This window comes from Stigmatopora nigra, chromosome 5 (assembly GCF_051989575.1).
Source record: "Stigmatopora nigra isolate UIUO_SnigA chromosome 5, RoL_Snig_1.1, whole genome shotgun sequence".
NCBI classification, from domain to species: Eukaryota; Metazoa; Chordata; class Actinopteri; order Syngnathiformes; family Syngnathidae; genus Stigmatopora; species Stigmatopora nigra.
Genome location: NC_135512.1, coordinates 13,906,754 through 13,978,842, shown reverse-complemented (window position 1 = coordinate 13,978,842; position 72,089 = coordinate 13,906,754). Strand labels below are relative to the sequence as shown.

The 72,089-nt window shown below is 37.8% G+C and overlaps 2 protein-coding genes across 2 annotated transcripts; one reads left to right on the top strand and one right to left on the bottom strand.

The window, feature by feature from the left end:
• The first annotated feature begins 12,192 nt into the window (after positions 1 to 12,192).
• atp11b (ATPase phospholipid transporting 11B) lies at positions 12,193 to 54,887 on the top strand. Its single transcript, XM_077716261.1, has 31 exons — positions 12,193 to 12,527; positions 18,079 to 18,195; positions 18,408 to 18,497; positions 19,395 to 19,475; positions 19,810 to 19,917; positions 21,572 to 21,700; positions 22,220 to 22,323; positions 22,390 to 22,437; positions 23,941 to 24,005; positions 25,958 to 26,039; positions 26,132 to 26,282; positions 27,719 to 27,916; positions 28,278 to 28,436; positions 28,514 to 28,701; positions 28,928 to 28,996; positions 29,473 to 29,546; positions 30,349 to 30,452; positions 30,854 to 31,035; positions 32,084 to 32,287; positions 32,423 to 32,576; positions 33,216 to 33,318; positions 33,738 to 33,883; positions 34,065 to 34,124; positions 34,875 to 35,002; positions 36,375 to 36,513; positions 37,521 to 37,544; positions 38,029 to 38,094; positions 39,331 to 39,434; positions 39,658 to 39,823; positions 47,393 to 47,556; positions 52,703 to 54,887. The coding sequence occupies exons 1-31, from the start codon at positions 12,501 to 12,503 to the stop codon at positions 52,782 to 52,784; spliced, it is 3,516 nt and encodes a 1,171-aa protein (XP_077572387.1). The 5' UTR covers positions 12,193 to 12,500; the 3' UTR covers positions 52,785 to 54,887.
• A 710-nt stretch (positions 54,888 to 55,597) lies between these two features.
• On the bottom strand, positions 55,598 to 71,253 carry mccc1 (methylcrotonyl-CoA carboxylase subunit). The gene is made up of 19 exons (XM_077716262.1): positions 70,924 to 71,253; positions 69,828 to 69,871; positions 68,730 to 68,869; positions 68,535 to 68,630; positions 67,637 to 67,758; positions 65,758 to 65,905; positions 64,189 to 64,310; positions 63,475 to 63,586; positions 62,285 to 62,366; positions 62,068 to 62,195; positions 61,819 to 62,002; positions 60,439 to 60,548; positions 60,108 to 60,324; positions 59,949 to 60,035; positions 59,126 to 59,178; positions 58,911 to 59,048; positions 57,816 to 57,923; positions 57,629 to 57,700; positions 55,598 to 56,207 (listed from the first exon to the last, which is right to left on the bottom strand). The coding sequence occupies exons 1-19, from the start codon at positions 70,977 to 70,979 to the stop codon at positions 56,079 to 56,081; spliced, it is 2,148 nt and encodes a 715-aa protein (XP_077572388.1). The 5' UTR covers positions 70,980 to 71,253; the 3' UTR covers positions 55,598 to 56,078.
• Positions 71,254 to 72,089: the final 836 nt, after the last annotated feature.

The following is a 72,089-nucleotide window of genomic DNA, read 5'->3' as shown; positions in this document are numbered from 1 at the left end:
GTTGCTGACCCTCTAGTAATAACTGACATCTTCAGAGGTCATCAGTAACCTAGTGCATCATTTCTTTTTAGTGCTGAGGGAGAATACCTTTAATATTATCTTCTCAATATGAGTTGTTGTTAAAAAGGATATTTTATATTAAAATATCTGAAAGGTTTCAGAAACAAAATTGTGCTATATTTGTTATTGCTTTTGGTGAATTAGTTTTGATATTGATAAATGTGTAAAAAATATTGTATTGAATTGATCACACCCCTTTAATCAAATGAAATTGAAGCTGTCTTTGTGATAGCAGCAACTATTTTCTTATTTTCCAAGAATTTCTATTATATCACATTGGTAAAATAAAATAGTTGATATACACCCAAACTGCCAGTATATTACTCATCTCTAAATTATTAAACTTTTTTGCATTGGGAGAAGTCACCTATAAAAATGATGGTGTCACCCCAAGAAAATTTGAACAACAAGGAAGGATGGAGGCACAACTCCCCTAAAACTGACATTGAAATGTTTTATTAGTGACCCACACACAACTTTTTGAGCATCACCTGCATGTGAGTCATTGGCCAACAAGCCCCTGCCAGCAAAAAAGCAGACTGACGATGTGGGCGATTTTGGTTACATCATTTAAAAACACAAATTTAGTCACATTTTACTCTGAAAAATTCAGCCACTGATTAAGAAATTAATTCTGCTAATGTCCAATTGGTGATGAATACTGGCTAAAATAGTATGTGATGGTCGCTAACTTTTATATTGCCATCTCGGTTCTATGTTTTTTTTCCATGCCTGTAAAAGGGTTTCTCCAAGTACTAAACATACACTAAAAAAAACAAGCACAGTAGGTTGGTTCACTACAAAAATTATCTCAAAATGTGCATGTTTTCTATATTTTGCCAGCAATTACTTGGCAACCAGTTAATCTTATTGCAACCATTCAGAAGATAAATATGAAAAAAAGATGCTCTTTTTTATTTTCTTTGTGGGACTAAAATCAGTATTGATTTTGTAACTTCAAGAGAACTGTTTGAGTTATTTTAACATGACTTGGAAACATCCTACACCTGGCTGGGAGAATAATGTAAAACCTCTACATTCATCAACAGGTCTTTTAAAACCCTTTAACTCTACTGGGCCATTCTTAGTCGTGTCTATAAGACATCAGAGTCAACATTGACTTCCATAAAAAAGGAGGGGTTTATGCACAATAGATCAAATAAAAATGCTCCAAATAAGTTAATATTGACACAACAGGAAGCCATTGATACAACGTGCATGTGTGTAGCTGTTTGTGTGTCTGCATGTGTGTTTCTCCAGTTTGGGTTGGGATTACCATCATTACAAAGAGGTAGCAGCTGCTTTAGACAGACAGCAAGTAAACAGAGAAAGAGTGCAAATTTCCAGGTGTAATTGTGTGTACATTGGGCCAGGTGTACATTAGGAATTGGTGAGTTGAGGAGTGACATAAACTCATAAGGTGTAACAGCAACCGGCATGGCACTACTTTATGTGGGGAAATTAGCCCTAGAATTGAGACACTTCTCTATGTATCAACTCTCTTAACATATGCACCAAATACAGTTTGGGGTTCATGACCAACTATCCAATGACATGAAATTTTGATATACCCAATGCTGTGACTTTGGCCAAGTTCATGTTGATTAGTGGGTGTGTACTCCCATCTAGTGGTTACATTTAAAAAGAATTCAAAATGACATTTGTCTGCATTGAGATTTAATTCGGAGTATACATCTCTAACGTTGAAAAGCCATCCATTTGGTGGGAAATAGCAATACATTTGAGTGTTTATAAATAAATAGAGAACATAACAATATATAATGTATGACAAACCACTGAATAAAAAGTAAAGGTCTAACTAAAGTGTGTGATAGTTACAATAGTACTAGTAAAAACTACATCAATCAGGTGTTTCGTGTGCATTCACAACAAACCTTTGAAATATAGAAAATTATTTTACTTAATTTATTACATCACTACATTTGATTGTAGTTTAAAGCAGCTTTTAATGTGCCACCGGGCCACCTAATTTGAAGAATTGGATGCTCTAATCCTCATGTGAACAGTTTCTGGGTGTGTTTCAGCATTGCCCCCTTTTCCCTTTTATAAAGGTATTATGTGTCTGGTGTGTCTGGTTTGAAACTCGAGCTCAACAAACATTCCTGTGATTGACAACAACAAATATGGTCAGCTATTAGAGAAGTGTTTCTCCCACAAAATGCTCAGTACAACATTTCATATCCAAAGTTGCATGTAAACAATAGATGTCTATAACTAAATGAATACAGTCATTTTGAAAATTAATTTAAATTCTCACTTAAATACATGTATACTACCACTACCACTACCACTGCTACTGCCACGACAACTACTACTACTACAACTACTACTACTACTACTACTACTACTACTACTACTACTACTGCTACTACTACAACTACTACAACTACTACTACTACTACTACTACTACTACTGCTACTACTACAACTACTACAACTACTACTACTACTACTACTACTACTACTACTACTACTACTACTACTACTACAACTACTATTACTACTACGACTACAACTACTACTACGACTACTACTACTACTACAATTACTACTACTACTACTACCACTACCACTACCACTACTACTACTACTACTACAATTACAACTACTACTACTACTACTACTACTATTACTACTACTACTATTACCACTACTACAATTACTACTACTACTATTACCACTACTACAATTACTACTACTACTATTACCACTACTACAATTACTACTACTACTATTACCACTACTACAATTACTACTACTACTATTACCACTACTACAATTACTACTACTACTATTACCACTCCTACTACCACGACTACTACTACTACTACTACAATTACTACTACTACTACAATTACTACTACTACTACTACTACTACAATTACTACTACTACTACAATTACTACTATTACTACTACTACTACAATTACTACTACTACTACTACTACTACAATTACTACTACTACTACTACTACTACAATTACTACTACTACTACTACTATTACTACTATTACTACTACTACTACTACTACTACTACTATTACTACTACTACTACTATTACTACTCCTACTACTACTACTACTACTACTACTACTACTATTACTGCTGCTGCTACTACTCCTGCTTCTACTACTATTACTGTTGCTGCTACTACTACTACTACTGCGAATGACAATATTCATAATACTTTATCTTTGAGGGCATTCAAATACATTGGCTGCAGTTATATTTACTGATCTAGATTTTTTGGGACACACATATTTGAATCTGTGCACAACAAAGAAATCAAAAAAATCCAACAGATATGTAACGTTCTACTCCAACATTTTATTAATGTACAATCCACATTAATGGACCACATTGTGGGTGCTCAATGAGCTCAAGGACTGTGTCAAGAAGTACATGTGTCGAAGGAAACTTTCTATCTTTCAGTATGATTTGGTGATGTTAAGAAGAAATTGTATTTTTAAACAGAAATAAAAAAAAATATCATAGTATTCAGTACACGGAATAGTGCATGTACAGAAAAAACTTCGATTTACCCACACAAACACACGTGAAGTAGCAGTAGTTTCCCTATCAGTTCTGTTTAGTAAATAATGATAACAGAAGTTGTGTAATGAACTGAGGAAATCTTTACACTTCAGTTCAAACTCAACCTCAACTCAAAGCTGCAGACTGACAACGTCCGCCTGTCGCGCACACATAGAAAGATTTTAGATAGACTCGGTTGCACGTTGGTGGTCTCTGACACCCACACACACATACACCGCCCTCACTTGTAGATTAACCAACTGACTGACTGGTATGTAAAGCTCAATTCCAAGACAAGTCAGTTTGTTAATCAGTCCCTGCCACGAGTACTGAAATAGTGAGACCAATTAATATATACATTTCTGTCATACTATAAACACTTAGGTCATATGTCAAAAGATTAATACAAGACAAAAAGCAAAAAATGCCATAATTTTTATTTCCAGGCCTATAGATGGACTAAAAGACTAGAAATATATAGGATATATTATAACCTAATAAGACAAAAAAAAAACTTTCAAGGAATAGTGTTCCGGTCAATGCTATCTTAACAATGAATGAGCCTTAATGGAAAAAATGTTTTCTTATCCCGTCTTTTTCCAACAAAATAGGCCAAAGATATATTTACTTGTATCAATTATTGTCTATTTTGCTCATCAAAAACTAAATGAATTTAAAAGCACATTGTCAACTATGCTACTATCTTGGATTTTTAACAAACCTGAATGTAGAAATAAACAGTTAAATATTTCAATTTCTTTACTCCATTTTTTATATCTCATGTGTAAATTGGTAGTTTAAGTCCATCTTAATAAAAATGTCTGGGATTTGGGGGTGTGCCCTAACCTGGGACTAATTACTTACAAACTATTTAACTATTAGCTGAACTAAAACAAATTGAGAGACTTCAATCAATGCGACAGAGAAGAAAATAACTCGTGTATAGGTAGGATATAGTACTATCATTGCAATGAGTGCAAGAGAAAATGAGAGGCTGCAGGTGTGCCTTACGTTTAAGTGTGTGTTGAACATTCTCTCCTGGTGCTGGAGCAGAACAAACAGGGATTAGAGCCACACCACCATGCAGGTAGCAACAACTCCCTGTACATCTACTTGGACACACGCACGCCGACACAATCCACAAACAGCCAGCTGCTGGGGCTTACATGATGTCAGGGCCATTAATGTCATGTAGCAAAAGAGGGCAGACACACAGATGAAAGGCTTGTCAAAGTGAACTATTAGAGGACTTATAATCGTTGATGGACAGACAGGTTTACTGCCTCAAGGCTTGGAGGCTTCCTAGGCCCATGTGGAATACGGTGACAGATATTTTATGGGACACTGATATAAAATCATTTCCTTTCTCCATTTGTGAAATCAAAATTTTCACTTGACCAGCTTCACCATGATCACAACGCTGGTCAACTTATAATGCAACCCTTACCAGGGCATGAAAATACAGCGCAGGTCTTGCACTTACAAATAAGCTTCACTTTCCATCATCAGATTTGTACAGACTGAGGGTTCAACTAGAGTTTTTCCTGATAACATTGACACATATATTTGCAGTTGCACATGCAGGAACTTTGCCTGGCTGCCTGGTTATCATTTCACACACACAAATGCAGAAGGAAATGCTAAAACCAAATGTACCACAAATTCTTCAGCATCAGTAAATGACGATCACCGGCTAAGCCATGGACTAGGATGTCCGTCTACTTAGACAAACCTGTTTCTAGCATGTCTGAACACATTACGACATACCAATCAAAACCAGCTGCTTGCCTGTCCCTCCCAAGTTGAGGATCAATGCAGGAGATGGGGAAAGCAAAAAGCCACGGTCACACGGGCCTGGTGATCTTGGTAACAACAACTACACACAGAGACACAGGTTGTAAAGCACATAGTTGCTATAGCAACTCAATGCAACCACACCTATTCACGATCCATGACTGTAGCCCCACCCTCCCGAATACACCATTGTCAAGTTTACAGTTGACCCCACAGAAATGATGGATTTAATTTTTGGTGGCTAGTAAACAGTTTCAGTTAATTGTACTGATTGTCCAATTAAGGAGGTATAGTAAATTGGCCAGTCAGTCATTTCTTGTCCACTGATTTTTTCAGGCAATGGGCCTTTTGTCTGTGAGAACCAAACCTGGATAATCATTCTCCAAAATTGATTCTTTTCGGTTTACATTCATGTTTGGCCTACCATTTTTATGCAGGTTCAAAGAAAAGTACTTTCTTTACCACTTTTCTCTACCACTTTTTACCAATGAAATCTACCAGAAATTGTGGAATCTCATCCCACAATATCAAATTTATGCTACCCGTCTATTCAAGTTAGGTTTCCTCAGCAAATGTAATTTTTGAGTCCAAAACTTGATCATTAGTTAACAAAACAACTGACACAAGTCATTCAATCATTCATCCATATTTCGGATCCTTGCAAGGGTTGCGGGAGCCTATCCCAGCTGATTTAGGGCAAAAAGCAGACTACACCCTTGACAGGTCAGGGCCATCATCTGAATCACACATCCTCATAAGGGTTGCTGGAGCATTGCAGCACCATGTTTTTAAATGTATTTATTTATTTATTTTAGCAGTTAAAGGAATAAACTGCTAGTAATATATTTACCATATTTACTCACATATAAGCCGCCCCCGCACATAAGCCACACCCTTAAAATTGCCTTAAAAGCCGCCCCCTGATTCCCAATTTTCACCTCCATATTCGTGGTTTAAATAGGGAGTACAAATGTGTTTCTTTGAAGGAAAATCTGAAGAAATATCATTGCACATGCTATTTCTGAGACTAATCAAAACCACATTATTATGGTCAATATCATAAGGAATTAATTTATCCAGTAATGGTTGTTTTCTTATTGCAAAACAGAAAATAACTAACAGATAGTAAATGTTACTTTGCCGACATCTACTGGTGAAAAAGAGTATAGCAAGTCTTGTGCCCACTTATAAGCGGTACCCTCGATTCAGTCATCATTTTTTGAGTTACAAATAAATTTTGAGTTACAAATACATTTTGAGTTACAAATACATTTTGAGTTACAAACACATTTTGAGTTACAAATACATTTTGAGTTACAAATACATTTTGAGTTACACATTTTGAGTTACAAATGCATTCTGAGTAACAAATACATTTTGAGTTACAAATACATTTTGAGTTACAAACACATTTTGAGTTACAAATACATTTTGAGTTACAAACACATTTTGAGTTACAAATACATTTTGAGTTACAAATTTATTTTGAGTTACAAACACATTTTGAGTTGCAAATACATTTTGAGTTACAAATATATTTTGAGTTTCAGATACATTTTGAGTTACAAATACATTTTGAGTTACAAAAATTCATAGCAATGTCAGTAAAGCTCGACAAGCCAAAGCCTGTGTTGTTTGCCTACAAGTGTGCGGCAACTAACTGACAGGTTGTTTGTCCCAGCTTTTGTCTGTTATTGGTTGGCTTTCTTTTGAATTGGAGTTTAATTAAAAAATCTAATTTGAGGATAGGCTGCGGTTAGTGGGTCGGCCTCAGAGCTCTGACCTGGGTGTGTTTTCTCCGAGTACTTCAGTTTCCTCCCCTACTCCAAAAAGATGTATGATTGGCTGATTGGACACTCTAAACCAGGGGTGTCAAACTCCTTTGGGCCTGCGGGCCGAATACAACTTAATTTGAGATCCAGCGGGCCGGACCAGTAAACTCATTGCAAAATTACATAGAACTAACAACAAGCCCACTTTTTTCCTTTGTATTAGTCACTAATACTAATATTTAGTGCAAAGAATGAGTAAACTATCAAAATGTTTATTAACAGAATTTTCCTTTTACATTATGAACAATATATTATGAACAAGAGAATAACATAAGAACATAAATAAATGTCAATTCATGTTGTCTGCACGTACTAAAACACTGCGGATAATACAAGATTTTTGTGTGGGTGGTCCCTGTTCAAATATTATTCATTGCTCTCCTATTCGTAACTGTTTTTCTGCATGATTTTAATCATTAATGAGTTTGTTATGATGAAATTATTACCAATAAAGAAAAATATTTAAAATTATAAAGTTAGAGGATTAACCACACAAAAGTCAATCTGTCCTGTAAAAATTGTCTTTTTGAACTCAGAGCATGTAGAGAAGAAAAACAAAGTAACTCTTACATCTTTATTCTTAATTCGTGACAGGTTTATATAAAAGTGTAGCAGTCCAAATTTTCCATCACCTCCATGAATGATTAAAAATATAAATACCTAGTTCATATACATATGACTGATAATAGGCATCATCTGTGCGCCAGCAGTTTCCTTTTGTACAGTCTGTAATGCCAAAAACTTACCACAAGAGGGGAACCAACACTAGCCAACACATTTCCATCCAAGACAAATCTGTACAGACAACTCATCTAATTTTCTGAACCGCTTTATCCTCACTATAGTCGCAGTGGTCCTGGAGCCTATCCCAGCTGACTTCGGGCCAGAGGCGGGGGGCGCCCGGATGTGGTTGCCAGCCAATCGCAGGGCACAAGGAGACAAACAACCATTCACTCTCACTCTCACTGGGGGCCAATTTAGAGTGTACTATCGGGCTTACCATGGATGTCTTTGGAGTATGGGAGGAAACCGGAGTACCTAGAGAAAACCCACAGAGGCCCAGAGAGAACGTGCAAACTCCACACAGGTGGACCGACCTGGATTTGAACCCATTTCGACCACTGTGAGGCCGATACACTAACCACTCATCCATCGGGCCGCCATTTGCACAGACATAGCATAATCTTATACGGTGGATGAGCGCGTCGGACTAACAGTTGGGGACGTGGGTTCAAATCCAGATAGGTCCATCTGTGTGGAGTTTGCATGTTCTCCCCCGGCCTTCTACTCCGGTTTCCTCCCACATTCCAAACACATGCATGGTAGACTGATTGGACATTCTAAATTGCCCCCAGTTATGAGTGTGAGCGTGAATGGTTGTTTGTCTCCATGTGCCCTTCGACTGGCTGGCCACCAATTCGAGGAGTCCCCTGCCTCTGCCCCAAAGCTGTGATAGGCTTCGGCCACCCCTGAAACCCTAGTGAGGATAAAGTGGTTCAGAAAATGAGATGAGACGAGAAAAATAACCTGATATATATTAATTTCATGATCGTTAAGAATGAATCCCAATTAACCGAGTGGATTCAGAAAAAAATCACACTAAGGCTAATGTTCAATTGGCACTTGGCTCACCTCAGGTCTGGAAGCCAATCAATTCATTTTCTGAATTGCTATGAAGCCGAAACACTATTAGAGCTCTGCTCTTCAGAGCCGAATTCCCCACAGAGAGATAGATGTTAATTCTAATGCAACTAGACATTAATATACACACACAAAAAATGGGATCCAAAGCCGGCACAAGCAAGCAACCATTACAGGGAGACGGGAAGTCTACATAGAGATGGAGAACTTGTCCTAAGCCTATTAATACTAATAAGGATAGTTGGTGGTAATGATTGAAAGCCACTTAGTGCTGGGGTATTTACAAAGAGGATCAGCCAAGGCACAGTTAAACAAGCCTGAGGGATTAACTCTGCCCAATGGTACCCACACTGACCAGGAGTGAGGGAGGAAAAAAAAGGAAAAAAGAAAGTAAAGGGAAGTGAATTTAAGAGTTTGTGTATACATATATTTATTGAAAACAAAAAGGAGAAAATAGTAAACATTCTCAGTTTCATTTATGTACCATATTTTCACGACTATAAGGCGCACCGCATTATAAGGCGCACCCTCAATGAATGACATTTTTTCCATATATAAGGCGCACTGTATTATAAGGTGCACTGTGTATTTTGGAGAAAATGTAAGACTTTTAAGTGCGCCTTATAGTCGTGAAAACACGGTAATTGCTATTGACTTCCGGGTATGAAGCACTCACTACACAGTCACATCTAGAGCCAGCCATTGTTGATGTTTTGGATTTTTTTGTATAAAATATTGCAGTGGGGGAGGAGCTATATGATGGAAGATTTTGTAAACTAAGATGGCATCTGCATATTTAACAGTATTGTTTCAGATCAGGCGTTTGTGTTTTTTTAATATCCGACAGTGGTGGCCTTTGGTTTTCTGTTTTTTCCATATATAAGGCGCACTGGATTATAAGGCGCACTGTCTATTTTGGAGAAAATTTAAGACTTTTAAGTGCGCCTTATAGTCGTGAAAATACGGTATTTATTTTTGAAATTTAAAATTGTATGTGTTCTTTTTTATTTTTATTTTTTAAAGTCACCTTTTGGTGTAGTGGTTCGTTCGGCTGAATAATGTTTAAACACAAAAACAGCTGTTATTTTACACAAGTTATCCACATGTACATACACCCTAATAGATTTGAAGACATTTGTTTGGGAAAAGCTTTTATTAATGCATATACTGTACTATTTTAACAAATAAATGTTTGCACCCCACATTATCAACACGTAGTTGTGACAGACAACTTTTGCATTCAAGTTTCAGTCAAATTTCATTGTTTTCTATCCTGTTGTTTATGTCCAGTGCCTTCAGAAAGACAATTTTTATAGGACAGATTGACTCTGTAAATCCTATGTTTAATCCTCTATCTGTCTGTGTTTGTATGTGAGCGCTAAAAATCAGCAGTCATTTCCACGTGACTGCTGCGCTAATCTCTATGACACTGGTTTACGTAACCCCATAAACTAATACGGCAGCAACATCTGTAAGTTTGACATGATGAAATGGACATATGGACTATATGGCTATGCGCTTGCAGCTTCAAATAGAGTTGTCATTGTCACTTTTATCAAAAATGAAAATGCTGTAGTATTTGAAAAACAGAAAAGTAATTTTCTGGCAAACCATTTCTCTACTCCAGAGGAGTGAACACGTGGCTCTCGAGCTACATGTGGCTCCCGGCCAAAATTAGTGGCCCTTTGCATTGTTATGCACATTTATCAGATCCCATTAAAACAAATAATACATCTCATCTCATTTTCTGAACCGCTTTATCCTCATTAGGGGTTGCAAGGGGTGCTGGAGCCAATCCCAGCTGTCTCCGGACCAGAAATGGGGGACACAATGAATCGGTGGCCTGCAATTGCAAGGCACAAGGAGACAAAAAATTCTTCTCGCTCACAATCATATCAAGGGACAATTTAGAGTGTCCAATCAGCCAGCCTTGCATGTCTTTGGAATATGGGAGGGAACACGAGTACCCAGAGAAAACCCATGTAGCCCCGGGGAGAACATGCAAACTCCACACAGGTGGACCGACCTGGATTTGAACCCAGGTCCTTCACTATGAGGCTGACACGTTAACCACCCGCGCGGCCAGGCCGGCCTCCTCTTTTCTGATTACTAATAAAATAATGAATACATTTTTTAAATCCCCTACAAGGGAATATTTGCTATTAAGAGGCTCAAAAAGAAGATTTGTACTAATTTTAATGTCCAAATATTATCTCTGTTCGAATGAATATTTTAAACGTATAAGGAATATTTCTTGTTTTTCCATTTTTAAACCAATAATTTAGGGCAAGGGTGTCAAATGCGGGTTGGTTCGCGGGCTGCATTAACGCCAACTTGATTTCATGTGGGCCGGACCACTTTAGATATAATATTTAGATTGTTTGATTATAAAAATCGGATTAAAAGGTCTACATCAAATCCCTAAATAGTCAGTTTTTTTTCTTTTTATAGATCTAAAACTATGTTTATTTGAGCTTCCGTCTTAGTAAGGGAAAACGTGTTTTAATTATTTTTTTTTTCAAAAGGAAACATTTTCTTAATGTTCAATAATAAAGTGGAAAAATATTATTTTTTTGATTTTACGCACTGCTTCTTGAACTAAAAACACAAAAAGAAAAAGTGGATAAAAATTGCAATTATTGATTTAAAAGAGGGAAAATCAGCAAATATAGGATACATCTATAATCATTTGAATTTGATCCTAAAACAGAAAGTCGGCATTCATGATTTACTTTCTCTACCCCCGGGCCGCCACTATGACATCGGTGATTTAGGGCCCAAGTGTACAGTTTAAGACTTCTAGACAGTAGATCTTGTGTCAAAGAGGTGGCCCAGGGTCAAATCTGGCCCGCTGAATCATTTTGTGTGGCCTGGGAAAGTAAATCATGAGTGCCGACTTTCTTTTTTAGGATCAAATTAAAATGAAAAGTATAGATGTATATTAAATTTCCCTGATTTCCCCCCTTTTAAATCAATAATTGTAATTTTTTAATCTTTTTTTTCTGTGTTTTTAGTTCAAAAATCATTTGGTAAAATCTAAAAATAAATATAAAAAAGCTAAAATGAACATTGTTTTACATCTATAAAAAACTGAATATTCAGGGCTTTTAATCCAGTTCTTTTAATCAATTTATTAAAAAAATATATCTAAATATTATATCTAAAATGGTCCGGCCCACGTGAAATCAAGTTGACGTTAAAGCGGCCCGCGAACCAACCCGAGTCTGACACCCGTGCTGTTGATTGTCTATCTTTTGACCAACAGGGGTCGCTGCCGGGCCGCCTGGAGTGCACTCAGACTGCGCAGAGAGGAGGAAGGAAGAAACAACCGTTCTGAACGTGAACTGCTGAGATGTAGCGTAGCCCGCTGGGACTTCGTGTTGCCTCTCGCTTGTCACTTTACAGTGCAGCGCTTGTCCAAAAATCTATCGCGAAATGGAAAGAGTCGACTCTATCTTTAATGCGAAGACGCCGTATGAATGTGTCGCGTGATGCGACCGAAAATAGTTGCCTTTGGGGGGAAACCTTTATTTTTTGGGGAGGTTTATACTCGAGAAGCTAGTTGCTAGTGCTGGCTAACGAATCTTGTGGCTACTTGGGACGGATTTTTTGCAAGGATGCTACGATGGATACGTCAGCAGCTGGTAACAATTTTACAAAGACAACTCTGATCGTGTTAGCAGCTAACTGCATGTAATAACAATCATTTAAATCGAGAATGAAAGTTGCCGGAAAATTGTGGACGGAACTTTAGTTGAACATTTTGCTAGCGAATGTTGGCAAATGTACTGTAACTGATGTCGACTGGTCCAAATTACACCCCCGCAACGTGGTAAAACAAGGAAGCCACATAGCTAGCGAATATAAATCGTCAAGACAATATGGCAAAACACTATGCGTGAGATCGATTTTGTCTTACGGGTTAAAATGTTTGAGCAGATAGTTTATTTCAACGTTGCACAAGTTGAGACAAACTCAATAGAGGGATACATTTAAACTTTTGCAAAGTCAACTTGAAGTGGGTTCATGTACAATTTCTAAGCCTACGCCATTTTCTGTTTTGTGCAAATTATTACTTGTGTCAAGACAAAATTGTGAGTGTTCCTCTAATGTAATTATTGACCATAGTTTAGACATGATTCAAGATGATTCACTACTTGTGTACGGCTAGGTTGGTCTGGTTTCAGTTTTTAACATGACATCTGGGGAGCCTGGCGGATGAGTGGTTCGGGTGTCGGCTTCACAGCCCTAGGGTCCTTGTGTCAAATCCAGGTCAGTCCTGCTGTGTGGAGTTTGCATGTTATCCTCGAGCCTGCGTGGGTTACCCGGGTACTCCGGTTCCCTCCCACATTCTAAAAAACATGCATGGTAGGCTGATTGGGCACTCTGGAAAACATTGCCCCTACGTATGGGTGTGAGCGTTATCCGTCTCCTTGTCCCCCTGCAATCGGCTGGCCACCACATAGGCTCCAGAACCCCCAATGACTCTAAGCTAGTGTATAGCAGGGGGTGTTGGAGCCTATCTCAGCTGACTTCGGGCCAGCAGCAGGGGACACCCTGATTTGGTGGGCGGCCAATCGCAGGTCACAAGGAGACAAACAACCATTCACGCTCACACTCATACCTCGGGGCCATTTAGAGTGCCCAATCAGCCTACCATGCATGTTTTTGGAATGAGGGAGGAAACCAGAGTACCCAGAGGTAACCCACAGAGGCCCGGAGGAAACCCATGGAAGCCCGGGGAGAACATGCAAACTCCACACAGGTGGACGTGACCTGGATTTGAAGCCAGGACCCCAATGCTTTGAGGCCGATGCGCTAACCACTCGCTCCACCAGCCCGCCTGGTTCAGAAAATGAAATGGGAAAAAAACTCTAACATCAACGACTCCATTACTATGTAGCGCACAATACTTAACAGGTTTTTGTTGTTTTAATTCATTGCAAGCTGTCCTCTAAGTATATTTAATATGGCAATGCTTCTGGCTGCTATTAAATTGGCAACAATCAAATGTGATGTTTCGTTGTTGCTTTGTGAGTTTCTGTCTTGAACTTTTAAAGCTAGTACAAAATTTAGCTAAGATAAAAAAAACAGTAGTTGTCAGCCTGTTAACTACATTTGAAAGGACAGATGAGATACATTTGTTAAGATTTCATAGGATTTAATTACATTCATATATTTAATTAGTGTTCTGCCGATAATCGTTCAGGCTGATATTTGGAGATTTGACGTATATCATATCGGCTCTTTTTAATCCAGCCGATATGAAGAAATCAATTCAAAACTGCGTTATTATGGCTCAGATGGAGCTGTGTGTCTCCTCTTCCTCTCACCCTTTCACTCTCGCTCACTCTCTCTCTCTCTCTCTCTCTCTCTCTCTCTCTCTCTCTCTCTCTCTCTCTCTCACGCATTAATCACAACTTGACTGTAATCATGCTTAGAGTAAAGCTATAAACATCCATTATTCCCCTTGTGCTAAATTTAGTGCCCATCAATTTGTGTAAGACCATATAATTCTAACCCTATTTAAGACTACAACCTTTAAAACAGTAGCTCTCACTGTGAATGAAGGCAATTAATTTGTCTTAATTTAAATTTTTTGACTCTTGGTCCCTTTCAAAACTTTGTCGGAAGCTTTGACCTTGTTTCAAACTCATATTACCTATGTGATAGTTTCCGTTGACAAGAATCCTCATTTAAGCACAATCATTAATTGGAAGTCCTCAAATCTACTGGGCAGGCTTTTCATTTTATTGGCCTTAGAACTCTGCTAATTATGTGTTAGTGTCTCGACAGACTTTCAGAACACTTAAATAATATTGTGTACTTGACAGACACCGTGTTAATTGTTTAACCTCCTATTACCTGGTGTTCACATTTGTGGACATCACGTTTTTGGTTCCCAAAGACTGCAATGTTAAATGTTGGACTACAAGGGCTGGTGTCCACTTACGATGTGGACATAATTTTCCTCAGAAACTACATAATGTAAAATGATAATTCTTTTTTTTTTAGGTTCCAATTAGTCTTAATATCAAAGAGAAAATAAATATGCATGCCTTGCAAGCGTTTGGGTCTTAGGAAGTTATTGTTTACATATCGAGAGACTTTCTGTTAAGCAGCCATTAATATAAAATAAAAATAAAAATATATAGGCACGTTTAAGAAAACAGATAAATATTTCACACGAGCAGTGTTAAAAGTTCACATGCACAGCCATCTGCTCAGAAGATTAAAATGTCTCGAAATATTTGTGATTTTCCTCATTTATTTTACATAACATAATCAAAACGTTACTTGCCCTTTCGGCCTGCTGTCAATACGTATTTAGCTGCCTGAAAAGAGTACTTGGTTGCCTCAGGCATTCGGGTAGTCGTTTATGTCGAGGTCTGACTTCTAAGGCCCAGACTATTGCAAGGGATGCATTTCTCTTTGTGATATTTAGGCTAATTTGGACCTGATAAGTTTAAAAATAAAGAATTCTCTTTTTACATGATGTAGTTTCTGATAAAAATAATGTCCGCATAATAAGTGGACGCCAGGGCCTTGTAGTCCAAAATTTAACATTGTTGTCTTGTCTCATCTCATTTTCTGAACCACATCCTCCTCATTAGGGTCACGGGGGATGCTGGAGCTTATTCCAGCTGACTCCGGGCCAGAGGACACCCTGAATCGGTGGCCAGCTGATCGCTGGGCACAAGGAGAGGGGCAACCATTCACTCTCACACTCATACCTAGGGTCAATTATACTAGTGTCCAATCAGGCTACTATGCATGTTTTTGGAATGTGGGAGGAAACCGGAGTACCCGGAGAAAACCTACGCAAACATTCAAACTCCACTCAGATGGACCGACCTGGATTTGAATCCAGGACCCCAGAGCTGTGAGGCTCATTATCCACTCATTCGCCGGGCCGCCTATTGTGGTCTTGTGACAAATAAAAATTTGATGTCCACACATGTCGAGGTTAAGGAGGAAAAGTATTGGTTGTGTTTAATTATTTATTTATAGCACATACCACTACACACAAAAATATGAATAGCGGGCTGCAAATAGACCGCGAACCGGACAAGTCTGACCGAGACAAAATCTCATAATGATCTAATATTGCTTCTCAAATAGTGTGGCGTGCACCGCACAAAGCAATTCCGGGGCGTATCAGAAGTATAAAAACATCCTTTTTTTTTTACTAGAATAATGTGTAATTGCACCTTGACTTCACAAACCACAGATGAGAATATATATAGTAATATTTTCAGATTTTAACCTTATTAAAATGTTTTATTGATAGATAGCCATTCCAGTGTTTATTCGATGTAATTTATCCTCACTGGGGTCATGGGTGTCGAAGTATTCCCAGCTGACTTTGGGTGAGAGAAAGGCCTGATCGGATCATGGGATACATATAATCTCAATTTTTTCACAGTTACATTCATTTATTAATACTTGGTTTCGGTTCTGAAAAAAAAACATCTGGATCGATCACTATTACACATGTAGGGCAAAGACCCCCATTCTGGCCTATCTTGCGACTCCTTTTATCAGCAAGATGATACTATGTCCAACATAAACAAAAACCAGACAGTCAATCATTTGTTGTTCAGCACGTTCAGACACTCATAGCAGCGACATCAAAGTGATATTGCACAACCTATTTCCTATAAAAAGCACATTGTCGGGAAGTTATGTTTTTTTTGCGACAATGACCTTCCAAATTTAGTGTCCTTCAGTGTTGTATAATGACAATGACAATAGGAGTTAGCATCTTTTAAGTTTCTTCAACACAAAATGATCATCAATGGCTGAGTTATGGCCACTTGTCAGTGAAAGAAGCAATATTGTAGCCCAGGTAGTGCTGTCACAAATCCTAAATTCAGACTTTGATACGATATCATATCAGAAGCAAAATTAACAACATCTAAAAGAGAAAATATACTAACATACATTATCAGAAAATACAGTGAAATCCTGCGATTGGCTGGAAACCTGTTCAGGCTACAACCTCGGAACTGCCCCTAGTTAATTGGGATAGACTCCAGCACCCCACAACCCTTGTGAGGATGGGCTTTACAGAAGATACAATTATTCATGTATACAGTGAAATAATACTTGAAATACAGTATTGCGGAACGTTATTTGTCATTGTGTTAGAAGCGTCATGTCTTTTTTTCCCCGCTGTTACTGTATTTACTCGCATATAAGCCGCCCAGGTGTATAAGCTGCACCCTGAAAGTTGCTGTGACATTTTTGAATTTTACAATTTGTCACACATTAGCCGCCCCCCTGATTCCCAATTTTCACCTCCATATTCATGGTTTTAATAGCAGGTACAAATGTGTTACTTTGAAGGGAAAATCTTAAGAAAAATCTGCACAAGTGGTATTACTGCATGAATCAAAAGCACATTATTAGGGTTAATATGATAAGGAAGTTAATATAAAAAAGAATTATATAAAAAAAGAAATTAGTCTATCTTGATGAGAACCTAATGCTTTCTAATGAGAGAAATTACAATTTTCCTACCAGAAGTTTGTTGTGGCAGCCATATTGCTTCTAATGTCAAAATATCTCAATTCTTTCGATGGTTCATATTACTCCCATAGTTGTCACTTTCAAACAAGAAATGCAACAAAAAAAAAAAAACAATATTACAGAGTTAGCTTCGCGTTGTGATGTTCTTTGATAGCGCCCATCTACCCAGATACTCCGGTCAAAATCAAGGCTACTCACGTCTGGCCAGTCAGAGCACGTTTAACTAGGTTTATACTTCAGCGCCCCAGGTAATATGGCTGCCTGGGACCGAGGTAAGATGGCTGTGCCTTGAGCGAGCAGTCACGGGAACGTGAGTTTTTTTTCACGTTTTGTACAAGATGCGTAGGTTTTTTTAAATGTCATTAATATATGTAAAATACTTTGTGTTTAGCCTTTTATCTGTTTATCTTTTCTAAATTTAGAAATAAATGAAATTATCGTCTGAAATCGCTTACATCGTGACGTTACGCAATGGCCATTTTTGTCCTAACGTCATCGCATCACTGTGCTGTCAATTTGCTGTTTTTTTTTCCGCATGTCGTGTTTTTATGCGCATATAAGCCTTACCCTCAATTCAGTCATCAATTTTTTGTCCGAAAAAAGCAGTTTATATGCGAGTAAATACGGTAAATATTCTCACTTCATATCCATCATCTTCTCTAGGGCTTTGATCCCCCTCATCAAAGTGACACTAGGACAGTTTATGTAGCAAACCGATTCCCCCAGCATGGCCACTACATACCTCAACGTTTTGCTGACAACAGAATTATATCATCAAAGGTACAGTATGTAAATTGTAGCAATGTAGAACACTTTCTTAAACCGATCATGTTTGTATGGTGGTGTGATATTGAACAGGTTTGTAGTAGATTGGACAGTTCCTAGACTGATTTGCCATGTATCTATATGATTTTTATTGTAATGACACAAATACACAATTTTGTCTTGGTTTAAATGTATGATCTGAATTCTTTTGTCTGGTCCCATTACAGTATACAATTTGGAATTTTATCCCAAAGAATCTGTTTGAGCAGTTCAGGAGGATAGCCAACTTTTACTTTCTCATCATCTTTCTTGTACAGGTAAACACATGCAAGCACACATTCACTAACACACACACACAACCGCACACGCACGCGCGCACACACACACACACACACACACACACACACACACACACACACACACACACACATCCTCTATTTTTTGCCTTCCTCATTTCGAGTTAATAGCTTGTGTTCTTTTTTATATATAAATATACATGTTATTTGAATGTATCAACATGAATCAGCTACTGATACCATGGTTACCAATAGTATAAAATTTGTTTCTATACAAAAAAAAATGCTCCCTTATTTTTTGTAAAACATCGGGCTCTACAACCATCAGTCCAAGGCATCAGTCCACCTTCCAAGTAATATTTTGCTTACAAATTCTTCATACTGTTCCAAAGAATTCATTTGACTTAATCTAAAATGCCACATTTACTCCAACTCAATATGTCAATGAATTTGCTCCACAGAATAAAGGACTTGTTGCATCTTAACAATGTGAAATCTAACATGTTTCTTTTAAATGAGCTGAGATGGACAACTATATTCTGGCTTTTCAACCACTTTTCATTGTTACACCGTCATGGTGGTTTTTTATCACACTGCAATTTTATGCCATTGTTTTCTGCTTCCAGATGGGAGTAACACTTTAGTGGGAGTTCAATTAACACCCTCCATCAAATAATTAAGATGCCAAGTCATTATAAAAATGACTATGTTCTCAACGAGATCTCGCTAATTGGAAAGTGCAGTTTATTAGGCAAAAAAATATAACTAGAATAACTTGAAAAATGACAGTTTGTAAATTTACAACATTACCTTGCAAACCCACAATAAAATGGAAAAAATGGAAATGCCCCCCTAATATAGATAATTGTATAATTACAATGGCTTAATTGTCTGAGAACATTTACTTTGTCTTTTCAGTTAATGATCGACACCCCTACTTCCCCAGTTACAAGTGGTCTGCCACTTTTCTTTGTGATCACAGTAACAGCCATTAAACAGGTGAGACCATGTTGCTAGTGACTTCCTTTAATTGTGTTGAAAATACAGAGCTAATGACACAACAGTGCACGTAGTATCGTTTCCCTAGCCTCTGGAAAATGGGTATACTGGGAATAAGCATGCCTGAGGTAGAGGTTGTGCTTCCATAATTTAGTTGTTATTAAATGGTGACATCTCTGGTGTTGCAAAATTCAGGATAAAAAAAAAGTTTAAATTAGCTTTTGTTAGCAGGTGTATGTTCATGACAATGGCTAATGTAAATGAGTCAACGAAACAAATTTTGTACAATTCCTTTCCCTGCAAATTTGATTTCTTGACGTATTTGTCTCAAAAGGGCTACGAGGACTGGCTGAGACACAAGGCTGACAATGAGGTTAACGGAGCTCCTGTGTTTGTTGTTCGCAGCGGTAGCCTGGTTCAGACAAGATCAAAGAACATCAGGGTATGAAAGCAATTGTCTAATTAGGAAATATTTGACTAGTTTTGAAAATGACTGTAATAAATAGAGCATTCAAACAGAACAGGGTTTCTTTTAGAAACCAGACATCGTCAAACCTACCTTAGCAAGTGATAAACACCTTTGGTCTAGTTTTGCTTAGAAATTTGCGTCAATGACACGAGCTTCATAGCATGGCCTCTTAACTTCATGCGAGTGATCACGAGAGACTATAGCCGTAGTTGTCCTATCGACTGATTATTTTATTTTATCATGATAACAATTCTAGTATTGGTCCATATATAAAGCACACTGGATTATAAGGCGCCCTGTTTATTTTGGAGAAAATTTAAGACTTATGTGCGCCTTATAGTCGTGAAAATACAGTAATTGTTTGTAAGTATAAAGTGCTTGGCACTGTTTTGTCACTGCCATGATCAAGAAAAAGGTGCAAGCTGTCACCTACTACCGAGAGAAATCTACTCAAAAGGGTGAAGAGTCAACCCATTAGCACCAAAAATCAGATCTGCCAAGAATTAGAAGCTATTGGAACACAGGTACCAGTGCGCTTGCTCCAAAAGTGGCACCTGAAGGCCAGACTAAAGTTTGATGCTGGTCACATGGAAAAAAATAAGACCTTCTGGAGGAAAGTTCTCTGGTCAGATGAAACAGAAGTAGAAACTGTTTGGCCACAATGCCCTGCAATATGTTTGGAAGAGAAAGGGTGATGGCTTTAACCAATCGAAGCTAATGCTGAAAGTCGAGCCTGTCCTGTCGGATTTTTAGCATACGTTATTCTTCAATTTAGTGCTGAAAATGTTCGTTCCCGGTTGTGACAGGCTTGCTTGCTCCGGAGTTGTCGGACCTTTCTTAATGATGTCCAGCTTTTTTCTTGAAAAGTCCGTATTGAAAATGGCTTTGGCAGTAAATGTGCAAACAGATCAATTGCTTCTCCTTCAGCCATTGTGGATTAACACAACCGCTATTAAATCAACTCAACAATAAAATCGGTTGTGCGACTCGCTCCAGATACAGTTTGGTAGCTCTGGCTATTCCACTCTATCACTAGGCAATCATAGATGGTGAAAGCGATGACGTATCCCAACGCCTGCGAGAAGGCATTTGTGTCGCCAATTCGAAATCTGATTGGTTAAAGCAGCAGTTTTATCGACGCTTGTTTTATGCAGTAGAGCCTGCAGAACTGATTGTGAAGGCCTTGAGGCAGATTTCTAACCCTGGCAACAGATAATGGCTGAAATGTGATTTGTTAGATGCTAAATATGAAAACACATCTGGAAGCAGCGCAACCAGGGGAAAAGCAATGAGAGCTGACAAATAATTTGGAATTATTTAATAATAGGGGGCTTATATGAGAGTAAATACAGTATAATTTTGATCCATCTTATTTGGTCATTTTCAGTTTACCCATAATAAAATCCTAAAATAATCAAACTTCATTTTTTTTTTGACGAAGTATCAGTTCCAATTATTGTATCAGACAAAAACTGAGAAATGGGTTTGAAAACATGAACAAATCTTTTGCCTCGATGACCCATCCTTAACCTGTGTGTATAATGCATACATCCATTTCACATTTATTTTTACTGAATTAGTGCATGCGGGTGCCAATATGTTTCTGTTCTCCGTCCTATATTCACAGGTGGGGGATATTGTACGTGTGGCCAAAGATGAGACATTTCCAGCTGATTTGGTGTTGCTATCATCAGATCGGTCGGAGGGCACCTGTCACATTACCACTGCCAGCCTTGATGGAGAGACTAATCTCAAAGTGTGTAAATGTGTATGGAGACTTTATGTTAGCGAATACTGCTAAAAATACAGCAAATATTTGTGTTGCCTTTCTGTATCCCACTGCCGCATCTGAAGACTAGCTATGTGTATGCAGATAAAAAGGCCTGTAGCTATATGCAGACAATTGCAACTTAACTGTCCAGTAATTCTTGTCGTGGAAGGGAAACGTGAAAATAACCCTTACATTTTACATAATGTTTCACAAAGTGGAGCCCACAAGTAGCAGCATAATTCACCTTTTGAAGATAATCGGATGACCATATCAATAGGCTATCTTAAAGGGATAAAACACTTTCACAAGTCATTTGAGTAAAGTAAGAAATAATTGTAGAATACAACCACAAAGTGGTTATTCGTGCTTATTAAGCTGGTTGCGTAACTAAACAGAGCATTGCACTTTTAAATTACAAGAAAATCATCCTTACCGTGAATATTGGCTGCTTGGAAATGTAGGCACTGTCTTAACCTGAAACTGATTTTGTATGTATGTTTTTAGACACACTACTCTGTGGCAGAAACCTCTGTATGCCAGTCCGTATCCCAACTGGAGAATCTGCTGGCTGTGGTGGAGTGTCAGCAACCAGAACCTGACCTATACAGGTAATATAACAGAAAAACTTTTCAAAATTTTCACTAACCCATGCTAAAATTCCCAATTCTTTCCAGATTTGTTGGTCGAATAACAGTGACTCACCATGGGGAAGACATTGTCAGGTGAGACCATATTTATTTATCTTATTTGTTTAAATGTATCAAAGGTCCCCTTCTTGTTTTTTTTATTTATTAAAAATTTATTTAACCAACCTAGATGAAATGGAAAAACCCACATTCCCTTAGAATATTTCTGGGAACATATTCTTTACTTAGAATTTTCATCCATTTAAGTAAGTCATGTGGTGAACACGTGGCTCTCAAGCCTCATGCAGCTTCCGGCTTTGCTTCTTATCATATTTTGTATATACTGTGGCTCTTTGCCTCCTTTCATGTTTTTTTTAATTCTTATTCTCAAAACATACTGAAATCCATCAGGGCCCGTTAAAAACAAATAAATTATATTTCAAAAATAAATTTCCATATTGGATGTGTTTTTTATGATGCTTCTGATGTAAGGTGTGGCTCTTTAACTCACAGTTTAAAATTTCTGGATCTTTGTGTCTAACTTGTTCCCTACACTTGAATTAAGTCAATTGGTGGCCCAGCAGCCGAGTAGTGATAAGTGTGTCGGCCTCACAGTTCTGGGGTTGAGTGTTCGATCCCAGATGGGCCCTCACTGTGTGGAGTTTGCATGTTCTCCCTGGGCTTGCGTGGGTTTTCTCCGGGTACATCAGTTTCCTCCCACATCCCAAAAACATGCAGAGTAGACTGGTTGAACATTCTAAATTGCCCCTAGGTGTGATTGTGAGCGTGAATGGTTGTCCATCTCCTTTTGCCCTGCGATTGGCTGGTCCCGCGCCTGGTCACCTGGAATAGGCTCCAGCAACCTCCGTGACCAATGTGAGGATAACAGGTTTACAAAATGAATGAATGCATGAATGAAGTCAATTGTACATCTGTGTTTGGATGCCCCCTTTTTCATATCGATCAAGGCACCATTTGAATTCATGATGCCTGACCAACATCTGACAACATTTCAATAGTTATTGAAGCACATGGGTTTCTGATGCATTTTTCATCCACCATCAGAACCTGAGGCTTAGTTAGAATCTTATCAAAAACAATTAACATCTCATTACTTGACCTTTCACACTCTGTCTGTCTGTTTGCCTGTCTGTCTTACTCTATCTGCTGCTGAATTGCAAAAAGCATTAAAACAAAAGCGTTTTTTGGATGTCGTGTGAATAAGTGGCTTACTACATGTTTCTCTGAGGTGAAAGAAGCGCTAATGAGTTAAGAGAACAGCTGGATCAGTCAGTAGACAATGTAAAAAACACAACCTTAAAAACAATCATGGCTTTGACAATTGCAACATTGTTGTCTGAAATCATGATTTAGATTTGAAATCAATAAATAATACATCATTATTAGTTAAGTTGTACCACTGACCTCAAATATTTTCAGTTATTTTTTTTCAATTTGTTTTTCATCTAATTTTTTACATTTTTATTGATCAATACAAACCATGAGTGATTTTTGCAACAAGAAATATCTACAAAGGCATATATGTTTACCAAGCACCTTTCTATATATTAAAACTGAGTAACAATGTTTTCTTGTCAGACCACTTGGTCCTGAAAACCTGTTGCTACGAGGGGCCAGGTTGAAAAATACCAAAGAAATATTCGGTGAGTCTCACTAAGATATTAATTAAAGGCCTTCTTTGGTGTATTGTTTGACCTAAAGTTTGAATCATAGGCAGTGGTAAGGGTAGGGGTGGGCAAACCATTCCACAAAGGCAGTGGGTGCGGGTTTTCATTCCAACCCAGAAAGAAGACACCTTTTCACCAATCTGATGTCATACAATTGCAATCAGTGGATTGCAGTCAGGTGCTTCTTGTTTTCTACAGAAATCTCATTGGTCAACATGTCTTTTCCTGATGGGTTGGAACAAAAACCTGCACCTACAGCGGCCCTCGAGGAACGGTTTGCCCACCCTGGGTTAGGGTAAACCGAGATTTCATAGACACATTGCAATTGTGAACATAACTAATAGTACCCCCACAATTTTCTGGTGACTGACAAGTACTGCTGCAAATAGCTAAACTCCTAAATGACGCTATTCACCTTTGAAAATTTGGTTGTTATTAAATATATATTGTAGATGCTGAAAGATAGAAGAAAAGCGTATTAAATGGAAAGGTTCATATAGTAATGACACCATGCATCTAGCAGACGCATTATAGTGAACCCATGTTATGTTACTATATGAATTTAGGACCAAATTATTACAAAAAGAAAAAGAAAGTTGCTACACTACAAATTTTGAAGAAGAAAACCAAATGCAATGATGTTGGATTATGAAAATAAAATATACCTGGCCAAAGGTTTAACCTGAGAATATCAAGATATCATTTGAACATAAACTTGATTTTCGATTCCATGGTGTCACAAAATTAAGAGTTTTTTGCCCAAACATTTCCACGGTGGGCGGAGAGTCCGACACACTCATTCAGAGGGCCAGAGATGGCTCCTGAACCATATGTTTCGGACTCATGCTATCGGTGAAAGAACTGGATGCAGGCTCGCCACTTCTAGATCGGAATGCTTTCCTTCACAGATGTGACATAATTCATGTTTCATGTAGTCTCCCATCATCATGTTGTAAAATGCATTGTGTCTGAGTGAGACTGCATCTGGATGGAAGCATATGTTGTTCTCGAACCTGAATTTACATTTCTGCATTGACGGTGCCTCCGGATGTGCAAGTTGCTCACATAAACTCATTCTCCTCCTACTCAATAATGTTTGTAATAAAACTATTTATAATGGTAATTGGTCCTTCAACATCAGTGAGCATTTGTGTGGATAAACGGCACAAAAGATGAATGGATAAATCACTCAGCAGTTTGTTCTACTTTTCTAGCCTCTTTCTGTCCCAACTATTTTGAGATCCAGTTTGTCGTTTAATTATCAAATATAAACAAACCACCTTCACAGTCGACTCAATAATTGTAATATCACACCTATTAGCGTAATTTGCTCAAACTGATGTTTCATCACATTTAGCCCCTTTCCACTAAAATAATTTGGTTGCCTGTTCCTAAAACACGATTTGAGTTTTGTTCTAGAAAAAAATCAAGTTGCACTGCATTGCTGATTGTTTAAATAACCCACTGCAATGCCACATGACTTATTTTCCATCCAGTGTTGCATTAATTTTTTACCAAGATCTTACATTGATGATGTTGGAGACTGACTGCTGTGAGATCAATTATGTCAAAATTCTTAGCGAGGGCACATAAAGATTAGACTCTAGTGCAATTGACTAAAATGCAATGCTTGTTTCAATTCAATTTTAAAATATTATTCCCAAGATTGCATGAAATTGTTCTAAGTGAATAATAAAACGTGTAAGGTTTTACCTTAATACCAAATTAGCAATTTTACAAGTTATTCCCAGGAAACAAAGAAATCTCTCTAGAAATATGGAAACGTGCGAATATACAGAGATACACTGGTTGTCGGTTTTAGAACGTGGCTTTTGCCAATAGCAGAAAATCAGGGATCTTACATCAAATGTTCTCACTATCTCACCCATTCTCCTCATCCAATGCAGTCAACTACTAATGTGTTCTAGGTGTTGCAGTCTATACTGGAATGGAGTCCAAAATGGCGCTCAACTATAAATGCAAGTCTCAGAAACGCTCTGCAGTAGAGAAGTGGGCTTTTTCATTCTTAAATTACCTTGAATTATAATTGGTCTATGGATGTTTTAAATAGTTGTATTGTTCTAAATAAATTTTCTTATCAGATCTATGAATACCTTCCTAATCATCTACCTTGGGATACTGCTTTCTGAGGCAGTCCTTAGTACCATTCTGAAGTATGCCTGGCAAGCTGAGAACAAATGGGACGAGCCTTTCTACAACCAAAAGACTGATCAAGAGAAAAATAGCAGCCCGGTAAGTTTTCTCACTTTCCATCATTCATGAGTAATTGCAATATCAAGTAGAATATTATGTGATGTCCCCTATATTAGCCAAAGTTAATTTCTCAATTTTACATTTCCACTGGTTTTTGATAAGAAAATGCATGCATTATTAAAATAAATTTAAAAATCACTTCCTTTCTTCGTACTCTGCTGTGCCATATTCCCAGTTTTTTATTCTTGCAGCCAGGTTTACGAGATATTAACACACGGCGCTTCGCATTATAGGGCACCCTGTCTATTTTGGAGAAAATGTAAGACTTTTTAGTGCGTCTTATAGTCATGAAATCACGGTAAATGTATGTATTGTACTTAATCACTACATGCCTTTAAAGTACCATTCTGTACTTTTCGGACTATTGAGGGTCAGTTAAAAATTCTATTATTTTTATGACAACATTTACAATGTATTTTATAATCCTTTACGGCAGGGGTGCCCAACTTTGGTTCTTGAGACCTGCTTTCCAGTCTCTTTTTCAAACCTATCTCCACCAACACACCTAAATCAAATAATTGGGTTTGGGTTTCATTTTACGGGCAGCTTGCTGAGTTGATCATTTGACTCAGGTGTGGTAAAGGAGGGAGATTCGGTAAACAGACTAGATAGCATCTCTTGCGGGCCAGAGTTCGCCAACCCCTGCACCACGGTTTATGTATTAATTCTTGCCTAATGACCTGAAACCTATTTTGTGGGAGTATAACTTCTTTAAACTATGCCATTGAAGTGCTGAAGACACACCATGTGTCTTATAATCAATCTTGTGTGAGAATAACATGGTTCATTAAAGATGGGCCTTCTAGGACGCTGAGTTTTATAGGACACAAAATAAGATATTTCTTTGTTGCAGAGAATATCACCCCAAAAAAGCCTGGTATTTTTGTAGAATGTTCTGAAAATAACATGGCAACGACATTTACTGTCTCTAAAAACCAATTTTTTAGCCAAGCTTCATGATTAAAGTTACGTTTTATGTTATTTCAGCTGCGTTTTTACAGCAAATGTCATGGTTTGAAATATCTTGGGATTTTTTTCTTGTTGCTTTGAAAACTCCTATGTTTTGGCCCATGCAAGTTCAATAATGGATAGTTTTGTCTGAAACATCAGACAAAGCAAACATTTAGAAGACTTAATTAACCAGCCTTTCTTATAATGTCACACAGAAGTTTTCTACAAAATTTCTTGTTTTTTTGTTTGTTTTTATTTCATTGAGACCATTATCCAATTTTCATCAATTCTGGTCCATTGCTTTTGTTTCATGTGCCCATTCCAACTGTACCTTGCATTATTAAAAGTCTTTCTTTTGGTAATTTCTACTTTAAATTAAACTTCAATTGATACCATTGTTCCATTGTTAATTGCTGAATGCATCTTAATCTTCAATGAAACACATCCTAATTTATATTCTGCAGATCTTAAAATTCATCTCAGACTTCCTGGCATTCTTGGTTCTCTACAATTTCATCATTCCCATCTCACTCTACGTAACTGTGGAAATGCAGAAGTTCCTAGGCTCCTTTTTCATAGGATGGGATTTAGACCTTTACCATGTGGAGAGTGACCAGAAAGCTCAGGTCAACACCTCAGACCTTAACGAAGAACTTGGACAGGTATGAAATCGATTTGCTCAGTATTGAGTTACATTAAGTGAAAATGGAATCAACCATCAAGAAAATAATTACAGCAGTAGGCTACTATAAATAATGTCTATATGTTTTGGTCATGAACTTAACTATAAAGCACTTGACCTCAATGGTGTAAATGTAAAGAATGTTGGTTTTTTTTTTAGAATTACTTACAGTATTCTTAATTTGGTTTTGTCATTTACTTATTAATTTACCTATTAGAATCATCATTTTGAGACTAGTATTCAACATTCCCTTGAACAAGAGTCTCAAAAGCTTTGCTAGTGGTTGGGTAAAAGTTCTACTTTACACAGTGCATGAGAACCTGCAACTTTGTGACTGACAGGTGGAGTATGTTTTTACCGATAAGACTGGCACATTAACAGAAAATGAAATGCAATTCCGTGAGTGTTCGATCAGTGGGATCAAATATGAAGAAGTTAATGGCAAACTATTGCCAGAGGGTCGAACTGAAGATTCACCAGATGGCTCTGCACATACTTTGGTAATCTCCACTCTTTGAAAAATGTACTTCCCCTGAATTTCAAATCCAAACGTCTACTTTACTTTTTGGCCATTTAGGTTGGGGAGGAATTGTTGTTTCTCAAAGCAGTGTCACTATGTCACACTGTCCAGATCAGCTATGACCAACCAGACTGCCTCTCTGGGGCTGCAGACCCATTTTCACATGTTAATGGGTTTTCATCCAATGAAATGGAATATTATGCTTCTTCACCAGATGAGAAAGCTTTAGTAGAAGCAGCAAAAAGGTAAATTCTTATTATTTTTTAGCAAAAACTGAAAAACAACTACTTGACCAACGGCAATTCTTTTAATACTGAACTCAGGATTTAGCTCGTACCAGGAATCACACTTAAAATCTTAATGGAATTAATATTAAAAAAAATAATTATTGACCGACCAAAGGTCAATTTTAAGATCAATGGCAGCAATCGCTCTAAATTCTAACAGTCACTATTGTTTTTCTATTGTTAGAATTGGAGTGACCTTCACTGGTATCAGAGGTGATACAATGGAAATCAAAACATTCGGCAAACCAGAGAAGTAGGTTGTTTGCAACTTTGCATCCCATAGTCACACATTTTCATCTAATTATTCAAAACAATGTTTGCATTTGTTGCCTACTTGTTGGTTTATTCTAACATGTTTTTGTTATTTTGATGGATTACAGCTAACTGTTTAGAATAGTGAGTTTATTTTGCATAGTCTTAATTTATAAATATTTTGTTGCATCATAGTTAAACTAACCAGTTAAATAAACTGAATGTATGTCCCCTTTTAAAAGTATTCCTCCCTCAATTCCACTTTGTATCATTGCAACCACAAAGGCAAGTGTGTTTTATTGACATTTCGTTTGATAGCCCATGCAGAAAAGAACACAATAGTATATATTTGTGAAGTAGAAAGAAAATTATACACTTTTTCAAGGGTTTTAACTATTGAATTGGGACATTATTTTTTGAATTTGTACTGTAGCTCCCTAGCCTGTTGAAAATCACAATTTTTATTTTATATTTCAGATATAAACTGCTCCATGTGTTAGAGTTTGATGCAAACCGGCGAAGGATGAGTGTCATACTAGAAACCCCTTCAGGTATCAATTTTGTGCTGTTGAAATCTTGGAGATTTTGAAAATTTAAAACTTTTTAAGCACTCAAAAGCAGATGAAATATGGATATTTTATTTTGTTTTTGTTATTTGCAAATATAGATTGGCAGGTTATTTTTCTAAGAGATCTGTGTTAATAATAATAAATGATATTGGTAAGTTTATCTTTTCTTTGAATTCCATATCTAGGGGTGTACGATATTGCTAAAAGCTTTGTAAACAAATATGACAGTGATATGACAGAAATTATCACAATAAAAACATCAGTCTATCACGATATCACACCTTTTTCGTTTCAATTTGAAATTTCATACTTTGAAAAGTTAATTAATAACTTTTCTACTTATTCAAACTTAATATCTAAGAAAAGAGAATTTTAAATGTGATTTTAAAAAGTGTTTTTGTTGTTCTGTTCTGCAATAAAGATAAGACTCCCACTTAACACTATGAAGTAGTAAAGAATAAAATCTGCAGAAATTTTGACAGGTGTCTTTTTTTATTAGAAATTTCCATTCAAACCAAAAGTTGATATGCAATGTGATATAAAATATTCAACTGAAGACATTGGCAAGCAGACTATTTTCAGCCTCGAAAAGTAACTGTATAAATTTACCTCACATAGCCATTTACAAAAACAAATGAAAAAGTTGGATGAACTTAACCCGTTTTAAGCCAAGATAAAAAGTTTTGGATTTTTACAATGTTTTCAGAACATTTACATAAAATGGTGAAAACTTCTTAATATCAATGATGATATTGGTAAGCTTATCTTTTCTTTGAATCTTAAGGTGGGAAAGTGCTGTTTACCAAGGGAGCAGAGTCATCCATTCTTCCTTTTGCCACTAGCGGTGAGATAGAAAAGACAAGAGTCCATGTCGATGATTTTGCCTTGGTGAGTAATGGAATGTAAATATTTATCAACTGTTTTTTCTTTTTCACACATAGGTAGTATTTCCTTTTACGTTCGTGCTCAGAAATTATTCACATTGTTACTCCACTCCAAAGAAAAAAACTACACTAACTAAAGACAAAACAGTTCATCAACAATTCCATGTGAAAACCGCTAATATTGTCCTTTTTATTATAATTACCATATTTAACTTACCTTACTCAAAATAATTCTAAGGAGGGGGTATCTCACCTGGAAAGCAATGAATTAGGTTGCAGTTGCATTAGAATGATAGGCTCTTATGTTGTTCTTTAATTCATTTCACTGATTCTGTGTCTGGGATTTATGTTATTTTTGTTTTGTTTCTTGTTGCAACTTCTTTGCTTTTCCCCATTCCGTTTCAGAGAGGGTTGCGGACCTTGGTGATAGGATGTCGGCACTTCAATCCACAGGAGTATATTGAAGTTGACACGTTTTTGAAAAGTGCCCGCACTGCATTGCAGCAGAGGGAGGAGAGACTACAAGAGGCCTTCAGTTACATTGAAAAAGACCTACAAGTCCTTGGAGCAACAGGGGTGGAAGACAAGTAAGAATATTATTTAAACTGAAGACGTGTTTTTCTACTGCTATTTAACAGTGACCTCTATTCTATTTATAAAGTATTTGATCTCCTTTAAGATAAATATTTATAATCATAAACATAATTACTTCAATCATTTATGTGATCCCACTATTAGAAAAGCACGGCTTTATAGTAACATGTTACTTTAATTTAGCTAAAGGCAGATTATTGTTCATTGCTGATGACTAAATGATCTGTTTAATCAAGTCATCATCTCATCTATGGACATTGAAATCGTGGACAACTTGAAGTATCTGGGTGTTCACCTCAACAGTAGACTAGACTGGTCCACAAACATAGATGCCCTGTACAGAAGGGGCCAGAGCCGCCTCTACCTGTTGAGGAGCCTCCGGTCCTTTGGTGTGTGCAGGTCACTGTGGAGGACCTTCTATGACACTGTGGTGGCATCTACTGTGTTTTATGCAGTGGTCTGTTGGGGAAGTGGGAGCACGGAGAGGGACAGGAACAGGCTGAACAAGCTGATCAGGAGGGCCAGCTCTGTTCTGGGCTGTCCTTTGGACTCTGTGGAGGAAGTGGGAGAGCGGAGGATGCTGACCAGGATGAGGTCCATCATGGACAGCACCTCCCACCCCCTGCATGAGTCTGTGGAGTCCCTCCAAAGCTCTTTCAGCAATAGACTGCTACACCCTCATTGCAGGAAGGAGCGCTTCCGCAGATCCTTCCTCCCATCAGCCGTCAGGCTCTTTAACTCAAAAAGGCTGTGGGTTAGGACCTCCCGAATTTCGGATACAGTGTAGTGCTTGTATATATATGTATGTGTATGTATATATATATCTCACCAACACAGTTACCTATTTATATATTTATTCATGTATTTATTCATTAACTTACTATTAAGTACCCATTTGTGTATAATGCCTTTTCTATTCCTGCATCCTCTTGATGAATGAAACCCTCCTCTTCCTATTGCAACAAAGAAATTTCCCGATTACGGGATGAATAAAGTTATCCAATCCAATCCAATCCAATCCAATCCAATCCAATCTTTCAGGCTTCAAGACAAAGTTCAGGAAACAATTGAGGCTCTGCGCCTAGCAGGAATCAAAGTGTGGGTGCTAACAGGTGACAAGCACGAGACAGCAGTCAGCGTCAGCCTGTCATGTGGTCACTTCCATCGAACCATGAACATCCTGGAGCTCCTGCAGCAGCGCTCTGACAATGAGTGTGCTGAACAGCTCCGTAGACTGGCTAGAAGGTGACCATTTCATCTGCTTTTTAAATAACACACATCTTTCATTGAGTTGTCATAATTCTTCTAAAGTAACAATGATAATGTGCTCAACAGTTAAACTAAAACTGCTTGTTTAGGCTTTTACCACCTTTTCCCTAGGATAAAAGAAGACCATGTAATTCAACATGGATTGGTTGTGGATGGAGCCAGTTTATCTTTAGCATTGAGGGGACATGAAAAACTATTCATGGAAGTTTGTAAAAACTGTACAGCTGTGCTTTGCTGCCGCATGGCGCCACTGCAGAAAGCAAAGGTATAAATATTTTAGCAGTGTCATGTTTAAAAAAAAATTAAAATACTAATATAAAGTAAACAGTTATAATCATTTCATTTTCTGAACCGCTTTATCCACATTAGGGTTGTGGGGGGTGCTGGAGCCTATCCCAGCTGACTCCGGGCCAGAAGCGGGGGACAAAGCAATCTGTTTGCCCAGTGTTTCATGATAGTTCATATATTAATCATGCATGCAACATCAATTTCAATGAGGTTGTGGTTTTGTGTTAAACATGGATAAGATTAGAATGCTGTACAATAATTTGTAATTCATGTTCCACCTATATGAATTAACAAACTTGAATTAGCTATAAACAATACAGTTTATCAGTTTAACTTTAAATATACCAGATTGCACATGTTTGGCAAATCATCTGTTTTTATGCATGTTTAAGAAGTCCCAACTTCATTTGAATTGTTTTCATATTTAAATAGGCTTGTATTGGCTCATTTGATTTTAGATTTCTTTATAGTGTTATGACCACTTAGTCTATCCTAAGTTAAATGCTCTACAGTACATAAAATACACCATACTAACAATTGTTCTTTTCACTGTTATGTCTTATGTTGTGTGAACTTAAATCTTTATTTCTTCTACTGACCGGTGTGTTTTATCCAGGTAGTGCGTCTTTTTAAAACCTCTCCAGAGAAACCAATCACCTTAGCTGTTGGAGATGGAGCCAATGATGTCAGTATGATTCAGGAAGCCCACGTTGGCATTGGTAAACACTCGCCATATATCCCCATACAAATGTACCCTCCATTCTATAGTTGAAGTGGTCATTTTGACTCACTTCAGTATGGGTAGGGTGGTTTCGATTCCTGCTGAATGATGGCTTGCTTGTGAGTATGAGTGGTTGTCTCTCTCCATGTGTTCTCCTTTCGCCCGAAGTCAGTTGGCGTAGGCTCTGACACCTCGCCACCCTTACAATGATAAAGCGGTGTTGAAAATTAATTAATGAACATTTGTACCCTACACAGTATTTCCCCTCCATCTAGTTTTGCCTCTCTGTTTACAGTTTAGTACTTTATTTGGCCACAGATTTTATCTGAAAAAACTTTTTGCAGTATTTCTTACCAGACTGCCTTTACACTTCAAATCTGCCATACTCTTTATTTGTTATTCACTTTGCTTCTGCAGGAATTATGGGAAAGGAAGGTCGCCAGGCCGTGAGAAACAGTGATTATGCAATTGCTAGATTTAGATTTCTGGCAAAACTACTGCTGGTCCACGGTCACTTCTACTACATTCGAATAGCTACCCTTGTACAGTACTTTTTCTACAAGGTAAGACTAATAAAAAAAAATACAAATACTGCATATTGTGTTAACAAACTTAGCTGCATAAGCAGAAATGTCCATCATTAATGTCAAAAGATTTTTAAACCTTTCCAATATATTTTCAAATACAGTTCTATTACATTTTCAGGCAACGAAATGCAATGTAACTTTTTTTTAACTCTTGCAGAATGTGTGTTTTATTACGCCCCAATTTTTATACCAGTTCTTCTGCCTGTTTTCACAACAAGTAAGTACTTTTGCTCTTGACGGTTGTTCTTGTTCATTTTGTGGGTTGTACAATGCCTGAAAACTCTTTGAGTTCACAACTACATTTAGTAATTGGACGTAAGATGACCAAACTTTGCTTCAGTTTTTTGGTACAAAATTTTGTGCATTATACTCGAATAAATACTGTACTTAATTGACATATAACCTGTAATTAATATGAATGAATGCTTATGACAGTTGTTAAGTAAAACAGCGGTCTCCAACCTTTTTCTCACCACGGTAACGCTTTTTCGATTGGGGGGGGGCACCAAGGAGAAAATGTGTGGGGGTAGGCAACGAACGACGTCTACAACGGCAAAACTAAGGAAAATACAAGTTCCAGGCATAACAGCAATTATCTATTATTATTATACCAACTTTCCTCATATAAAGAAGGAGGGCTAGATTGAAAACGTTGATAATTATTACTCTGACGGACCAGCACCAGATGGCTCGCGGACCGGTACCGATCCACCGACCGGTAGTTGGGGACCACTGCTCTAAAACATCCCAAAGCCATTTGAAACAATGAAAATTTTGCTTAAAAAGTGACAAATTTACTGAATGACACCAAGTGGGATTTGTCATCAGAATTCATTAATATTTACACAGTTGTCAAGCCACAATCGTGCCAGTGTTATAAAAGGATTCAAGAAACTGTAAACAATATTTTTCAAGGGAGTTGAAGTTGAACAAAACTGGCTAATTTTAAAATGTGACTCTGTTTTAGACTCTGTATGACAGTGTTTATTTGACACTGTACAACATCTGCTTTACCTCACTGCCCATCCTGGTGTACAGTCTGTTTGAACAACTTGTTCATCCACATATTCTACAGAGTAAACCAGCCCTGTACAGGTACGGCACACATTTTTATCTCTATATAAAAGTACTGTAAATATACAATCAAGTCTTACACTCAAATCATAGATTTTCTGGGTAGACTCAGAAGACAAAGATACAGTCAGTGCCCATCCCAAATTTCCGATTTTTAAATTTGTATTTTACCTAAATACCAGAAACTGTTCACATGAGGATTAGAGCATCCAATTCTTCAATTTAGGCAGCCTGGTGGCTTGATTGGTTGGCACGTCAGCCTCACAGCTCTCGGTTTCTTGGTTCCAATCCTGGTCGGCCCCCTTGTGTGGTGTTTGCAAGTTCTCCCTGGGCCTGTGTGGGTTTTCTCCTTGTACTCAGGTTTCCTCCCGCGTTCCATAAATATGCATGCCAGGCTGTTTGGACACTCTAAATTGCCTCTAGGAACGAATGTGAATGGCTGTCCGTCTCTTGCACTTCAATCGGCTGTCCAACGATTCAGGGTGTCCCCTGCCTATGGCCCCAAGTCAGCTGGGAAAGGCTCCTGCACCCTCCGTGGCCTTAGTGAGGAAAAAGTTGTTCAGAAAATGAGATGAGATTAGAAATTTTGGTTCACCAACAGAAAAGGATCTTAACAGTTCTATGTTGACCTTCTGAACTGCATTTTAAAGAGATAGGCCGTCAGTACTTTTGGGCCTCCTTGTGCAATCACTGCAGCACCCTTAAATTTTTCTACTGAGCACAGCACTGACATTTTTGGTTGAAGAGTGGCTTCACTGATGATAATCTATCGGCTATGCCATGTATTTATGTGGTGGTACTTGACGCACTGACACTAGCCTCAGTCCACTCCCAATGACCGTCCCCCAAATATTCAGTATCGCTGAGGCCTGACAATCCTCTCGGGGTGGTACTCGTTCCTGCCACTTGTGAATATTTTCTTGCCTCATTTTCCTTTTCCACTTAACCTCTTAATATGTTAAAACAGGTCACTCTAAGCATCCAGTTTGTTTTGCAATATATTCTTATGACTGCTCCTTATTGGTGGGGTGTCTTAAATGGTTTTGGGTACAACCATTAAGTGAGCAGTATTAAAACACTGACAAAAAATTACCTTGAAAGTGCTTTCACTGACTAAAGTGAGAGAGACTTGGGGTGACCTACAATATTAAACTATGAGATTTGATTTTTGTGAAATACTGCATCAACATTCTACACTAATCATCCAATTTGAAAAGAAAATTAGGCTTGTTTTTTTCACTGTGTTATACATACAAGTTTTACTTTTTGAATCAAATTAGTAATAGAATCCCTGTAAATTGACTTCTCCATATTCCAAATTTTTGGTACATATTCTATCTTGAATATATTCCGTAGAATGTTTGAAAATGTTTTGTTCCCATTTTACTTCCAGAGACATCAGCAGGAACGCGACATTATCTTTCTGGACTTTTCTGTATTGGACTATGTTGGGGTTCTCTCATGCTTTTGTGTTTTTCTTCGGATCCTATATATTGATGGGTGAAGACACCACCCTAATGGGCAATGGACAGGTATGTGTCATTGCAAGTTTTAGTTTTGTTAGTTCTCATTACAGTAATCCCTCAATTATCGCGACTTCACTTATCCCCAGGTTTGATAAATTACCATGCTTGTCCAAATGCTCTCCAGTTTTAGGAATTCTTTCTGGCCTGCAAGTCAAAAAGTTTGCCTACCCCTGGTATAGACAAACTTGCCTCTTTTATACTATTATTGTCCCAAATTAAACACTATCAATAAGCTGCTATTGACTGCGGTAGACGTCCGGTTCATGTTGACTGAGGTGCAGATGCTATTTCTGTTATTAGTCTACCGTCAATGGCAGCCGGGGGTGCAGCTTAATAAAAGTCTTGGTATACTTTTAGTCTGGAACTTTGACATTAAAATAAAAGGCAACCGAGGTTGAAAAACATGTACACACACGATCAGGAGGTGGGTTGAGCGCACAAAACGTCCATTTGACCAAACGTCTGTTCGACCAAACGTCCGTTAGGCAAAAGCCCGTCGACCAAACGTCTTTCGGCGAAACATCCGGTCACGCATTTCAATGAGAAACGTTCGTTCGAGTTATCGACATAACAGGCCCGGAATGAATTAAGCTCGTATCTCGAGGTACCAGTGTGTTGTGGTAGTTAAAATAGGGGTGACCCTGCGTCTACCTTAACCACGATATTCGAGGGATTACTGTAAAGCCTAACCCTAACCCAAACTTGATGATTTTTGCTTGCCCTTTTAATTAACAATTTAAAGTACAAGCAATACAGGAGAGCATAACTTTAATGTTCTTTATATCTGCATGGCTTTTTTTGCTTCCACTCACTGTTCCCCAAGTCGCAATGACGTTATATTTTGTTTTATTTCTCTGATTGGAGACTTTCACTATCAAAATGGCTTCTGTTTTTCTTCATTTCATCTTGCACATGTCTGCAATTTATATCATACTAACTGTTGTTGACTTTTCTCACTATCTTCTCTTGCCATCTTTCATTGACTCCTGCCTTCATGGTGTGCATGTTTTCAGATCTTGCGAGCTAACAGGCAGCTGGTAAGCATCAGCTCTACAATTGTGAGCTCTCTGTGGGGCGGGTCAATGAATTGGGGTCTACCCTTTTTTTCCTTTCACCAGTATTGTTTAGTTGTTTCTTAAACCAGAACGATTCTTTTACAGGTTTCAGTGTTCCAGACAACAGAATAGAAATTGCAGTCTTAACTTTTAACTGTGGAATAAATTTTCTATTCACTCTCAATCTTTATTGATAAAAAAATGAAAACAGAATAGAAAAACAACGTTATCAATGACAAATCTCATCATGTATTAGCATGTATTGACATGTAAAATAAATTTACCAAGATACATTGATGCATGGTGAAAGGAATCGTACATGATGCATGACAAGTTGTTTTAAAATGAATATAAGGACTAACGGCATTATTGATAAGAGAAAATATTCATAATAGATTTAAACGGGTGTAGAAAATGACTCATTCTATTTATTCCACACTAAATTGTATGTATTTTTGTCTCACAGATGTTTGGTAACTGGACATTTGGAACGTTGGTCTTTACAGTCATGGTCATTACTGTCACTCTAAAGGTAAAAACAACAATTTAAAATTTGCTTTGGAATTAAAATGGTATGTTCCCCTCATACTGTATATATTTATACATATATGTTATATGGATAAGGGTTTTTCAAAATATTACTTTTGCTTTTAAAAAAATATAATTTAAAATTGCATGAGATTTGGTTTGTAACCTTACTGTGGATGTACAGACGCTCCCCTACTTACTAACGAGTTAGGTTCCGAGCGCTTGTTCATAAGTTGAAAGTGTTCTTGAGTTGAAATTGTTCAAATTGAAGTTAATTCAGTGCTATATTTTGTATTATAATTGATGTTTAAGGCCTATATAAGTATATTGAAGGTTTATATAAGTGCATTTGTATGTTTAAGGCTTGTATAAGTAACCAGCATTGGTTTGTACTGAAAAAAAACATTTAATAAAATGGAAAGAATACATACAGTACTGTATACATACATTGGAGAGATGGAGAGAGAGATTTACGAGAAACTGGCCGAAAGAAGCTATCTAATGACGATTGCAAAGTTTGCTTCTTTTTTTCATCATAAATTCGATTTGCAAGTGATTTGCAACCTTTGTGCAACGTTCAATATTTTGGTCCTGCTGCTCGATCTTCCTGTTTATAAATGGTACTGACGGTCGAACGATTCAAGTTGTATTCCCGTGCAACGCTCACCACTTTGTCACGCGGATCAAGCTTCTTTATTATTGCCATTTTTGTTTCAAATGAAATGGCTTGCCTCTTCCTTGCACCTCGCTCACCAGAAGCCTTTCGCTTTTCACCAACCATATTGAATAATGGATGCAGGAGATATTTAATGATAGAAATGAAAAGGGTTCTTTGCGCATTGGAGATATGTCACGCACTTCCCCACTGCAACGAACTTGGCAGAGGAAGGTGAATGCCGGGTGAGCAGAGTTCTCACAGCACCAGGCGTTGGTATTAGCGGCGGAAAGAAGCACTACTCGGAAAAGGCGCGCAATGCAAAATCAAACTTACGAACATTTTTCAACATAAACGCAATTGGCATGTTCGTATGTACCGTTTGTTCATAAGTTGAATATTCGTAAGTGGGGGAGCGTCTGTACTTTAAATAAATGGTGTTTTGTGTGTATAATTTTAAACAGGATCTAGGGTTACGGATCAGGCTGTTACATTGTTTAGAAAAAGTGAAATTCTTTGAATATTTTACGGATGCAGTGTATTTGTTTTACATCTGACTCTCTGTTCTTGCTTCTCCAATACCAGCTTGCATTAGAGACTCATTTTTGGACATGGATGAACCATTTTGTGACCTGGGGTTCAATAGCGTTCTATTTTATCTTCTCACTTTTCTACGGAGGAATCATATGGTGAGGAGCGTTTTGTAATACTTCAACTGAGATTTTTTTTTTAAACTAGTCAAAAAATGTATCAGATGATGAAAAATAAATCTGGGACATTATTTGGGCGTGGAAAAAATTCATGTAATTTCTAAAAAAAATCTCCCCAATGATTAATGTTTGACGCTATGTTCACTCTCTAAAAAAATATAATCACTTCTTAGTTGTTCTAAGTTTCCATTTTCTCTTACAGGCCATTCCTACACACCCAGGATATGTATTTTGTTTTTGTACAATTGCTGTCCAGTGGCTCTGCCTGGTTTGCTATCATCATCATTGTCATAACATGCCTCTTTCCTGATGTGCTGAAGAAGGTTTTCTACCGACATCTCCACCCCACCAGCACACAGAAAAGTCAGGTACTATGGGTGCTGAAGGAGTTGGGAACGATGGTGATGAACCAATATGAATTAGTTACATCTTGACTAGTTTACTGTATACCCCATACTTTGGTTTGATGATTTTATGTGCTCCATATCCCGGTACCTTCTTACTTCTAAGATGCAGGTACATTTGAATTAATCATATTTTATTCCAATTCAGATTTTGCCTGGAGGCCCAGACTCCGCATGGAGGCAGCACACTGCTATATTTTTTTTACCCCTATGTGATTGGACTAATTCATTAGGCAGCCAGAAATTGCATGTCTTCAAATATAACTAGCTTGCGATAAAATAGTCTGTAAAGCAAACCAAAGGAAAATACTCTAAATGCTGATTTCATAGCAAATTCATGTTCTGCATTTAGGATGTATAGATTAACCTTTCGTAGAACAAAAGCATGGTGTTTGGGTATCATGTTCAAACAGCATGATGTCCTTTTTAATATGAAGCACAAACACTGTTGGCAAAGAGTGCATGGTCATCTTACTGCAGGAAACAACTTTCATATCTTTGTCTCAGAGGAAAAAGTTATGTTTTCCAATCTTGTCTGTGTCTGACATTTGTCTAGTGTTGTCCTTGTGTGTGAGGGGTTCTCAGTGTCTAACCTTTCTGTATGCTTTCACTCCTTTCCCGGTGTAGATGTATTCCAACTGTGTGGCAATAGGTGATGACTTCATCGCTCTTCAACCTCTGTCCAGAGCCAAGAATCAGCTGGGCAAAATTAGGTAGAGGACACGAGACAGAGTTAGCCATGGGTCGAAAATACACTGTGTTATATAACTACATAAAAACTATAATTATAGATGGTATGGCATGAATTCAAATTAGCTTAAGCATTTTTCAGGGCGGAATTATGTTCTTTTTGCAAATCTAGATCTATTTGAGTCAATCAATTTCAGAATGTCTTCATTTTTTATTTTCCAGCTGAGCCAAATTCAGAGAATATTTGGGTGGTGGTTTGGAATTATTATCTGTTGTGCTTGCAATCTTTATCTAAAAAAACTCACATCTCATTATATAGAGTAAAACCTAGACCTCACGTGCAATTTTTTTGGATCCATGAAAAAAATAGGTCTTCTCTAGTTCCGTTTTATGTTTCTAATTTTATATTTAATGATTCAATTGAATTGACATTTCAATTCTACATGTATTTGAGAAATTTTCTCAGTCAAATTTGTATATGTAATATATACACTAGTGTATATACAGTGTGGCAAATAAGGATTTGGACAGCCAGTAATAAGTTGTCTCACACTTAATGACCAGATAAAATTATGGAAATATGTTTTGGGGATGTGGTGCACCAGAGAAAAAAACAATCCTGTCAAATTTAAATAATCAACACAATCACCAAAATATAGAATAAAGAGATAAAATGATGGGGGAAAAAATAAAGCCCGCTTTCTGATTGCGGGACTGTTTGGGCATGCAGTCAGTCAAAATTTTTAACTGCTTCACTTTCACTTGCTCATTCTGATGACTGGTGAGCTATCTAACCTAGAGACGCAGTCTGATTAGTGCATTACATGTTGGAAATGAATTGAGTAGTGGCCTTTGGACGAGTGCTGCCTAGGCAATTTTGGAGGGTGGCTGCTGGTCCCTGGCAAACCTTGTATTGTTCAGTAGTGGCCAGCATTTGGTGCATTGATGGGTCATGTAACTCCTGGCTATCAGTGGAAGAGGTAGAGATCCACAAAGTTATTATGAATAAAGAATCTGCAATTGCGCTAAATACCCGCTGTTGCTACAGGCCTCGTTCCTTATATACGTAGTGGGGAAGGGGATATTTAACCAGGCCTTTTTGGTAATGTCAGCCCACAAAAGCCATCCCTTCCCCACGAAAAACAAAATCCAGTCGGCTGATTGGGTGTGGCACTGTATCACTATTTTTCAGGAATATTGAAATACATTATTCCTAGTCTTTTCGGTGTTTTCACAACACTGATTCTTCAAGTGGGTAAAAAATATACATACAGCAGAGCTAATATTTGGTAACATGTGCCTTGGCCATTTTCACTTCAATTAGGCGCTTTTGGTAGCCATCCACAAGCTTCTGGCAAGCTTCTCTTTGAATCTTTGACCACTCTTTTAACATAATTGGTGCAGTTCAGTTCAATTTGATGGCTTTCTGACATTGACTTGTTTCTTAAGCATTGTCCACAAGTTCTCAATGGGGTTTAAGTCAGGACTTTGGGAAGGCCATTCGAAAACCTTAATTAGCCTGATTTAGCCATTCCAATACCACTTTTGATGTGTGTTTGGGGTCATTGTCCTGTTGGAACACCCAACTGCGTCCAAGACCCAATATCTCAAAATATTGTATTGTGTAAGTATATTTTTTTATGAATTCCTTAATATTCATATAATAAATCAAGTTTAAAAATTATTACTAATTATTACTTTTGCCCAAACCTGAAAACTCCTTCCGGGTTAGAAATCTTGGGTGACTCTCCACCCTTACGTCGCATTCTAAATGTTCGAAAACGCAAAAAATTGTTTTTTTACCCCAGCTATGTCCAAGTTCGTCACATTAGAAACCCAGTTTCAAGCCCAATCACACATGTCCAGTACAATTTATAAATATATTTTTTAAAAAGCTTAATCTGAAAACTTGTGGCCAAGATGAGATTAATGTGCTCAATGCATCTCTCTCATCCCAAGTCTTCGAAAATAGTGCTATTGTGCATGAGTCCGAGCAGGCTGCTAACAATGTCTGCCTCCCATAGTCTGGAACATGAGCAGAAGGGTTAGACTCAGAGATCAGGTTTTGGTGATGGTGCCAACTACAAACTGGACATTCATACAACGTCCGCAAACTAGAAGTTACTTGCCCTTTTGCATTAGCGTGTATGCGCAGATTTCCGTACAGTGTGGGAAAAAAGGACACAACAAATGGGGACTTGCATTTTTGCTTCAGATTGTTTCCATTTAACTGTGGCTTTGGGCAGCACACTATTTGCAGAGATGTATTTTTGTAACAGGGGCATCTTAATGATTTTGTTATTGCATGTATAATGGAAACGTCACCAGTATTCTTATAAAAGACAAGGAGGATTTTGGGATGGGGGAATTCTTATGGTTAAAATGGAAGATAAGATCTTTTTACACTGCGTCCCTCGCTTTTTATTCAAATGGTAACTACAAAATACATTCTGCAAGCTCTCCAATTCTGACTGTTATTTTATTCCATCATTCATTCCAATTTGTAGTCTAGTGCATGAACAAATTGATTTGATTAATTATTTTTTAAATCACACGAGGGGCTCATCCCTTTGTGTACTCACCATATTTTTTGTCGGTAATGTCACAACCATGCTGTACTCCTACTCGAAAAATGCCATACCGAATAACCATATATTAAATGGTCAGATCTACCCCTGGCTATTTGTAAGAGGTTGGCATCTCACACACAAAACAATCTTTTCGTCTTTGTCCAAAACTATATTTGTTATTTTTTGCATGATCAGTTCTACCCAGCAAAATGGTATGTCCCTTAAGTCCTTATTACACATGTCCAAGTTGTCCTCTTGCATGGTTTTAATTAGATCGCAGTGCAAGACACTGAGTTGCATGACATGCTCTTGGGCTGGTCAGAAACCTCCCATCACATACATTATTAGCATGTTACTGTCTCATTACAAGCATGAGAAACACTTTTATATATACTAAGGATTTGCACCATTTTTTTCAATTGCAAATATCAGTACACCCATTAAGTAAGGAAATTTGGCAGCATTATTGAATTCTGCAGTGGTTTAAATTGAATAAGTTGTCTTTCGAAGCCCAGTTACAACTTAGATTTATATAGTTGCTGCAATCACTTTCAATGATTCGAATAGTTTTATTCTATTCAGAATAATTCTTCAAATGGTGAACTTAATGTAACTTATTCTGATTAGTAAAAGTAGTCACATGTACAAAAATGAATATCTAGAATTGGTCTTCTCTCGATTGTCTCGACTTCATCGGGAATTCACTTCTTTGCAATTTTTTCTGCTATTATTAAAAAAAAGTGAAAATCCACCCTGAAACTCACAAGCGGAAGCCACTCCCTGTCTTCCGCTTGCTACTAGGATTTGGCACTGGAAAAAAAAAGGTAGTTATAATAGGGGTGACCCTACTTTGCGATATTCGAGGGATTACTGTAAGTGTTTTTTACGTGATTTTCTTTTTTCCCAATTCATTCTATTATGTCTATCCAGAATAGGGTTCGGCAAGCTTTGACACTTTAGGCATATTCATACCTACCCTGTTTGGTTCAGACCAAACCTAAAGTCTGTAGTGTTCACCTTTTGGGTTGATGGGAATTCAACCAGGGAACTCTGGTGCGGACCAAACAGCCAGTCCGAGACCTCGCGGCAGAGGTGGTCTCAGGTGGCTTCCAATCAGATGTCGTGCGGTTTTCTTTGTGTGGAAGTGGCCTCACCTTTCACTGAAATCCTGTTTGCATTACTTCCCCTGTCTCATCAAATATCCCACAAATTCTTGTAGTAATATGAACCATCAAAAAAAATCGAGATATTTCGACAAAAAGTTGGCTGCCTGAACATCGTAAATTTTTAGTAAGAAAATTTTAATTTCTGTCTTTGGAAAGCATCGGGTTCTCATCAAGATAGACTGTTTTTTTCAAATTGAATAATTTGATATTTTGTTTTCACGACAGGCATATTAACTTCCTTATTATATTGACCCTAATACTGTGCACAAGCGCTTAGTCAGAAATGAAAATCCATACCCAATCACAGCATTGGCCCTACTCTATTAACCCTTTCATACACATTATAATAACCTAATATAAGATTCCTTTTACAAGTGTTTTTATGACTAATCATGTTTTGAAACAACAACCTTGCTTCCCCTAAAAGGATCAAAATAATTCATGCCGTAAAGCCAGAAATATGGACTGTCATATATTTTCCTGATACTTTCTAGATCTATCCTTTTGCATTTTGAATGTCTGATCTAAAAAAAAGTATGGTCTCTGAGCAAAACATAATATACCCAGCCATTATAGCTCACTAAAAGCATCTTGTGTTCTTCAGATGGAAAAGGGTGAGGGTTCAGTCGGCCCAGAATATGACTCTGTTAAAACCCATCGGCGCCCAGGGGAGGACAATTGGCACCTGCTAGCTGCTTATCCTCCCCCTGCTCCCCCCAGCCCAGACCCTTGATACCCTAGGTAGTAACACTTTACTATCCCATTCTACGGTACTGTCATTGCCTCAGAGCACTATGACGTTCTTTGGACCAGCCAACCCTGTGCACCCCCTTACATTTCATTTAGTTATGAAGCCTGCGTCATCAGTCCTCTTCCAATGATTGTCTGTCCGACCCTTAATTTGACGTATAGTTTTCTTTGTGTCTGTCGAGATGACATCCTCACATCCAATGTGAAATGCTGCATTTTCTCATCTCAGACCCAAATTTTGACTTACATCCACAATTATCCAGCTCTGGCACCCCTTGATCACCTCTTCTGGTGTCCCAACTCTTTCTACACTTCAAACAGATTTCCCAGATCTGCTCTCCTTTCCACTATATTTTCATTGAGTTTGGGAGAACATAGTTGGCATGCTCTAATCTTTTAGTCATGTTTTCCTTGAACCATATTGTATGCAACCTACGTCTTATTTCATGTTCTATGTTGAATCCTCAAAATGATGCATTTATTTATTTGACTCTAAATGTTAAGGATGAAGGAAATGGAAGAACACAAGGGATATATTGTCACAAAGAATCATGTTACATCTGAAAACGGTCTTTAGATTGACCATTACTAGTCCTTCACGGCATTTAGGATTCTCAAAATTATGTAGCTCTTCTGTTGAATGACCAAAGTAATTGAATACACCATAGCTTTTCTTTAACATTCTCCTTTATAGAAAATGGCTCCGCATTATTTATCAAAATAATACTTGGTAATTTTTCTGCACACATAGCTCTCACCCCAGATAAAAACCATGTTATATATAATGTGAAGAAATTAATGTATAAAACTATATGATTCAGATAATACAAAACATGTCAATTGTCAAATGACAATGTCATAGACAACAAAGCAGTTTCTTCTGGTGCAAAGCTACTTGGGAAGTCATTTTGTCTCTTAAATCAAACTTACTATAAAAACAAATGTTTAAAAAAAAATTAAAATCGAAAAAAGAGGGACTGATCTGAAATGGAAGGAAACGCCTTCTTTTGTCTTGCCAAATGTGGATGTCTAATATATTATGGTATCATGATTAAAAATGTATTTGATTAAAACATGACAATTGTCACATTTTAATACATTAAATTACGACATTTTATCATGTTGAAACATATAGTTGCTCATGGCGCAACATCATAATGATTAGTTTTTTTCTGGTGTAGCAGAAATTATGCCTTAAAAGATTCCCAAACCTATCCTATATGCACTTGATAACCAATTACTCTGTTAGCTCTAACAGATCGATAACTAATTTATAAGTAGCCTCCATTTATATTCTACCTTAGAACTCAAGGCCATTTCAATAAAATAATCTTCAAGCACAACATCTGCGGCTTGACAGTAATTTGTGTTCTTTGAGCCATCCATCCTATTGATGCCCTGTTCAGAATGCAGACATTAAACTATTTTAGAGTTAGGTTTAATTTAATTCGTCTTTGACATTACCTCGTTATCTAAGTAATTTATCATGCAGCAGGGATTTACAATTACTGTTGCCATTCATGTTCATTTCCGCTTTCAAGAAGTAGCAGACTTGGTCGCTATCTGGGACTGTGCCTCTTAATTATTGATAGATTAATTGATTCAGGCAGGTCATTAAGCAACAATGGCCCTTAGCGAGATGGTATGTTTATGGTTTCAAAGTTTACCAAAAGGGGTGAAAAAATAATTAAATGAGACTTTCACTATAGGATTATAATGTATGTTTGTTAACCATAGGAAGTTTTGGAAAAGGGCCTCTTCTGAATCAGTTTCTGGCCTTGGTCCTTAGTTGGTTTACGATGTGGGATGTAGATTGGTGTACGAGTGATGCATCACAGCTCTGACAAGCTGATCTACACTGAGTTTCTAGAGGCGATTGTGCCATGGCTCATCAGTCTGAACAATCATGATGTAGTCATTTTGAAAATGCCATGCATGGACTCACTGCAGTAGGGTGGATGCTGGAGACAAGGCTTTTAATCACAGTAGACTAGAGATTAAATATGAATGCCATTCTATTTAATTCATGTGGGTCTTTCCTTCATTAATTGTGAACAGGCTTCACAAATGTTTACTGTAATTGCAAAACATGGCCAAACATTTTCTGGTCTTATTTTTTTGGTTGACATTTTTTTTGTCTTTTATATTCATTTCAACATTTCATCCCCATTTGGTAGCATGTTTTGAATGTTACGCATTTCCTGAGATGGCATGCAATGTATATCTGTTTAACTTCATTTTGTTTTAGAGTATGACAATAAGTTTTTGTTGCTAACAAATTTTTACCTTAACATATTTTTCTACTCTTCTATCCTTCCCAATTGCCCTTTCTCCCATTGCTCTTTGCAATCCTCCAGTCTTTATCAGCCCAACAGGGGCAGGCCCTCGGCTGTGTGGAATCCTTGTGCTGCTACCAACATGGGCAGAGCGGCTGTTCCCGCCTGGTCCGGATCCTGGAGCAAATGACTGGACAGTCCCCAACCACCAGCAACCATTGTGATGCATCCAGCCGCAGCAACAGGTTGGGAGCATTGAGAACATCTCTTGACCTTCTTTAGTCAATATATTCCAATTTGGAGTAGAGTCGTCATGGCAAAACCAAAGTGCTCATCCTTTATTCAAATTAATGGAGCAATGACTCTTTCTTCACTAAAACAGTGGTCTCAAACCGGTTCCACATAGGGCCGCAGTCGGTCCTGGTTTTTGTTCCATGCGATCCAGTGCCGACATTTTTACCAATCAGGTGTCTTTAAAAACAGTAGCACCTGACTCTAATTAACTGATTGCACTTGCAAAAGGTATCCTTGTTGAGTTGGAATAAAAACCTGCACCCACTGCGGCCCTTTGAGGACCGGTTTGAGACCACTGTACTAAAAGTTATAGGCTTAACTAATTTCATTACAATCGGCATACCTCTCATGTTGATGTGGATCTCTGGCTGGCTAAGCATTTCACTCATACTAAATCCATGATATACGGTAATGCAGCAGGTCTAGGCATTATTCATTATGTACCAGGACCAATGTTCCCTCTATTTTTTTGTTTGTCTGGGCAGAAAGAACCTCCCTGAGCACATTGAGTATTAGTGTGAGCAACATCATCGTTGCTCGCTATGAGCACACACCAGTGTCACACCTGCCATAAGCAGGTGCATGTCTACTACACATAAATGATTTAATAATAATAAAATGTAACGATTAGTATCGATGAATGGGCGGCCCGGCGGATGAGTGGTTCGCAGTTCTGACCCAATTTCACCTCTTGTTCTTCTATTTGCACAGTAAAGTAAAAAGGAATGTATTAAGAAATATTAAAATGTAATTAAAAAACATACAAGGGCTGTAATACACAAAAAACAAGAGTGGACAGAGCTGCTGCCACGTGAATGGCACAAAAAAAACTGTCGATCATTTCCGTTTAACTATTGTCTTTCTCTTCAATTTAAATTTTAATTTCACAAAAATTCAAATCATTCTGTTCTTTCTCGGAATGTGGGCGCAATATTAAATTCTAGGCATACTCAATTATGATAGTTTTAAATCAAATTCACACAACCTTTAATTATTCCCCAAATAATTTGTGTGCTAATTCATTTTAGTTCTAATTACATATAATACCACTAAGTTGAGCTCCAATTCATGTGTGATGATATGCTTTAGTAGTTTTACAATTTGGATTTTTCATATTTAACCATAAGCCTAAACTACTACTTTAAAAATGTATAAAATATTTACAGTGTATTGGGCTGTTAATGCATTATAAATGCACCAAAAATCTTGAACAGCAGGCTTTCTTTATATCCCTCATCCTCTTTGCTGCTTTCACGCCTCCTCTGCAGCTAGTTTTACTGTCTGAGTAAGAAAACATTAGCATTCTGGCAACATTGTCTGCAGGCGACAAAGCTGGAACAGACACGAACATCATGTGGTGTCCAAAAATCTTTTCTTGATGAATTAGATAGATTTGGCCCTGTCTCGAGAGTTTGTCCCACCTTTTGGCCTATTCCACTGGAAATTTCAATCATCACCTAAGTTTTGTGGTTTACTGAGGCATTTTTGAAGCTCTAAAAAGAAGGAATCTATGGACAATTTTAAAAAAGTACTGATTGACTTTTATTCATAAATTCTTTGGTCTTTTCTCGACTTATTTTAAAGCCTTCTGCTTGGTGTGTCTTGAGGACATGTTTGTTATTCAGCTTTTGAGTCATCAGCCACATAAGTCAACGGTTTGGCCCGTTTTCAGATTTAGCAGGTTGGTTTAAAACAGTTAGTCTTTATAGTAAGAAAAAGAGCTGAATTGAAATGTCAAGTAAGTATAGTTAGCCATGATTGGGAACAGTAATGTCTTGATGCTTCTTTTTTTATTTATTTTTTTTACTTGGGTTCAGTTGATGAGTTTCTTTAATCCTTTATAGGGCACAGTGGCTACCTCTACTTAAGAATTATTTTCAGGTTACAAAACGCTATCTGTTCCGAGATAATAATAATTTGTCCTAGTTATGAAACATCAAAAGAAGTATAGCATATAAAATACCACAAGGAAATGCTGCAACGCTTGCTGGACAATTCACTTTTTTCGGCCATCGTGCAAGCAATACACAACTCTTTACAATCAGGGTGCGCATCCATCAGCCCTTGTGCGCGAGAATGCACCCTGGGGAGCATCACGTGGCCACATGGCACTATGCGAGTGATTATAGAGAAAGTGAGAGAGAGTAAGCGAGTGAGCAAGAGACTGGGTTTTGAGCTAGACCAACCCCGTCGATAGCATTTGAATTGAGGTGCTTTCAATTGGCTATTGTTTGGTTCGCTGTTGTGGCGTCATTTTCATGGCTTAATACATTGTTTTCCTTCATTTTTCCTCTTTTTTGCATATATATATTTAATAAAAAGTGTGTATACAGTGGTATCTCGAGCTACGAGCCTAATTCCTTCTGGGACTGAGTTCGTATGTCGATTTACTCGTTTGATTAACTCAAATGAACCTTTCCCATAGAAATCAACTAAAAACAAATTAATTTGCTCCAACCCTCTGAAAAACACCCAAAATAGGATATTGGATTGGAAAAACCATTTTCTTTCTTCAAATTCGCCATCTGTTAACAAAGTAACAAAGAACTAGTGGTTTAATAGTACTCAAATGTGTTTAATAGTGCTAAAATTAGATGGATTTCGCACTTTTTGCACGGCAGCGCGCCTGTAACATAACAAACAAATTTAAATGAACGTGGATTAAGATACAGACACACTAAATAAAGTTAATCTAACCTTACACTAAACTTAATTCGAATTTTGCTTAAAATTTTGATACCTTTCTTCTCCCAGGCTGGCTCTATTTTCCCCGAATCGAGGGTTGTTTGCTTTTGTCTTCCCTTCAAAATATTCCCCAAATAGTGCACACAAATGTCCTCACAATAGCATAACTCATGGCCACCTGCCAACGCATAGTAGTGTATACGCCATTCGTACTGACGGGAAACAAAAACACTAGAAAGAATGCAAAGCTGCGCCCAGTGCTCGTAGAGACATTACACGAGGGAGTTGTGACCAGAAAGACCTTGCTCATGATGTTCTTATGAGCAGCCTCTCGCACCCGCTATTTGCTCGTATATCAAAATTTGTCGCCAGATAAATATTTGCCCGAAATTTTACTCGTATCTCAAATTGCTCGTATGTCGGGGCACTTGTATTGGATTGGATTGGATGACTTTATTCATCCCGTATTCGGGAAATTTCGTTGTCACAGTAGCGAGGGTGAGGATGCAGAAATAGGAAAGGCATTTTAGTCTGTATGTATGTTGAGGTACTACTGTACTTTATCATTTTTAAAGGGTGTATAGGGGCTTGTATTAATTGTGGAATGAATTATGTTAATTCAGTGTAAAATGTGCCTTTATTTAGGAAAAATCCTATTTACCAAAAAACTTATGCAACCAAATAATATCGTACATAGAGGTACCACTGTAAGGTGAAATCTAAAAAAGTACAGCGTTATTGTTATTGAGAAAAATTAGCGCATTTGTTTTTTCTTCATTTCTATTTTGTAAATGTTTTTTTTATTATTTTATTAAAAAAAAAATACTCCACTTCCTGCCTACAATTAACTGGGATAGGCTCCAGTGACCCTCATGAGGACAATCAGTACGAAAAATGAATGGATATATAAAAAAAACGTACAAAGGAATTTCAATATTTTTGACAATTTTGTTGTTGAAACATTTCAGATACTTTGATGGCAATATTGATCAATGTTTAGTATTTTAATGAATTTTGATTTAATTGTGGTTTGCCTGTAGTTTTCTTCCTTGGAGACACTGTACAAAGCATTTAATGCATGGTCAGGCTTTTGCTGATTTGATATGCTAAGCTTCTCCAGAAACTTTTTGACGTTCCCCGATGTGAAGTGGTTTTGCTTTTGGCATCGTTTAGGTCTCTTCTAGGAAAATCAATTTGAAACTTTGAAAGCAAAGAAATGAAATCTTCAATGGCAAGTAGGGACTCTGATGTCAAACCATTAGAGAAGGTTGTTCACTCACTGAACTCAAAAGTGTAGGCAGCAAGATCCTCTAACAAGCAACACATACTGCAGTGAAAGCCTTAGTCGGTGTCTCCCAGAAGGAAACTCTTTAATTGGCCAAATTCCACTGATATGTTCCTCGAACTAAAATAGTAATAAGAATAATTGCTCATCGGTCAACTAAATGGATCCACTTCAAGCACAGCTTGCTAAATGAATGATGTGAGTTAGAGGTACTTGATTTGCAGGACCGAGCCCAAAGCAAACCCGAAATTTCATATTTTATTTGTGAGGAGGAGGAGGCGTTATTCATGATAACCGGTTAAAGCCTGTCTTTAGTAAAAAAAATCTAAGTTAAACAAGACCGTATAAACAATATATTTTATATGATAATGGTAATGTTTTACGATTTCAACTGTTTAAAAGCCTGCTCAGCGTCAAAGTGCCAGTCTTTTTTGCTCTTGTATAAGAGTAAAACACCACATTGACTACATTCAGCGAATCCAACGCAAGTTTTTCTAGCATATTCAACAATCAATTTGAAGCTTTTCCACACCTCACTCTTGCCTTTTTTCAGATCTCTTGTCTTTAGTTTATCCTTAGATTCTTGCTTCTCCATATTGTATATTGATGTGTGCAGAGCATCGTCTGGCTCTGCAACTCCGCCTCCAATTCCAATTACGTTACAGCTCTGTTGTATCCCAAATTATTTATTTTAGAACAATTTTTCCTTAGTTCATTATCCACGCATTGTTTTATTATACATTTTTCTAAACATTTAAAAAAAGTCAGCAAGAGTGACCACACATTGTTTTAGTATACTTTTTTTTTTTTTTTTTTCATCGAGAGAGAACCCTGACCTGACCCGAAACCGAAGAAATGATTGACATTTTAGGCCCGAAATTCGGGTCGGGTTCGACCTCGGGTAAAATATCTCACCTATAATGTGAGGGTATCCTGCTAAATTTTTGACAGTTTATTCAAAGAGGCTTTGCTACTCAACCCACTTCATTTCGAACGAGCAGCCCATTTTTCTATCACCTGTACTTTTGTGCTAATCTATCCGGCATATTTGGTGGTATTCTATTTACAAGCTACCGATGCCAAAGCATTGGGCCCTAACCTAACCATGTACTGCTGCCTCGTTTCAGGTGTTGGAGCGACACGGACAATTTTTACTCCAACGATCGGAGTATCTTGACGCTGTCCCCAATCGAAGTCACCCACTGCTGACCGACCTGAAACTCTCCGTATCCTACCCTCAACGTAATTAGCTCAAACTCCATCGCGGAAACGGATTGGCTCAACCGGAGCCGCGAATGAAAGCCAACTCAACGGTTGACACTCCGCATATCTTTGAAGGAGTCGACACTGCTCGAAGGACATTTTGCACACGTCCAGCTTGATTGTACTAGTACACTCTTCGCATTTACTAGCAAGACAATTCAGAACCCTGGTGACGCTGGTAGTACCATCTTAATTGTCGCAATTTTTCCACCGATGGACCAGTAGGGCAAATTCAACGACAGAAAATGAGCTGTAGCTGTTAATATTTAGAAAGTGCTACCTTGCTTGACATCTGCGTAGTACTATCCCAGTGATTCTTCGCATTTACTAGCAAGACAATTCAGAACACCGGCAGGCGACGCTGGTAGAACCGTCTCACTCGTCGCAGTTTTTCCACCGATGGACTAGTAGTGCAACTTCAATGGCAGTGAATGAGCTGTAGCTGTTAGTATTTACAATGTGCTAGCTTGCTTGACATCTGCGTAGTACTATCCCAGTGATTCTTCGCATTTACTAGCAAGACAATTCAGAACACCGGCAGGCGACGCTGGTAGAACCGTCTCACTCGTCGCAGTTTTTCCACCGATGGACTAGTAGTGCAACTTCAACGGCAGTGAATGAGATGTAGCTGTTAGTATTTACAAAGCGCCAGCTTGCTTGACATCTGCGTAGTACTATGCCAGTGAGAGTGACTTCACTAGGTAGTCATGGGGTAGAAAAAACTAAAAAGAAGGAAGTCATTCCAGCGTGCTGAGTGGTCCTACGAATTTCGGACGAAGAGTGTACTAGTACCAAATCCTCAAAATGCTCCAACCCCTTTTCAAGTCAATGAAGTCTGGGAGCATTCGATTGTCTATTCCAAAAATGAGGGTCATTTTTGCTGCTCTCTTGCCACTGCAAGCTGCACTTTCACATTTTGTCAAGTTTTCCAAAGGGACCAAAGCCTCCGTTGTAGCATCCAAGGACCCCAGCAGCGGTACACGCGTGCTGTTGTCGCTGCTGACCAACCTTTGGCATGGCCCCTCCGCGTCGATACCAAAGAGATGCGTTCTTTTTTGTGCCTGCTCGCGCTGCTCCCTCTTCTGACGCCCGCGAGGCGTATTGCTAAAGCCATGCTTTTTTGTTTGTTTTTGTTTTTTTCAGGAAGACCCCTTATTACTCTATTCTTGAAGGTACTGTAAATAGACAGTGGCTATTAGTCTTATTGCCTTCTTCACTGTCTAACGACTAAAGGCTTGCGTCCGTTCAAGGCCGCAGTGCTCCATCCAATCAGATCGTGGCGCCTTTGGTCGTCACGACTGATGCACGTGGACGAATGTTTCATTTTGTACATCAAAACTCGTGTTCATGCCTTGGTTTTGCTTTATTTAATTTATCCGGTTTTGCTTTGAATGTGATGTGTTTCTTTCCAGCCGCTGATGGTGTATTTGCATGTGCCGCGGATGACGTGCCACCTCAGTGCGATGGTCACATTTTGTGTTTTTTTTCCGTAAAAATAACCGTAGATAAATCGCAGAGAGAATCCTGCAACAAGACAACTGTTTTAAACTTGACCCCGGTGTCCACAAGTTAGGTTGTTGCTGCTACTTTTTAACAAATCTATGTAAAGCTGAATCGCGGTACGTCTTGTGGGATGCTTTCCTCGGTTATCTCTGTTTTGGGTGATAAGATTGTCCTCTTGTTATCTCTGGTTGTTTGTTTTCTCCTACAGGGAGCCGAGGGGTACAACCAAAATATCGAATTTAACCAAACACGTGCGCCATTGAGCCACGTTGACCTCTTTGTAGCTGTTCAAAGTATTCCGATGGAGAAGTAAAGGGTTACTTTATTTTGCACATAAGGTCAATTATTGTTTTTAGTTCTAAGTTTGACAAACTTGTCATGTCGTCACTATTTTGGGCCACACTTGTTCATTACACGTGGTGTGTACGTACGTGAACCTGCGATGCTCCAATTTCAAATGTTGAAAACCTAAGCTTTTTGACAATTAAAAAATCATTTGTTTGAATGTCATCCGAATTATAACATATATATTTACGCACATATATATCATGAGGTATTTGCCAATCCTACAATATATAAACCTTTATTATTTATAGACCAAGACATCACCTAGGGACCCAAAGTTATTATACATAATGTTCTACATTCAAAATAGAAGTTGAATACTCCCTACTCAGCCACGTAACCAAACTCGTCACCATACAATTTTCATATAATCCATATATAAAGTGCATTCTAATTAACCAATTATATCGAAATAGTACGTTTGCACCTACTAAAAATTCTTATATGAATGCCACATACAGTTTCAACGTTTTTGTGTGTTCTGATCCGAGCTTTTAGAGTCAAATAGCAGGTTTGGTGATCCAGAACAGCGAGTTCAGACTCTGTAGGCCTAAATTTAATAAAATGGCTTAATGAAAATGTCAACTGATCTGTGTTGTTCATCAGAACGCAGCTGATGTGACTCAGCATCTCTCAGATAGCATGCTGGCGAACAGGAAATCACTTTGGATTTATGCAATCAGTTTCATCACTCTTATTGATGTTGTTGGTCATTCCTCTTATCCTTAATATTGTCTTACAGCTAATGTTTATGAAATGCTGTTCTATTTATGTAATAAAGAAATTTTAAAGAAGTTGTTTTCTTGCCTTGTTGACCACCAACTGATGTTTTCAGTCAAAAATCCCAGCCTGACTGGCAACATTTTTCATTACCCGTGGAATAAGATTCAATCAAAACTATAGCCCAAAGCTTTGCATAAGGACTAATTTATTCATTTAAAGTAACATGTACCCATTTACATGGAAAATAATCATTCAAGTGCACAGGGGGTACTTTGTTTGTTTTGTTTTGGAGTGTTGTAAATCCAATTCCCAAAAACATTTGAAAAAGCACAGTCAAAAATATGTGATAATTTCTTAACTACAAGCTCATTTTCATTTGCATGATAAACTTTCCAAAGTAACATTTCCTCAACAGAATAAAAGGATTATATTAGAAGTATTATACACAACAGCATGTGGACAAATGATGTGGATGACAAATGTTCTTCAATAAGGAGTAACCATTTCTTGTAATGGGAAGTTCTGCCTGCAGTCAGAGAAATAACTGGCTGTTTTTTCAGAAAAAAAGTATTAAAGGCAGCAAAATGTTAAGGCCAATGTCTTTTAAGGATGTCAATTCTACTTGAATCATCAGTCATTCCAGAATCTCTGCGGGTGCCCGCTTAACGACTACGCGCTCTCCTCGTCAGCCCCGCCCTCTTCTTCAAGTTCCACCAAAGCAGCGTGTCGATTGGCCTGAGCCCCTTCGCTGAAGAAGACTTTTTTAATCATGCCTGATTTGGGTGCCCGGATGGTGTGCTGTCAAAAGAATTCAAAGAATCGCATGACATTGTTCAGAGAGAGAAGAGATTTGACAACAATCTTAAACAAAAAGCATAAATCGAGTTGAATGCTTTAATTGTCATCATACAAGTATAATGCGATTTAAAGCTTTCACCAGTGCACAAATAACAACAAATTCATAAGAAATAAAAGGGTGGTCCAAGTGAAGTCAGCACTACTTATTTACTATTATTTTTATTAATTATAAAATATTATTAGTAGTAGTAGTATTATCATTAGTATTAGAATTATTATCAATAATATTAATATTCTTGTTGGTGTTATTATATTATTTTATTATTATCTCATTTCATTTTGTGAACAAATTCCACTTTGAGTAATGTAAAAAATAAAACGTAAAAGGTGTGAGGTTTTTAAATCTTTCATTTCATTTCTCCCAAATGTACGTGAAAGGCAATGTTGTGCTTACACAAACTTTTTGTCGCTAAAACTTGATGCCCTAGAAACCAAAATAACTTTGTTTACGTAACATAAAAACCAAAAAACGACTTCAATCTCGTAATATACTCCCTAATGAAGAGCGAAAAGCAGTTTTTTGATAACACAGACTTAACGTCGCCAAAAGTTCTGGTTCACATTACATAAGGATAGGCAGACAAATAATATTACGATTTGAATATTGTACTAGAACAATCTATGATTTAATGTACCGTATTTATTTGAGTATAAGGTGCTCAATTTGGATACGCGTTGTACATGGTCTTCACTTTTATGACCAAATCCCGGTGAAAAACTTCCCTCCGCCAGTGAAAAAGTCCTCTCCGCAGCCGTTATAAAGGAAGACGTAAAAACTGTCTTTGTCAGCCAGATGGCGCACGTGAGCCAGTTCTACCAGGGCCCAAAAAATTGCCAGTTACCAATACCGGTGCGATCCTTGGTGTGAGATGAGAAAAAAAAAGAAATACCAATTTTCATTTAAAAATTGTGTGCGTGTTATACACGAATAAATATGGTAAGTCAAATTTAGATTCTAATTTCATATAAATTATGATTTCTCTCTGAATAATACAATGAATTGTAATTTCGTGCGGCACTGTGATTGAGAAACACTGGTGTAGAATGTTGTTACTTAAAGCCATGTTTTCATACAATAGACACAAAGATGTCATTATGTATCTTCACCTTCTTCCCTGGCAAATTTATTATATGTATTGAACTGGATTATTGTTACTTTCATTGCCTTACTGTTTCTTAGTTTTAAAAAAGTCAGACATCACCCTAAATTCACATTTGAGTGGTTAACTGAACAGGCCCCCCAAAACTGTGGCTGTGTCAACAATAAGGCTATCTGGAAAACTTTTAGTTTTCAATCTCGTTATCGTGTTAATGTAAATGGCCCCCCAAGTGTCCCTTCACTGTGCATTTGACTCTCTCACCTCCATCTTCATTGCAATCATGACCATCAGCGGGTCGCCCACGTTCACAACATCACCTGCCTTCACCAGGACCTAACACAACATAGAAGTCAATGTAAGTGTCAAAATATAAGTCAGGGACTTTTGTCCATTTGCTAAATGCCGCTTCACATTGGCTGAGTTTTTGGGGGAACTGATGTTTCGATACCTTCTCGATAGTGCCCGTCATGGGGGCCACAGCGCCACCTTGTGTGCCGGATCCGCTCACAGCAGCCAGATACTTTGGAACTGGAACAGACACGTCAGCACTCCCTTCCTGGGTATATTCCAGAAAAACAAAAGCAGTTAAAACAATTGTGGTATATGATTATACGCTCTGCAGTATTCTTTTCTCCAATAAACTCATTTGCCACCACTAACAAAAATAGACGTCCAATCCATTTGAACTGTTCATTTGCTGTCAGCCTCCCAGCTCCAATAGTTTGGACAGCTACTATACTGATAGACTTTCCACATATAGCAAGGTGTTAAGGTATAAAGGTATACAGACACCAACTTGATGCCATTTCTATTACGGGTGCTTTCTTTTTCCATTCAAGCCTCAGAAACTTCTCGTCAAAGGACAACATGAAGGACATCTTTACTATCATTGCCATTCCATGTTCGAGGCACACCTCCAACGGTATATTAGCTCTCTGCAGACTCGCGGACACTAGTGAATTCAACCGTTTGTCGAAGTTTTAAATAAAGATGTGAAACACAATTGAGATGGTGGTGTTGTACTGCATTCCTACCGCTAGTTGTCAGCAAAAGCACACAAATATAGAGTATTGAGAAGAGGAAACTTAGCCATGGCCGAATATCGATATGCTACCTGGATGATGACCGCAGAATAAAGCTCTTGTAAAATACCCGCTTGTCCTTGGATAAGAGAAGCAAAACTACGATCACTTGCTGGCGTTTTCTGATTATTTTCCACAAAATGTCTAAATTGTGTGTGGTTGCGTGCATTCCTGTCGCTTCGGTATGGGAGCTTAACCGCTAAACTACTACGTGATGTCAAGCATTACACTGAATTCAAGGTGTTCAACATGTCGAACAATGTGAAGGTTCTTGCACGCTTCAGAAATATGCATAAAGCGTGAAAAAGTGTGAAGCAAACGAGGTGATGTGGGTGGAGGGGGCAAATGAATTGCCTAGCTACATGTGGACAAGGCCTTAGTTTGAATTAGCATCAGAGGCATGAAAAGGGCAACAGCATTGGACGTCTGTGATTGTCTATGTCAGCCGCTGAGATAATGACCGTAGAAAACAGGTGAACAGTGTCTTCCAGGATGACCAGTTTGGGTCGAGATTTGACGCCGTTGACGGAACAACGCAGGAACGAAGCTCCGCTGTCCATCTCCAGCTCGCCAGTCACGTGAAACGTATCGTCACCCAGCTGAAAAAGCATGAAAACAAAAATATGTTATTTCATTTCAACGAAACAGTTCTGTGGCCTGTGGAAATAAGACTCACCTCCATCGTGTAACTGCCGTCGTCTTTGTTGTATGTGATAACCAAATTGATCTCTAAAAATATTTCAAGAATGTCACAAATAAGCAAAGAGGTTTATTTCAGTACACAAGTTGGGCTAATTTTTATACAGATGTTGATATACATGATATTTTTGCATTATTTTTACTTACAGTAACAGATACAGTTGTGGTCAAAAGTTTACATACACTTGTGAAGAACATAATGTCATGGCTCTTGAATTTACAGTTATTTCTACAACTCTGATTTTTCTCTGATAGAGTGATTGGAACAGGTACTTCTTCGTCACAAAAAAAAACATTCATAAGGTTTGGTTCTTTTATGACTTTATTGTGGGTTAACAGAAAAAGTGATCAAATCTGCTGGTTCAAAAATATACATACAGCAACACAAATTAGCAATTTTGGTGACTTAGAAAAATGTGTCAGTGAAATGAGTTTCATAGCATGGCCTCTTAACTTCCTGTGAGTGATTATGAGTGACTAAAGCTGGTGACTTCTCTGAGGCCATTTAAATAGGGTAAATTGGATGCAAACGCCCACAAACGCTACAATGGGAAAGTCAAAGGAGCTCAGCATGGATCTGAAAAAGCGAATCCTTGACTTGAACAAGTCAGGAGTCAGAGAAAAATCAGAGTTGTAGAAATAACTGGAAACTCAAAACAACCATGACACGATGTTCTTCACAGATGTATATCAACCACAACTGTAGGTATTGGCAAAAAATATCTTGGAAAAAAATCCGGTCAAAGGTAAAAATAATAATTATAATAATACAATTTTCACCTCGACAAAATGTGACTTACTTTTGTCTCCCAGCTGCAACATCATGCTCCTATGAAAGTCAGTGTTAAGCCTCCAGCCACTACTCAGGCCAAATGGCGAGAAAGGATCTGGTAGTCACAAAAACACAAGCACGGATGAATCTTTTCTTCAGATGCGTACTGAGCAAACGACTTCCTCACCTGCCGAGGTACTTGTGAAGGCCTGGGTGTGTTTTCTCTCTTGAAGCAGCAAGCCCAGGGCTGCCTGACAGATGCTCATCGCAGAGGGAGCTTTCGGTGTAGGAAAAAGATCTGCGTAGTGTTGAGGGATGAAGCTGGTGCTCACGTTACCCGCCTCGAACTGCGGGTGGCCCGATAGACTCAACAAGAAGTCGATGTTGGTACTCAGACCCACAATCTAAAAACAGTAGAAATAATTCCAGGGATCCGATTTTATGTCATTTGCTTTTAATTGCCAAGATGACATCTGAACTAAACTCTGGGAGAATGATGAAGGGATTCACTGTCTTACATTGTATTGCCTTAAGCAATAGCGGAGCTTCTTTAAGGCAGCACAACGGTCTTCTCCCCAAACCACAAGCTTTGCAATCATTGGATCATAATGAGCAGACACTTCATCTCCTAGGGAAAATAAAACCCGACATGATCCATATTAGAGAAAAAAGTAGAGTCCAAATTGCAAAAAGACTAATAACGTATGTCTTTGAGCCAGTGAGTCAAGTACTCAGGGAAAAAGGTCTTTGTGAAACTGAATCTGGGACAGCTGTCTCCAACTGTCACCTATCTATTCTGTCTATCTCATTGTAGTTTTTATCTAGATGGACACCGAAGTGATTGGCAATTTGCATCCGGTTATTAAAAAGTAGGATTCTGATGGATTTATTGTAAAATATTTAACATAGTATGTGAAGCACTTATAGTGGCCATCTAAAAAAATATATATAACACAAAAGTTTTCTTTTTAAACATATTTATGATAGATTGATCACGTGTCCCCAAAATTGAAAAAATCGTCCCAATCGATTAGCACAACTTAAATATTCAATATGTTGTCCGGCTGAATTTTTTTGAGGGGGGTGGCTACCTAGAGAAACACAATGAGGGTATACAAAACTCCCCTAAGGCACATTAAAACGTTTTCAAGCTTTAAAGACATTCAGGTTTACTTTTCCAGGGTTCTTACAAGTTTCAACAAGGGAAATTTAAGGCTTTTTAATAACTTTTTAAGACCACTTAGCACATAATTAATGCCAAAATGTGGAAATGACAACATCACCAAAAAGAATCGGTAAGCCCCAAAATCTCACAACGTTTTGCTATGACCAGGTTTTGACCTTCTTGTGTGGAGTTTGCAAGTTCTCCTCGGTCTTTCCTGGGTTTTGTACCGGGTACTCCGGTTTCTTCACACATCCCACGCAGGATAGGCTGGTTGAAAACTCTAAATTTCTTCTCGGTATAAATGTGAGTGTGAATGGTTATCCGTTTCCTTGTGCCCTGTAATTGACTGATGTCCTGTGCCTACTCTACACACTAAGATGGGATAGGCTCCAGCGTGCTTAATATTGTATTCCTTTTGGCATTAAATTCACTATCCGGAAATGTAATACATACAATAAATTTACAGTCAATTTAAGAACTTCATTCCATGGATTTTAATCCAATACTTTTTAAGGACATGCAGGGACCCTGCATTCTGTATGTTCAAAGAGCTGAAAAGTACAGGTAAAATTCATTCATTCATTCATTTTCTGAACTGTTTATTCTCAAAAGGGTTACGAGGGGTGCTGGAGCCTATCCCGGCCAATTACAGGCACCAAGCGTGGGACACCCTGAATTGGTGGCCAGCCAATCGCAGGGCACACGTTAATTATTATTATTATTTTTTAATCACCTTCTCTGACGCCAGTCTCTATCCGGGTGTGCTGGTCTGGCGGAGGAGTGGAGAGATGTAGCAGAGGCCCCGCCCCAGGGAGAAAGTCATTGTTTGGATCTTCTGCATAAATTCGGGCCTCAAAGGAATGACCTCTTAGCATGATGTCATCTTGAAGGAGAGGTAGGCGCTCCCCTGCTGCCACCTGGAGGATAAGAAGATTAGGTCACACTGATGAATTGCTAGGATAACAGCACATGCAATACTCACCCTGAGCTGCCATTCCACCAGGTCTGTGTCAGTGATCATCTCAGAAACGGGATGCTCCACCTGAAGCCTAGTGTTCATCTCCATGAAGTAGAAGTTATGTTGGGAATCCATGATAAACTCAACCGTACCTACACAGTTAAAACGTGGCATGAGTGTTTCTCAAGGTGAAAGTTGGATCTAATGTCATTTTATTTGGGAGGATGAAGGCACATCTGACCTGCGCCGACATAGTTCACAGCCTTTGCTGCTCTCACAGCCGCCTCTCCGAGTTTCCTCCGGACCTCAGCACTAATGCCAGGCTTTATGAAAAGGACAAGAAAACATGTTTTATGAGTTTAATGTTCATTACATTTTCTAATCTGCACCATGTAACAAGGGTCGGTTTTAGGGTTAATCTTTTCAAAACAATAATTGCTGCCTGAAATAACTTGTCACCTGTTTAGCATGAGTGTCTAAAAGACTTGAGGGTCATATTCCATCCAAGACATTAAGAGTGTAATTATTTCTTCGTTTTTAGTTTGAAATATTTGTGGACGAATATAAAGTCAATGTTTTCTCATCGCTGATCTTTAATGTTTTTGTTTTTTTACTCTGTGACTATTTCAATTCTCTGTTCAACTCACCACAATTGGAAATAATCTGGATAACCCAGCTCATGCTCTGTATTAGTAGTGATTGAACAATTGAACATTGGGTGCATTTGGTTTCTCATTGATAGGAAGCTTCCATATGTAATAATAATTTAAAAAAGAGTCATTATAAACAACACAATATCATATCCCTGTCAAATCTGATTTGCAATTCTTATCTTAATGGATTTTAACTTACCATATTGTCACGACTATAAGGCGCACTTAAGTCTTAAATATTCTCCAAAATAGACAGGGCGCTTTATAATCCAGTGCCTTATATATGGAAACAAAATAAAATGTGCCATTCATAGAGGGCGTGCCTTATAATGTGGTGCGCCTTATATATGGAAAATACGGTATTTAGCTTCTACAGTCAAGTTTGAAATAGAATAAGGCTGGCAAACAACAAAATCTGTACTGACACTGATAAATGCAAAAAATATATATTGAATAAACAATAGTACTTCAACCAATAGTGGCCTCCACACAGAATAAAAACAAAAAATCCCCCCAAAAAAACCTACTGTATTTTCACGACTATAAGGCGCATTCGAGTCTTAGATTTTTCTCCAAAATAGACAGGGCGCCTTATAATCCAGTGCGCCTTATATATGAAAAAAAATAAAATGTGCCATTCATTGAGGGTGCGCCTTATAATCCAGGGCGCCTTATATATGGGGAAAATGTCATTCATTGAGGGTGGGCCTTATAATGCAGTGCGCCTTATAGTCGTGAAAATACGGTAGTCATGCAAAGGATGAACATCGGCACTCACTCCAGGTGCTTCCTCGATAATCTTTTGATGTCTCCGCTGTACGCTGCAGTCCCTCTCAAACAAGTAGACAGCATTACCGTGCATATCTCCAAACACCTGAACCTCCACGTGTCTGCACATATTCAAAACATTTAAAAAATCAAATGTTTCCCTTACACAACAGTGGCTATGCTCACTTATTTGGATTAAAATCTGAATAAAAATGCTTCATTTATGAACGCAGGCCATTTGGGAGGAATATTCTAGCTCAATCCAGCTCATCGCAATCAAGATTCTATTCCGAAAGAGAGGAAGGATTGTCGATTGATAATCCAATCGGCACACGTGAAATCAGTTTGTTCCACAATTTCAGAATAAACTGTCTTTACCACAGATGTTTGTGTTGTCAATACAGTGGGATAGGAGAAGATAATGGTAATAGTAGTATCTCTACTTAAGAAAATAATTTGTTCCACAAGGTATTTCGTAACTAGAGACATATCTTACATTGAATTAGCATAATTCGTCCCACGAGTTTTTATACTACCCCTTAGACCCTTTAAAATTTTTAACATACATCAGTTTTCTGAAATATATGCAAATGTATGAATGTTACCAGAGAATAACAACTAAAAAATATATTTATTAAGGTGAAAGAAATACAAGGACATTTTTCAATGTTTTTTCTTTGTACATGAAAATGTATCCACTGTACTACATTAGTTTATTTGTTACCTGGGGTCCTCCACAAACTTCTCAATCAGCATAACATCATCATTGAATGATTTGATGGCTTCTCGTCTTGCAGATTCCAACTGCTCCAAGAAGTCGGAGTCCGACTGTGCAATTCTCATACCCTATACGACAACATAAGAAAGGTTATTTGATAATGGAGATATTTATTACCGCATTTACTCACATATAAGCCGCCCTGTGCATAAGCCGTACCCTTACATTTCCTTAAAATTGTTGAATTTGACAATTTCTCCCTTATAACCCGCCCCCGAGTCACAATTTTCACCTCCATATTCATGGTTTTAGGGAGTACAAATGTGTTACTTTGAAGGGAAAATCTTGAGAAAAATCCTTGCATGTGGTATTTCTAAGATACTGCATAAATCAAAAGCACATTATCAGGGTCAATATCACAAGGAAGTAAAAATGCTTGTCTTTGCAAATGCAAAATATTAAATTATTCTTTTTGTGCTTTTTAATCACAGAATTACAATTTATTTTACCAGAAGTTTAAGATGTTGCGGCAGCCAAATTGCTTCTAATGTCAAAATATCTCAATATTTTGTGAAATAAGAAATAAAAAAATATATATATTAAAGCGGAATTGTGTTTTATTTCATAATCACAAATGTACAATCATTTCCTATCAAAAAGGAAATAATGTAAGCACAACCAGAAAGTGTGTCCATAGTGGTATATTGTTCACAAAGTCTGGGTGCAATAATACCATGGGATACATATTACGCAGGTTACAAGACTCACATTTTAACGATCAACCACAGACCATCGATCAGCCTTAACAACTATTAGGATGTGCAAATCAGAGCATGTTTAACTCGGTAAGACGGCGGCACCCTAGGTAAGATGGCGATGCCCTGAGCGAGTGGTGACAGGCACAAGTGAGTTTTTTCACGTTTTAGGCAAGATGTTTTTTTTCTTGAATTTCATTCAGACATCAAAATAATTGTTGTTTAGCGTTTTATCTGTTTTTCTTTTCTCTATTTTGAAATAAATTACTGTATCGGTCACATTGTCTTGCATTATGGCGTTTTGTCTCTGTCACATTGCAGTTTTATGCATGTCGTCTTTTTATGCATATAAAAGCCGTACCCACGATTCAATCATCATGTTTTTGTCTGACAAATACGGCTTATATGCGAGTAGTATATGCATTTTGAGCAATAGTTTCAGTCCCAGCCAGTGGCACAATGTCACTTGCTTGGATAAAAGGCAAGAGTTGCACCCTAACGCCAAAACCAAATAAGAAACATGACCAAGCAAAGGGAAAAGGATCCATAATATGTTGTCATCAAGTTCTTTACGGTCTAAAACTACAATTATTAAAAATATATAGATTGTATGGTACAGCCTTTGGCTAGCATATCTAATTCAGTTATAGAATATAGGTTGATGCCCGGTCCAGGCTTCATTGTGAGGAATTTTACATATCTGCCATATGTAAACAAACCTATTTTTTTCGGTGTTCTACCTTCATTCCAGATACTGTTTGATTGGAAGGCAAACCATATTCAATACTCTAACAACCTGTATCCTCCTTTAACTTCTCACCTTACCACCCCCACCACGGACTGCTTTGATCATCACAGGGTATCCAATTTTTTCAGCCTCTGCTTGTAGTCGCTCATTGGACTGGTCCTCTCCATGGTAGCCTCCTACTATGGGCACCCCGGCAGCTGACATAATGTGTTTGGATGTGCTATTGAGGGAAGAAAAAAACAAGGCTATACATCACTGGCCTTATCTGTGTCTAAAATGCTTTTATTGTCATCACATATGTTTCGAATGCATAGCAACAAACTATGATTCGAGTTATAAAGAACTGTAATAAACAATGCATACATATAGACATAAAAAATCTATTGGGTCAGCCACACAGGTGTGTTAATTTTTTAGATGTGGAAAAAAGGGAAAGAAGATGCAGAATGAAATAGGGATAGAGTTGGGCGATAAAACGATAATGACAATTATCGTGGAATTATTTTTGTCAACAATATTAAAAACCTTCGATAAAATTCAATAATTTATAAATTTCCTTAAAACTGTTGAATTTTACAATTTCTCCCAGAAAAATCGCCCCCGAGTCACAATTTTCACCTCCATATTCATGGTTTTAATAGGGAGAACAAATGTGTTACTTTGAGAGGGAAAATCTTGAGAAAAATCCTCGCATGTGGAATTTCTGAGATACTGTATGAATCAAAAGCACAATATTAGGGTCAACATCATTAGGAAGTAAATATGCTTGTCTTCGTAAATGCAAAATATCAAATTATTCTTTTTGTGCTTTTTAATTACAATAATTACCATTTATTTTACCAGAAGTTTAAGATGCTGTGGGAGCCAAATTGCTTCTAATGTCAAAATATCTCAATATCGACAATTATTGTGAAATTATTTTTGTCAACAATATTAAAAACCTTCGATAAAATTCAATAATTTATACTCTAATTACACCCCCCACCCACCATGGAGATCGGGGGGCTGTTGCAAGATCAACGTTAGTTCCAGACCAACGCTCAGGAGAAGAGGATGATGAGGCAACGTGTTTTTTGATTGTTAGCAATAGAGGCTAACACAGAGCACAATAACATGGCCAAAATAAGCAATAATGAGATGCAGTACAACACCGAGTCGACCCACTAAAAGATCCAAGTGAATTCTCCCTGGCGTTTTTTTTTTAAATGCCTCATAAACACATACCTGTACACAAAGAGTAGCCTTATTGAAAATGTCCTTAATCCTACTGTCCTCATTTGAGGACAGCCTGTTGTATTTTTCTTACTTGATTTCAAGATGTTTTCCCATTTTATGTAAATATAAAACTTGTTTTCTTGAGTTAAGTTGATCAAACTTTAGATTTTTTTTTGTAAATGGCCTTATGTGAGGTCAATTTATTGTTTCTATGTGTGAGGCTGAAAATAGTCTGCTTGCCAATGTTGATGATGTCTTCAGTTGATTATTTTCTTTGTTATATATTGGACAGCAACTTTTGGTTTGAAGGCAACTTTATAAAAATAGAGATGCCTGTCAAAATTTCTGTAGATTTTATTCTTTACTTTTCAGAGTGTAAGGAGGGAGTTGTCTCATCTTTATTGCACAACAAAACAATAAAAATACTTTTTAAAATCATCATATTTCATATTTTCTTTTGTTGTAAAGTAAGGTAACAGTTACTTTCATATTTGAATAAGGAAGAAAGTAATTCATTTATTCACAGAAGTTTGAAGTTTCAACTCTAAAACAAATAAGATCTGATAATTATCGATAGAATGATTTTTTTTTTAACATAATATTTTTGTCATATCGCCCGGCTCTAATTAGAGAAAATAATTAAACTCCAATTCATTGTTCTAATACAGACCAAAGTGTGGAATTGGTAAAAAATGATCGCACGATTCTCTTTACTGATCAAAAGATTCTACTGTACCTCTTAATGCCCATGTCTCGGATGGCTGAGGATGGCGGCCCAATGAAGATGATACCATTCTGTTTACAAGCTTCTGCAAACTCTGTATTTTCTGAGAGAAAGCCGTATCCAGGGTGGACAGCCTGAACACAAAGAAACAAACATTGTTCAAATTTGGCCAGATGAACCATTTAAATCAAAGAAACTGCTCTGGAAAATTACACTCTTTAATATGATATTCAATACCAGAGCTGCCATCCTCCATTGACCCCATTTCAGGAATACCCTCGTCCCATTTCAGCAGTTTTGTTTTCATCAGGAGTGTGTTTCACACAAATTCCATATAGAAAGGTTATTTAAAAAATGTGGGACAATTTTAATCAAACTGTTATAATCATACTTGGATGAATCACAATGCACTCATGTTACCGAATTTATTCTGTTTAGAGTGCAGGTGAATGAAATGTTTAACAAAGATGGCGGAAGCCATAGCAATGATGTGAATTTCGAGGCATTTAAATTTGAAATGTGGAACTTTTCTGAAATGGTTGCTTGAAAAAAAAATGGTGATATTTTTTTGGATTTCTGAAGTTTAGGGAGGTTGTTAGGCATCCAGGAGTTTAAGTTGCTTGTCCATAGTAAAAGCCTGAAATTGAAGTTGGCAGGTTCACATTAAAATACTGATACTAAAACAGTGCATCCTGGGGGTTGTTTGCAGTAAGTATGAAAACTGCTGTATTTAAAATACTGTAGATTTTGAAGGAAAACTATGATTGCTGGTGCCCAACAGCTGGGGAGCACCCTGAATTGGTGGCCGGGCAATCACAAATATTTCAATTCATCAATAAAGCATTCGAAATGAATTTTACAGTTCTTGGATTTTAGTTCACTTAAATGTCTTTTGAGTAGAATAACTTACATGTGAACCAGACATCTTTGCTACTTCTAAAACCTTCTCCATGTTGAGGTAACTCTGCTGTGACGCAGATGGTCCAATGTGATAGGCTTCGTCTGCCTAAGAAATCAGCCAGATCAGAGAAAGAAGTTTAGATAATAGACTGTACGTGTGTGTGGGAATGTGGAATATTTTAAAATGAACTTAGAACTTTCTCACCATAGCAACATGCATGGAGTGTCTATCGGCATCACTGTATACAGCTACAGAGCGGACACCCATCTTCTTTGCAGTGCGCATTACTCGACAAGCGATCTCACCTCGATTGGCTATCAGGACCTTCTCTATTCTCGCCACCGCTATTAACAAAATGACACAAACTTTGTCACAAGATGTCTGAACAAATTAAAATGAAATCTGGAAGTATTTCAAGGTGCTGAACTATGAAGCTTTTCGAGAGAATTTACGGCAATTCATTCATTAATTTATTTTAATGGTGGTGGTGCTGGAGCCTATTCCAGCCAACTCGGGCACCAGGTGGAAAACCCCCTAAATTGGTGGACAGCCAATCGCATGGCACAAGGAGACAGGTAACCATAAAGCTCACACTGACACATAGGGGCAATTTAGAGTGTTCAACCAGCCTACCCTGCATGTTTGGGATGTGGGAGGAAAACAGAGTACCTGGAGAAAACCCACGGAAGGCCGGGGAGAACATGCTAACCCAGATCTGGGGGTGAACACTCGATCCAAGAACTCTAAGGCTAACACGCTAACCACCCATATACCGAGTCCCCACACCGGAATTCATTTTTCAATATATTTTATTTTGAATATTAGAGAAACGGGGCGGCCCGCAACTGGGTGGTTAGCGTGTCGGCCTCACAGTGGGAGTCCTGGGTTCAAATCCAGGTCGGTCCACCTGTGTGGAGTTTGCATGTTCTCCCCAGGCCTTTGTGGGTTTTATCCGGGAACTGTGGTTTCCTCCCACATTCCAACGACATGCATTGTAGACCGAGTGGACCATGTAAATTTCCCCTTGGTATGAGTGAATGGTTGTCTGTCTTCTCGTGCTGCGGGTGTCCCTCGCCTCTGGCCCAAAGTAAGCTGGGATCAGCTCCAGTGATGATAAAGCGGGTCAGAAAATGAAAAAAACTAACTAAAATAAAATAAATATTGGGAGAAAGGAAAACTAATTTTGCATACTTGTATGCAGTTGCTTTTCATTTGAACAATATGCCATTTTTTCTAAGCTAACAAACAAATAATTCACAATCCAATTGGTCTGTTCACTAATAACAAGTTAGCATTTCTTACCTCCAGAAGCATGTCTCACTCGTTGTTTGGTCCATAATAGTTTTCTGAAAAGAAATACTTTAATTAACATTCATTAACACTCAGGTTGAAGCCAATGAGAAAGACGGAGCAAGAAAATAGATTAAGGACCATTTATATTTTGTGTAAAATACAGAAAATAAAAATCAAAAATATAATTGTTGTATGAGTAAAAGCGTCCTGCTATTAACTGAAATTGTTTTGTAGGGAGAAAAAAATACAAACACACAAAAAGTGCTCAAAAATACATCTAAAAAACATTTTCCTGCTTTAGAAGCCCTCTTGAGGCAGTTATGTCATATCTTTCTGTCGGGTTGCCCAACTTTTAGCGCACACTGGGAGACCTGTGTTCAAATTCAGTTCAGTCCACCTGTGTAGAGTTTGCATGTTCTACGTGGATTTTCTCCGGGTACTCCGGTTTCCTCCCACATTCCAGATATATGCATAGTAGGCTGGTTGGATACTCTAAATTGCCTCCAAGTATGAATGTGAGCGTGAATGGTTGTTTGTCTCCTTGTGCTCTGCGATTGGCTTCAGAGTGTCCCCCACTTGTGGCCCGTAGTCAGCTGGGATAGGCTCCAGCACCCCCCGCGACCCCAGTGAGGTAAAAGCAATTCAGAAAGATGGCTTCTTGTTTAAATTATGTATTGCGCATTTCCTTTCACCTTTAACTCCGAAACTTTTTTTCATTACTTAAATATGAATGTTTGTCTGCAACATGACATACTTAAATAATCTTGCTAATCCATACTACCAATAGCAAAAAAATCTTGAAAATTAGCAAGGTTGACCAAACTTTTTTACACTGAACAGCCTTGAGACGCGTTAGCTGACATCCTGCTACCTCATTTAACCTTGTTCAGATGTTAGCCGACACACAATATTGCACAATAAATACAGTGTTGTCTCAACATTTACTACAGAAAAAGCAAATTCTGACGTAAATTAAGGATTCCCATCACTGTGTACTTCTATTTTATTTTGATGTTACAAGTGATCTACAAATAGCTGAACGACCGAGTGATACGGCAGCGTAGACATTGTTTGACAGACAATAAAGTGTAAGTAATTTACTCACTGCGTAAACATCCTTAAACGGTGCAGATTTAGAAAATTTAGAATAACGGACGCCATATCTATCAGAAAATTCGACTGGCTGCAAGGTAGCTAGCTTGATAGCTAGCTAGCTAAAGCCCCCTGTTTATACTCTGATGTGGAAAAGGGCACGGGAAAAAATTCTAAAAAAAACAAATTAACCCGTGTTAACTTTTGAAATGAATAATAAATTCAAACAAACACTTAGAAGCCCCGACTGACCACGCATTGCAGGTAAAAACAATACACAAAAAAACTAGTGCGCATTTTAAAACTGAACTTCACAGGGATTCGTAGTGTTGACAGCTGAGTCGTCGACCAATCCGAACATTGATGTTAGAGGTGGGATGATTCTGCTATTACAACAAAACACCAGCAGATGGCAGCATTTCAAAGCTCCGAACAACTGCAGTCCAATGTTTTGAGCTGCGGCACATATTTTCATTGCAAAAATCTCAAGGCACAACACCAGCTGAATATCTTCTCATTTAGACTAGAATAGTCACATGTATTCATTATATACAGTCACCGGCATCGTAGTTTTATTAAAAGGAATCAAATTCATTCTTTGATTCATTTTCTGCACCCCTTTATCCTCATTAGGGGCACGGGGGGTGCTAGAGCCTATCCCAGCTGACTTTGGGCCAGAGGCTGAGGACACTCTAAATTTGTGGCCAGCCAATTGCAGGGCACGACAACCATTCACACTCCCACTCATATCTAGGGGCAATTTATAGTTTCCAATCGACCTACCATGCATGTTTTTGGCAATCCATGTTATGCTTTAAAAATAGGCAAAAATAAAAAATATATATGTTATGGGTATGTCACATGTTTTTAGGTATTTTTTTTAAATCGGAATCCAAAACTGGTCTCAGTTTTTTTTCTAGCAATTTAAGATTTTTTAATTGTTTTCAGTTTGACCCTTTTACTATGTTACTACATGCAAATAACTAGCCATATCCTTTGGTAACACAAAAGTAATCCAGAATACACATTGTAGTCATTCATGCCTGTTTCTTTTATATATTTTTTTCATGTCAAGATGAATTTTAATTTAGTTAACCTTATTATTTTCATATTTATATATATATGTCCTGTCCAAACAATCGCCCGGCGGTTGTGTGGTTAGTGCGTCGGCCTTGACCT

Excerpts from the sequence above, each read along its gene's own strand:
- atp11b (XM_077716261.1), top strand. The coding sequence starts at position 12,501 with ATGCTACGATGGATACGTCAGCAGCTG. Across the intron at positions 33,884-34,064 it reads TACAGTACTTTTTCTACAAG|AATGTGTGTTTTATTACGCC; the intron begins GTAAGACTAATA and ends TAACTCTTGCAG. Across the intron at positions 34,125-34,874 it reads TCTGCCTGTTTTCACAACAA|ACTCTGTATGACAGTGTTTA; the intron begins GTAAGTACTTTT and ends ACTCTGTTTTAG.
- mccc1 (XM_077716262.1), bottom strand. The coding sequence starts at position 70,979 with ATGGCGTCCGTTATTCTAAATTTTCTAAATCTGCACCGTTTAAGGATG. Across the intron at positions 62,196-62,284 it reads TGTGAACTATGTCGGCGCAG|GTACGGTTGAGTTTATCATG; the intron begins GTCAGATGTGCC and ends TTAACTGTGTAG. Across the intron at positions 60,036-60,107 it reads CTTCACAAGTACCTCGGCAG|ATCCTTTCTCGCCATTTGGC; the intron begins GTGAGGAAGTCG and ends TGTGACTACCAG.